Below are 50640 nucleotides of genomic sequence, written 5' to 3'. Positions count from 1 at the left end.
TTCATACAATAAAAAGACTGATTCAAAGAAGAATAAAGCATCAAAACAAACAGGAGTCCACATCAACCTGACCTCACAGTCAAAACCGTCCAGCAGATCTCAGTTGAATCTCAGAGAGCTGACAGCAGTAAAGAGGTAAGCCAGCCCGGCCTGCAGTGGCTGTCGCAGACTTAGATTTACTCTCCTGAACATTTTAACTCTTACAGAAATTAGCCAACCACCGTGAAGCAGGACCAGCATAACCACCTGAGGGAGACTAATGTGGTGACCAGCAGTTGACCCTGTGACCTTAAAAGGCCTTCAGTGGGTTTGGAAAATGATTGTTTAGATGAAGACAGAAGGCGCATGTTATCCAGGATTCTTTTTCATGTGCACCTCCTAGTGGCCAGGATGTGGACACAAACACATTATCCTGGTTCGGCTGATAAATCAAGAAGAAATCAACAGAGGCCAACAAACATAACTACCATGTGGCTCAAAGCAGTTTTAAATGCTCTCAAATTCAAATTAATTTGATTTCTACAGCACCTTTCATGTAAAAAGAACAGCTCACGGTGCTGTACATAAAAACAAAGACATTTTCCACTGCAGGACTTTGATTTGGACCAGTTTGCAATCTGTCTGTGATTTCCGTTTGGATCTTTAGGCGGTTACATTTAGAAATCAGAGCTCTTTTACATTTGACACACATAGAATATAGCTACATAAATAATTTACATTTAACACAGAATGTCCTTAAAAAGGTCTTTATTATTACAATGCTTGACGTAAAGCGATAACACATAATTCTCCATCAGCACCAACTGTGAATGCCTGCAGGAGCAACTATTTACATTTTGTGTTCACCTGGAAAAACCAGGGCCTCGGGTCTAACAGGAGCAATCGGCTTCAAAAAGAAACATAAAACCAAACACAGAAAAAAGCAGGATGTTTGTGACAATTCAGGCAATGAAGTCCAGTGGTCTGTTGAATCCCCCTTTCCTGTTCATGTACTGTCTGTAAAGAAAAGAGAAGACGCCGTCCTCAATACAACATTACACCAAATGTCACTAAACCCATGAACCTAACCTGCAGTTCAATTAGGAGCAAATATGTTTTCTTTGACAAATTTCTTGATAAATGTTTTTTCCCCACAATTAGATTCAATATCTGAACCCTGTTTGGCTTTGATCAGCAGCTGCATTATATGGATGGACTCCAAGTGGAAAATTAGAATTACTTTTTTGAATTAGTTTAGATAAGATAAACATATTATAGTTATTGCTGCATTTCTTCAAATCCCAAATAATGCAGAGATTTAAACAGATGAGTGGAAACAGATATTTAAAGAATTAAGTTATTGTCTGTATAAAAATGTAAAGGAACAGACTTGCAGTTTGGTATGCAGCAAATACCAATTTATTGCTGCAACTCTTTTTTTTAACATAACTTCAAAGACATGACTTGATATTTGAGCTTTAAATTTTAAATCTTACTAATGCTGTGCAGGGTGTTTAAAGTATGTTACAGCTGATCAAAGCAGTGAAAATGCTAAAATAAAACATTTAAAATAATCTGAATATCAACACATTTGCTAACATCCAAATATTTTTTTTTAAATGATCATTTGAAGAAAAGCCATGTTTCAATATTATTAAAGGTGTGGTGGGACAACAAAGGGGGGAGGGATTAAGGCTAAAGTGCTGTGTGCATACCTGTATTTTCTTTTCAAAGTAATGTTAACAGCATGCGCATTGACAGATCCATCAGTTTTCTTCCCCTGAGTGAAAAGAACAACATTTTAAAATGACACACACTCTGGTTACAAGCAGCCTATGAGCAGCGGAAGCCGCTCTTTGTTCAGTCTAAAGCGGGGGCCTGAAACCTGAGGCTCCTGAACACATGTGGCTCTTGAACCTCTGCATCGCGGCTCTCTGGTTTAATATAAAAATAAATAACATTTTTAACATTTAAAACACAAATTATTTTTGAACTACTAGATTTATAAAGTGAAACAAAACAGTCAAACTTCAGTCAACTCCTTCACAAACAGTTGAATCACAGTACATAGTACTGCACCAGGCTCCTGCCTGACTACAGTACCCATAATGCTTCAACAAACCATCCAGGGGTTTGTAATTTATCAAAGTTGTACAAAAACATTTTTGACAGAATCTGGAGCGCTGTGTGCCGCAAAAAAATAAATTGGAGATCAGTATGCACAGCTAGAATTCATACATAAAACACGCCGAATTATGAGGGTGATTTCCAAAAACTACGGTAAGGGTTAGTTCTAATTGTTGAATTTTTGGCTGAGACATAAAGACAACAGTTATAAAAATGTACGTGTTTTTTTCATTGCTGAAATAACCTTGCCTACTACTAAAATGCTGCATTGAGATGATCCTATGTGGCACAGTGTCTCTTATTTTGAAAGGAACTCATGTGAATCTCTGTTAAAAGTCAAACTATTTCATATTTAAAAAAGGCTATTTTTTCTTTATGCTTTTTATTTATGTTAAAAATCAACAGTTTTTATATTTATCATAATAGTAACAGCATAAATCAATACAAATCAGTTACTTCTTTTTCTAAAGGGTGAAGTCAGACTTTGTGGCTCCTGCTGGGTTGTGATCAAGTAAGAAATCGACCCAAAATCCCGCTTAAGTGTTGAAGATTGCAGACGTCTGGTCTACACTCTCCTGATGTCAGCTCTCAGCACCATTGACTGCAGATTGCTCTGTCTGTAGTTCACGCTGCACTGCAGCATCCAGTCACCAATCGTGTGGAAAAGATGTGATGCAAGGAAAACTCCAACATCCACCAACATAATCAAATAAAGCAAAGGCCGTGTGTATAAGCTTATGCTTAAGGTGCAGAGACACCGTATCTAGGTAATGTTACTAAAAATGTGCAAACAGTTTTTTTTTTTTTTTAAACTGCATCCTACCACAGTTAACACTAATAGGAAATAGCAACATTTATCAAAACAGATCTATGAAAACAGACTGTAAAAATAATTGTTTTTGGTGTGAAATCCTGATAGTTTAACATGTTAGTCAAAGGGAAACTGCTCCCTTCTCCAACCTGCCTTTAATGGTCTTTGGTGGAACTGCAATATTTGGTCATTCCTGATGAATGTTCACTTAGGAAATGGATTATGGAGGTTTGTATCAACATGAGAGAGGAGGAGTAATTTATCTGCACCTCTGTTCTATTTTACAGCACGTTACAGTCTGATAAACGGCAGGAACCACTAAAATAACAAATAAATAATGCTCATAACACCTAAGCTAATATTTCCCTAACTTTCATCGTACCTTTGTTGAATCGAATGTAGAAAATCCCATCAGCTTCATCATTTCAATTTCTTCCTCTGTCTTACCCTGCATGTCCTCCGCTGTAAAACAAACAAAAAAACAAATACGAAAAAAAGGGTGCTGTTAACTTTGTCTCCAGCGCAACAGGATATATCATTTTGGAATATTATGCCTTCATGTAGTATTCAGTATCTCATACCTGAGATCTGAATGGGCTTTGCAGACTTTGCCTTTGAATCTTTGCGTTCATCTTCCAGTTTCTGTCGTGAAGGAGAGATAGAGGAGGAGCGTTGTTGTCGTCTGGGAGGAGTTCTGCAGGACAAACAAAAGATGGAGGAGGACATCAAACATTCCACATATGCAGTGGACTCCAGAAAACTAATCTGTCCCATCAATTTTACTACAAGCAGACAGTCTCTGTTTGATAGAAATCTGCACTTCCTCCCTCAAGCGAGTCACAATTAGAGTAGTCTTCAATCAGGGAGTGGAATAATTAGGAACAAAATGAATCAAATTAAAGAACTGCACCAAAAAAAAAAAAAAACCCAAATGCACCTTTCTGTTATGTTTCTTAATGGCAACTTTCAATGAAACCTGATTGAACCTCAAGTGACCACAGTCCAGAATAGTGTGGATGAACATTTGGAGTAACGTTTACTTTTGAGTCATGAGAAGAGCAGCCAAAAGACAAACAACAACAGGGAATCACCCGAGACCACGAGAAGTATAGACATTGGAACAGACTATTATTTTTATAAAAATGTCTTCAAGTTTGTTGATGAAAAATTAATAAATGATGGAAATAAATCAACAAATAAGATCAGAAACATAAGGGGAAAAAAATGACTCGATTATCAAAAGCTCACAAGGTGAACTGACCTTGAACGCCTCCTATGGGGAGAGCGAGAGCGAGTTCTGCGGCGGTCTCGGTCCCGGTCTCTGTCTCGAGAGTGGGAGCGGTCTCTGTCCCTTCGTCTTCGTTCACGTTCCCGTGAGGTAGTTCGAGACCGCCTCCTATCTGACAGAAAGATTACAAACAAGCATTCACATGAAATCACTTTAATGTGGTTACATGTAGTGAAAGTTTCTCCTGTTGATACATTCAGCGAAATAAATGATACCTATAGGTTATTTGATCTTATGTAAATAAACAATGAACATTCTTTCGGGTAAATAAACAAAACAAGATATCTGAAATGTTTTAAAATTATCCATCCATCCATTTTCTTCTGCTCATTCAGGATCAGGTCTCTGGGAAAGCAGTCCAAGCAAAGATGCCCAGACTTCCGTCTCCCACTTCCTCCAGCTCCTCTGGTGGGACCCGGAGGCGTTCCCAGACCAGCCGAGATATGAAATCTCTCCTGCGTGTCCTGGGTCTTCCTCAGGGTCTCCGCCCAGTGGGGCATGCCTGGAACACCTCCCCAGGGAGGCGTCTGGATGCTGTGGGAGCGTCTTGGCTGTCAAGTCTCTGCAGCATCACGTGGCAATTGGTAACTGTACCACTGGACTGACAGACTGGGGTGATGGTTCCCCTTTTCAAGAACTGGGGCGAGAGGTTACAACTACCAGGGAATCACTCTCCTCAGCTTCCCAGGGAAAGTCTATGGTAGGGTACTAGAGAGGGGGAGTCCGTCCGATAGTCAAACCTCAAATCCACAAACAACAGTGCGGTTTCCGTCCTTGGTTCGCATAGCAAAAGGGTGGACCTGTTCCTGCTGCGCATGTGGGGACCACAGGATTTTCTCTCTGCTCTGTGCAGAGGATGTTGTCCTGTTGGGTAAGGATTAACGCCTTGGGGTCCCCCCAGAGGATGTGGCCAGAAGAGGGAAGTCAGCGCATCTTTGCTTGGTCTGCTGCACCCGCGACCCCGTTCCAGATGAGCGGAAGAAAATAAATGGATGGACATTTAATGTGATCTCTTTAAAAGGTTTTAATGGCTAATATTTGTATATATCAAACTAGTTAAAGCCTGAAAAACCACATGGTAAATTTCAAAGATAAAATTCAGAGCATCCCTTCAACCATGTTTTATTGACTGTGTGAGGAAGCTGGAGTATATGGCATAACCTACACAAGCACAGCAAAAAAATAAAATAAAAAATAACTCCACAAGAAGCTCTTCCAACAGTGTATTTCAAGGGTGCACTTTAAATGTATTGATTCAAAACAGAAGTATAAACTCTCTTAACACAAAATTGAATGTATAAAATCTCACAAACACACGGGCTTGGACAAGTTTGGACAGTTGTGGCCTTGTGGGTAATAACACAAGTGTGATTCTTGGATAATAATATAGTGGTATGGAATCAAAAGAGTGGAGACAACACAAAAAAAAAACTTTCAAAAATGAAATCTATAACGCAAATTATCTTCCACGACACTTAAAGGCTGACCTAAATGTTATGTTCTCATTGAAAATTCTTTAAGTTGTATGCAATTAGGAGACATTCACGCAGCTTCAGAAACGTAGAACGGGTTCTAGAAACTCTGGCGCAGGATGAGGATCATCATCATTGTCTAGTCTAGACACTTCACGACAAAAAGTAAGAACAAACATAAATTACATAAAACCAATTTACTACGTTTCTATCTTTTTCAAACTGAAAAAGAAGTAACTGCTTTGTTTGTCATCGTTTTATTTATCCCGACGAAAAAACCGAAGTGCTAACGTAAGCTAATGCTACTTTAGCTTGCTATCTCAGCTTGTTTACCTCGTCTTGGAGGAGTTCGACTCCTGCTTCTTCCCATCTCCGGACACCTCAGATGCTGTCTTCACGAATAAATGACCAAATGTGTTCGAAAATAAACTCTGAAACGCACTTTATCTACTGAACGCTACTAAATGCATCAATGGAATTGTCCGTAAGCCAACTCTTCTTCTGGACTCAGGATTCTGATTTCAGTAAACTCTTGAGCAGAGCGCCCTCTTGTGGGTGCCCCATATTACAGTGGAGTAGTTAGGTACCGGGAACTGTTTTGTTTCATTCTAGAAACGGGAAAACACGACAAACTCAATATTTGCATCTAAATAAAAAAATATGTATTTTAAATATAAATCTAATTAGTAAAAAAAAGGCATTGAAAATTTGATTTAATCTCAGAATTCTGAGATTAAAGTCAGAATTAACTATGCCTTCTTTTCTTTCTCCATGGCCCTAATCCTCTTCTGTAAATTGGGTTTATAATTTGTATATATTTTATTTTGCATTACTGCATTGCTTCATTTGGGACTTCACAGTATTCGACCCACTGTTTACCAACAAGCCCTCATCCTAGATTTAGGTCTATGAATCAGCATTTATTTATGTGTTATTTTACAAATTTCTATGTGTCCAATAAGATCGATCCCATTGACAAGTTCTTTAAAGAGATTATATTCCTTTATTTAAGAGCAAAATACTGTTATGTGCAAAAAATTTAGTATAATAACACTCAAAATATTCAGTGGTAGAACTTTTTTTTTCTATTAGCAAATAGCAGAGATGGATTTTTTTTTTTTAAATTAAGCTGTAACCCTGAAATTTCCGTTTTTTGACATCTTCATGAAGTGACCCAAACTACAGACAAAAACTCTGCACCTTTAATATTCCCATTTTCTATGGGATTATATTTTGACCTGTATTGTCTTATAAAAAGCTCATTTATTTTTTTAAACATACCTTATATCCCCTATGTTAAATTCACTATTGTATCTAGAAATGTATTTAGCTTATTGTGTGTTATTCTTATCTGGGATTTAGGAATATATGTGCAGTATCATAAATGAAGCATTGTAACTGCTTTATATCTAGTCCACTTTGTAAATGTCATGAGGCAGCCTTTTCCAATTTCAAAGCAGTTATGACAAAAAAAATTCTCAGAGCCAAGCTGCCCAGAACCAGGAAAGACACTGAGACGACTTAAAATCAAACTTGTCCTTTAATCACCGATAAATGGCAAACTTGCGATGCTCACGTACACATTCTAATAGAAAATAACAAGAAACCAACATTACATCAGCATTTCAATAACAGTTACTGATTCTAACAGAAAAATGTCACTGTAGAGTCATTTTGCACATTAAAATAAAGAACAGTGGAATGTTTAGTACTGCCAGTGTCTTTCATCACCAACTGTCTTACTGCATTGAAAAGCCACAAATGTTGAGCTTGATCACTTTGGGATTTTTTTTTTAATGAGCATTCAAAGCAGATTAAGGTTTTGCTAGTCTGTCAAGTTCCCTTTTCTCATCTGCTGAAACATTAGGCTGAGAGTGATCCACAAAACTAGCGTTCAGCTGAGCACAAAGTCTGTCATCACACATTCACGTGTACTGCTCTTGTGCTCACAGATTATACCAGAAACATCTATCTGACAGCTACAGCCAAATGCTAACTAAGAGATGTCTATAATGAGTAACAATTGTGACATGCGTGAATGTGAATCTACAGATGTGAAATGATTTTGAGACCCCCCACCACCACCACCACCTACACGGAGTAAAAATAAATAAATGGGTGTGGCAGCTGCTCCAGATCAGCATCTGTCAACTGTCATTACAGAGAAGTAAGGGATAGCAGCAAATCAAAAGAATAACAGAGGAAAGGATCATCAGGAATGAAACAGTTGATTTACTCTGGGTGACGTGAAAATCAAAAGTGGTGCTCTGAAACCTGCTTGAGATGAACCACAGCAAACATTAAAATCAGTGGTACAGCACAACACATGGTGTCTGTGAAGACGGTCTGACATGGCTGGAGTTGGGTCTGACGCCATCCGGTCCATGTGCTGCACTAAAGTACTAAACTGCATCGAGGGCTGATGCATCGGAGAGACGCACTCAGGTCTCTGCTTTCTCCTTCTGCTTCTTGCTCTTTTTCAGAAACATTGGAGGCTTGAATTTCTTTTTCTTCTTGGACGGGGATTTGCAAGGCGAGCCCTCCGGAGTCCCGCCTTGCGGTTTAGTGGGCGGAGCTGCAGGCGTGGAGGTGTCGTTGGTTGTGAGAGCCTTCATCCCTTTCTCCAGTTCTTCTGTCAGCTGCTTCTCCTCCTCGCCTCCATTCTGCATGGTGGGAGAGTCTGTCTTTGTCTCCACTTCTGCAAGTTTTGATAAGAAAAGAAAAGAAAAAAGGTTCATTATTATAGAGTACTAAGCAAAGACAGGTCTGCAGATGAGGAGTGCATGCTGCATGCAAAGCTACATGCTCGATCAGAGCGAAATGACTCTGGAGGAGGAGAGATGGTTGAACATGGAACATTGTCCCATCCTTTTTCTTTTTACACTCTTTGAATGAGTCTTTTTGCAAAGCATCAAAGGGATCGAGCAGTGGTTCCAAAGAATTCTGTAGTACTGAAGTCACATACTGCCACGCTGGAAAACGAAAAAAGCTCCTTTTTAACCTAGACAACTTTGTTTGTCCAAAGTAGATGAATAAATTTAGAAAATAACTTTTTCTCCTGAAACACTGATGATGGGGACATCTTTGATTATCTGCATATGTGGAAACAAGTCTGGATCCGGGACAGAAACTGATGGATTTGTTTTTTAATGGGAGCATCCTGATGGATTCATTTCTTCTAATGTAGATAAAGATGATGACACTAGATCAGGAGTGTTTAACCTGAGGCTATGGAGACACATGCGGCTCCTTCATCCTGCTCCTTTGTGGCTCTTTGGCTTTGAAGGAAAATGCGAACAATTTCAATATATAAAGCGTTTTTAGCGCATTTCTTTTTGTTAATTACATTTTTTTCAGATATATTTTGAATTTTAATATGACAGATCACTGAGAAAAATTATGATAAGAGTGGTCTATTATTGGATATATATATATATATATATATATATATATATATATATATATATATATATATATATATATATATATATATATTTATCTTAAAAGTTACCTTCTACACCAATGTTGTCAGGTTTATAGCAGCTTTAATTCAAATTAAATCTTCTACAACTGGAGGATCGTCTTTAACACAGGGCGCATTTTATTTTGAAGGGAACTTGTATGTGTGGTTATCAAATTTAATGGAAGTTAATATTGTCAAAGAAAGAAAATTATAATACTTGAATTACTGTGGATTTTTTAAATTTATATAAATAAATCACTTAATGGTCACAAAAACAGGAATTAAGTGTATTTTTCTCAACTTTTGGTTCTCGCTGGTTTTTAGTCATCAAGAAACTGGGCCAAAAGCTCTTTCAGCATTCACAATAGATTTCACACGGGCTGAAGGTCCGTGGCTTTAAGGTCTTTCAACCACAGTCTGACTTTTAGAGCTGACAAATCTGCTGCATGCAGAGAACGAAGAAATATTTTATAACAAAGTTTTCGGCATGTCAGTTTGATAAATGCTTGAAAACGAACTCCAACAAAACCACATTGAGAGAAATGATGTAGAAACAGAAAAGAACAGAAGGGATCAGCTGAGCATCACAGCTAATAACACATCATGAAAGTCATAAAGGAAGCAGAACAAGAAGAGAAGACCTGCAGGCCCCCTCCACTCTGTTAAGGTCATTAAATAGACTACACCAAAATGACTCACTGTTTAACTAATTCAAGTTATTAAAAGTAATAAAAAAAATAACCAACTACCCAAAGAGCATCCAATAGTTAGGAGCTATTAAATAGTCTGAGAAGATCCAATATGTTTATAAAATCAGCTGTGAAAACAAACACTAAACTTCACACAATCCAATCTCCACAAGAGGCGTTCAGACTTTTTATGTCTCAGTTTGAAATTTGAAAGAGCTAAAGGAAAAGCCACTACCTAGCAAAAAGAAAACTAATGATGACAAAAGAGAAAACAAAAGTTTTGGTCAAAGATTCCGTGGACTGATGAGACAAAACATGAACTTTTAGGGACGCTTGTTTCTTGTCACACTTTGATCTAGCAGCAGATCCAGCTTGATCCCACTTCTTAGCTTAAAGTGGTTTAGTCAAAGTCTGAACCTAAATCGGATTGAGAAGCAGGAAACCCTCTAAATAAATCTGAACTTAAACACTTCTGCAAACCAGGGTGGAAGAAAGTTACCGGCAGGTACATTAGCAGGCAGGTTTGGACAGGTTCATCTGCGTGAACTCGGAAAAAATGGAAAATAAATCAAGAAAAAAAGCAAAGGGGCTTTGGCAGCATCATGAACCCATGCTTCAGACTTGCAGCAGCGCATCACAGGAGCAGGTGAGAGGGCAGGCCGGCCAATCAGTCACTCTGGCAAGCCTCACCTGAGGGGGGGGCGTGGACGGGCAAAGGGCCCTTTGTGGGGGTGTTGGAGGGGGGACACTCGCTGTCATTTTCCACCTCCTCCCCTACTTTGATGAGGATGCACACGCACAAACAGTAAAGAAGAAAAGGGCTTTGCAGGTTAGAGCTGTGCTAGGGGAAGTTCAAGTGAGAGTCCCTGGAGGTGCTGAAAGAAAAGAAATGCTCTCCTCCTTTAGTCACAATAAGTCACTAAGCTGATGTGGTTTTGGTCTTTTCTAGTTACACTTAGACTTAAATTCCATCTCCTTCAACAGAGCCTTAAAAAAGTGTTCCTATAGAAACAAAAAATAAAGTTAAAAAGGAAAAAGATGAAGAGTTTTCTGAACATCATGAAAATTATTGCAGCCCACATTCCAGAGCAGATCAGGGTAAAAGTTCTTTGAACTGATCCAAGTTCTGGGTTTTTATTTAGCACATAATAAAAAAACTAAAAGGAGAGCAGGTTATGTTGTGTAGACTTTATAAAGCAAAACTCAATGAGTTTCTGGCACTTCAGCAGTATCTTTATGTTACAAAAAGTTAGTAAAACAAAACAGGAACTAGAGATAACCTCATTTATAAGATTACTGGTTTTATATAATATATTTCTTTTAAATGTGAGCAAAAACCCCACTTCAAAAAAGTTTGACCTTAGGGGCGTAACAATAGGTTTATATTCCTACAATCCAACCAGATCAATCTGTCTGAGCCAAGTTGTTAATTGAATCGATCTGTACCAACATAAAACTATTTCAAAATGAAATAAATCGATTATATCGATATTGGAAAATACCATTTGGATTGAGACATGGTAAGTTTATTTTACTACAGTGTAACAATGACCAAGTGCATCACAGCGGACAACACACATGTGATGGCAGAAAAAAAGGATCAGTCCATCATTCCAGTCCAATGTGTTGAAACACTTTGAATTTAGCAAAGACATGTGACCATACAGTCTGCTAGAATGTTCTAATAATGTTCCCTTTGGATTCTATGGATGTGGAAAAACAACAGTGGGCTGAACTTTACCAAACCAAAACGTGAATGGATTCGACATTCATTCTTGTTTACTTGTTTGTTTGTACACATTTGTTTTACATTTGATTATCTTGCAATACCAGGAATACCCAGCTATTTCTCTGAGTCCCACTGGTTGAAACTTTGGCTAAAGATGTCCTGGATCGATTTTAGGTCAGTGTTCGCATTGAATCATTCAAAGAGAACTAATATCGACAGAGAATCATATCAGCAACCACAAATAATGATATGAATCAAATCGTTAAGTCATCACAGCCCTATTTGTTATATATTTCACATTCAAGATTCTAGATTAAGTTACAGAAGCTGTGTCAGTAACTGGGAGGTGAGTAGATCTGAGTGAAGCATACCGTTGGTCCCTCCATCCCGTTTCCTCTCCACCTCCTTGCGGTACTCCTCCAGCTCCTGGTCCGTCAGCTGGTTGAAGGGGTTGGGAGGTTCTGGCTCGGGTGGGTCTTTAGGTGGGGTCACAGGAGCCTTAAAGGAAAAAAGAAAGCAAAACCAAAAGGTCACTCTTTTGATGGGAAGGAGCAGAAAAGGGTCGAGTCCGGAGAATGCAGTTTACCGAAGGACTGTCATCTGTGATAACGCTTGCGAGAACTTGAGACTGCGGTCCCGCCGTTTTCATATCCTGACGATTCTGTTGGCGGATCTGAAGGGTACAAAACGGTAAAGTCATGCGGCCGCGAGCAAAAGGCAAAGATGGAGTGGGAGACGAAAGAAGGCCGGACCTTGTTCCGGGTCTCGATCACCTCTTGAGGGTTGGTGAAGAGAGGCACAAACTGGTTTGGGTTCTCCATCTTGATGGCTGTACTGCCAGCTTGTGTCACCTCCTCTGTCTTCAGCCACTGTCAGAAGAATCCCCAGCAACAACATAAAAAACCAACAACCGTTGTCCATCAACTAACTGAGTGGATGGAGTGAAGATCTTGCAGTTTGTTTCACATTTTTATTCAGTTTTAGTCCTTACGGATGTTTTCTAAAACATTTTTCATAGTCCAGTTTGAACACCAGAGGGCAGCATGCTGCATCCTCTGGACTTGTGGGCTTCTGCTGCAATGCAGAGAGGAGAGAGAGGAGAGGGCAGCAGCTCTGGCTCCGCCCACAGATTTAAAACAACCCCTTTGATGCTGTTTTTGTCAGCTTATCTGTCCTCTCTCAGCTGCAGAGCTTCTCAAACAAGAGTATGTGCTCCCTTCAGGATACTACAGATTAAAAACAATCCTTTACAAAATACATTTCCAACACAAATTTCACGTAAAAGAACTCCATGAACTGAATTTTTATCCAGTACAATGTTGTTTTTATTCAAAATTCAAACCCTTATTAGTTATTACATCACACATGTTTTGGCGCTGCATCGAGCTAATGTCGCCAAAGTTTCAAAGTTAACTCAAAAGTATTTAATCAGTTCCTATAGTATGTATGAGTAAATCTAAAGCACAGTACTCTGCTTTATGTTCCTTTCCAACTGAACATGTAAGATTGATTTTTCTTATTTGAGTGTTTTGTCGCTTTAAAAAGGTATGGTCATCAAAATTTCCTTTTTTTCTACAACGCCCATTGTGAGTTATTGTTAGTTTTAGCTGTTGCTGCATTTTGGATGACCTCTGTGTATAAAAGTTGCTATGCTTATCAGCTGACCAAAATTAAATCAATTTCATTTCAGATCAGAAGGATGAACATTGTTCAGAGAGCAGAGAAGATTTGTGCTGATTGCATAAATTCAGAATTCCTCACAGTGGTCCGCTGGTGTCCCAGGTTCACTTGCTCTTGGCTGACTTTCTGGTAGGTGTTGGGGGTGTTGAGCCATCGTGTCCTCTCCTGCTGCTGCCGCTGAACAAATGGGTGCTGCCTCAAAGCAGGATGGACACCGTCATCATCAAACTGGTGGAAGGCCGTCACTGTGGCAGGGACCTCCACATCCCTCCGCGTCCGTGACCGCTCAAGCAGCACAGGGAAACGATAGGCGTAGCCGGTACGGTAGCCCTGAAGCACAAAATAAAAGCTTGTTTTCAGATGTATTTAAGAACCGTTCATAGGTCAACCACTGCTGATTCACATCAGCAAAAAAGGCTTTCACTTACAAACCACAATAAAAACATTTCCTGCATTTACTTTTAAGCACCATCTGGAAATCACATCATCAAGTGCCTTTGCTCTGCCAGCAAGCCTATCAACAGGGGGTTTGGACGTCCAGTTATTAACCAGGAACAGCAGAAGCTCAATAATGTTCAGGAGTGAATGAACAACAACACAAAAAGCTCTGGATGTTACAGCTACAAAAACAGGATCAGTGCTGCCACCTAGCACTCAAAAGTGTCATGATATAGCAAGACTACACAAGGGGGACAATCTAACAATCAGCTAAGGACGGTCCTGTAAGTTTCCTAGGCAAAGAGATAGAAATACTGTCCCTGAGCTAAGTCCTCGATGTTCCTGCTTTTTGGAAATATTTTCAGAAGAAAACTGAGCAAGGGAATCCTGAGCAAAAGAGAAAATGAACTTAAATATTACAAGTCCTTATCAGGCACTAAATAGTAAAGCTATGGTCTATGTAGGCCACTTTCAATGAAAAGTCTATGTAAAAACATGTGAAGGTGCTTTCAGGCTTCTGTGATCAAACCTCTCCCATTTATGCAAAGCTTTGTCAGTTTTTATGACCGTTTTCGGCCTCTACGTACAAAATGCATGGCCATTTAAGGGATGTTGCAAGTTGCAAACTTTGACCAATCAGGGACTTGAATTTGGTAGTGACAAATGGATGGCGTCCCTTTTAATTCACTGAAGTCCCAACCAGCTAAAAATTGATAATTGAGGAAAAATTCATAATTGTAGTTTGTGCCCGGTTGGAATTTTATAATACAAATCATACAAATTGGAATAAAGCTGTGAAAGAAAAAGCCTGGAGCAAGATTCACGAGATTTGTACCGCTTTCAACCGTACGTGGCGGACATGAGCTAGTGAAAAGTAGAAAATGTAAAAAAGAAGAAGAAGAAGAAGAAGAAGAAGAAGAAGAAGAAGAAGAAGAAGAAGAACCTCACTGCTTGTTTTGTGTGAACAGCATGGGCATTTGACGTGCGTTCTTGAACACGCGTCAAATGCCTGGTGTGTACATATCTTTACACAGCTCTTCCTGAAGTAAAATGAACTTCGTGCAGTACTTACTAGATTATCTAGAGTTCTCATGAGGGCTTCAAACTCGTGCTCTCCTACACGGCTCTTATGCAGGGGTCCAAAAGTGGAGCCGGCCCAGCCGACAGAACCGGCTGAGACGGGTTTGTGGACGGTCCGATCCAGCAGAATAAGGTTCTGTTGTCCACCAGCACTACACAATGCAGTCACCTGACAGAGCGCACATGCAAACATAAAAGCATTAAAGATGACTTTGACCACATGGAAACTGCCATGTAAACTCCATGTTTACAAGAAATCTTTCAAAAGTCGATGCTGTACAAAATCATAACAGAAAAACTGGCTCCCGGAGTGAAAACCATCATCTGTGGATGTGCAGGAAGGTGAGTAAGCAAGAACACATTGTGTTGATGCATCAATTTTGCAGCGGGGCTTTATTTGTCCTTCTCTTGGTTCCGTTCATTTCCAACCAGCAGCACTGCAGTATTACACCACAGTGGAACCACGTGCCAAAGAGATGCAGCAATAAGCCTGAAGGTGCAGCAGTGACCTGCAGGGAACTCTCAGCTTTAGTCCTTTGATCAAAGTAGCTGTGCTTGCAGAAACATTACATTTACGTACGAAGCGAAATTGAGTTTGAATTTTATTTTATTTTTTAACGAAAGGATTTGAAGGGATGATCTTGGATAAAATAATTCTCCTTTTGTTTGTGTGTGAGCGCATGATACCTGAATCTGGCAGGCTGTCTGGATGTGGTAGATGGTATAGAAAGCCTCCTCCACAGATTCCCCAAGTGCCAAAATCCCATGATTCCTCAGCACAAGAACCTAGAATACATTAATAGAAAAAGAAACTCATCTCAGCTGGGAAGAAAAGGAGTCAGCAGCTTTAGTTATTAATTTAGCGCAAGTCACATCTCCTTCATTCTCCTCTCTGCTCATACTTAATCCCAAAGAGACAGATGAGCCAGTACAACATTTGGACAAGTCTTCTCACCTTACAGGTGGGTCCTAAGCTCTTCTGCAGCTCCACTCTGTCCGCCTCCTCCTCCATGACTCCATTATAGTCATAATAAGCCACGTCTCCAACCAGCAGAGCCTCGTGGGACAGAGGCAGGAGGCCGCCCTTCATGGCTGAAACCTGAAGACAGGGGAAATGAACAGAGGCTCATGCTCACACTCCACCATCCACTGTCTGCTTCTTCTCTGGGGTTAAAATCCTGGGGTCAAGGAGGAAGCAGGCCATTTATGTTCAGATTTTTTTAACTGAGGTGATTTTAATAGTAAAAAAACTTTTAACCACTGCTGACATTACACTAAATTAAGAGAAATTGTGCGCTTTACCACTTCTAAAAAATGCAGACAACTAAGCAAATAGATGATTAAAGGCTTATTATAATGTCAGAGCTGTTTGTTATTAGAATAAGTTTAAAGCACTTACTGTAATATTATCTGAAGCTGCACAATAGTGTCTTCTTGCTGTTCAGAGGCAAAATTATCAAAAGTATAAACTTGCAAGCAAATCTGCTGATGCAGGAGGATCCTATTTGACACAATGCGTTTTTTTTTTTAAAGGATGTGCTGCTGTCAAAAGTAAGTTATTTAGAATATTTTAATACTGTTATAATTCAAGTCTTATAAATAAAAACCTACATTTTACAAATGAATAGAATAATAGTCCCACAAACATCAATAAAATGTATTTTTTTTAAACGGTAAGGTGGGATTTTACGGCTCTCGTTGGGTTATAGTCAGTAAGAATTTGGACCAATTGGCTTTTTTAGCGTTACAGGTTGCAGACCTTCGTCCTAGCTGGACTTGTCTGAATGCTTTACCTGGTTAAGTTAATGTATCCAAACCACCTTAACTGGGTCCTCTTCATGTGGGGGAGGAGGGATTAGATGGCTAAGCTTTACACCATCTCCATAAGGGAGACCCCAGTCATCCTGAAAAGGAGACTAGTCATTCGTATCTCTGATCTTTGCTGTTTGTTCACAACCCAAAACTAATTGCCAAAGGTGAAACACAGAAGCAAAGATTCATAGATGAGATAAAAACTTCTGACTTCGGAGTTCTTTGCTTTTCAACTATCAGAACAAACTATTTCTGCTGATGATGCATTACTGCTCTCATGCTCCATCCTCCTCCACCCACTTCTGAGCTGATCATCCCGTTATCTAAACATTGTTCAGTTAGGAAAGTGACTGATCTTTTTTCATGGACGGAGGCATTTCTTAGTTCTCCTGATGAGAAGCCACGGTGAGGCTGATCCATGCAGCTTCACTCTCAGCTGCACAGTCTTCCAGAAAGAGCTGCAGGTCCCAGTTTAAGCTGAAGGAACTACATCATCCTCAAAATCAGAGACAGGATTGTAAGGCTCCCCAACTAAACCTCTCTGAGTTAGCAACGCTGAGAGGTTCTGTTCCAGAAAGTAGTGAACAGAACAAGTAAACAAAGGTCTACCCTGGTGAAGATTAACTGTTGGTTAAAAAAAAAAAAAAGTCCACTATCAGTGCTGTGAACTGACTCATGCAAAGGTTTATTTCAAGAAAGGACACCCCATTGTGGGATTTAAAGATTTCTGGCACTGTCATGCCACACTGACTCACCGCTGCTGCTGCAGGCGTGTGGAGGTGCAGCAGGCAGCGGATGTCGGGCCGTGCTGAGTAGATGGCCGAGTGTAAGCTGAACTTCTCTGGGTCCACTGGTAGATTGGTGCTGCTCTTCTCCACCACCTCCCCCAGAATGTTCACCTTTACCTTTAAAAGTGCGCAACACATTTGACAACATTCTAACAAAACCACAAGGAGCTTTAACATCAACACAGTCATTTAAAGTCCACTTTATTAGTTACAACATTTGAAATGTTTTTCTGACTAAAAGTCCAAAAGATTACAAAAGAAACACTCAAGTTCAAACGTGGACAAACTGTTGAAGGCCCAACTGGACAAAGACATTTTGATGAACAGCCTCAGGATTCTTAGTGATTCTCATGTTCAAGCAGAAAGGATAGGATGAACACAACGATGGGTCAAGTTTTAGTGAAGTGTGTGTGAAGTGCTGTGTCCCGTCAGACATCACCTCCACGTCTAAGCTTCAAATATTTCAATGTTCACGATCCAGGAAAACACAGATTTCAGCTCAGAGCTGCAAATCCTGACTCACCAGACTGGAAGCCGTCACCTCACTGTAGGCCAGGCCATCTGGAAGCACGAGGAAGTGTTCTTGCTCTTTACTCACACGCAGCTGGCAAACGGAGAGGAGCACATAAGTGAGGGCAAATGCGGAGCAGATGAAAAGTCAAATGGTAAAAAAAAAAAAACCTAACTGTGAGACAGATTCGGTTGATCTGGGCCCAGCCAAAGAGGTCAAAGAGTCGATGGGTGCTGGCCAGCTTACAGCGCATCAGCCTCTCTCCTTTCACCAAGCTGCCCGGCTCCCATCCGTGCATGTCATTGATGGGTGTCACCATCATCATATCTGGGAAGAGAAGCAAACAGAAAATCTGATGGAGACAGCCTCCTTGTTATTTTGCAAACACTTTTGACATGCTTTTTGGAGAGGGACTTTAAATAAAGCTTCAAGGATGTCTTTGATATTTTGGCCACAGGATCTATTAGTTTTATGGAAGGATGAACACACAAACAGGTTGTTGTTTTTTTTTAAAGCCTTGGCTTTTAAAACATCACTTAAAGACAACCCACACTTTCACACGAGAGTAACAAAAATGGGACCTGGATGTGAGTTTTAACTTATATAAATATGGCATGTTAAGGGTTTTAACGTACTGGATGGTGCGACTTGCAGGGCAGCTGGGGAGCCATGTGTGCTCATGAAGTCAGCGAGCTGCTTTAGTGCCCACAGGTTGGAAGAGCTTCCACCTTTCTTCATCTGCTCCTGTATCAGGACATCCAGCTCCTCTCTGAATGACTGCACACAAAAACAGATCAGATAAAAACTCAAAAATCATATTCACAGAAAAGAGACAGCTGTTTCTAAGATTTTCTAAATGCACATCATCAAAAAACCACACCGAGGTGTATTTCACCAGAGTACCGTTTCAGCTCCTTCCACAGATTTAAATCAGGGAGCGCTAAAAAAACAAAACCAGCCTATCCCGTGTTTCTCATGATAACTAACTTTTTCATAAATCTTTTGATCCGATGGGATTTGCCAAAAAGCTCAAGCTTTTTAAAAAAAAATCTTTTCAAAGAAAATTATCCTTAAACTTTGTGGCTTATCATAATGGATTGTATGTTTTTCATGGTTTACTTTCCTTAGTCGTCTCCCATGAAGTCCTGTTTGGCTCCTGACTCCATCGCATAATGCAAACTGGTGCACTTTGACCTTGGAGTTTTCCTTTATTCTCTGGTTACCACTCATGTTTTGTATCTTTTTTTAATTGTCATAAATTGTCAAGAATATGTGCAACATCTAGCTGCTCAGTGGTTTTAATCTGTTTACTTTTCGCGTTTTTTGGGTTCATGTCCGTGTTACTCGTTTTCTGCAGCATCCTGCTTCTCTGACATCAAGTTCAGCTCAGGTCTAAGGGATCTCCCTGATCTGAATTATTTATTACATCTGCAAAGTAAAAGAAAAGGGCAAATAAATGCTTTACCGGACTCTGAAGAAGGCTCGAGATACGCTTTTTGTACTGTGGTCCAGAACCTGGCGTGGAGTGCTGAGGAGACTGGAGGCCCTCAGGAACACCATCACTGGGGCTCCGTTGCACTGGGCTGCTCTTTGGGGTCGGGGATTTGCTCATCTTCTTTGTCGGAGTGGAAGCCTTTAAACCTTATAAACTGCTGCAATAAATGAAATAATGAAGATTTTTTTTATTCTGATATAACAATAGTAAAAGCAAAAATCATCAATCTTCAACTCCTGCTCAGTCCTGTCCAGGGTCACAGGGTCACAAAGCAGTTCACCAGTTTATTGGAAGGCAACACATCCAAATCCACACACACACACCTACACCCACAGACACACATCTAAGAAGCAATGTTTTTGGACTGTGGGAAGAGGAACTTGCAAGGCTTTGCTGATGAAACAACAGGGGCCATGAACTATATGGGAGGAGGTGGCTAAACAGTCCTCAAACCTCAAACAGTCACCATTCAAACTCCAACATTACCAAGACCAAAGAGCTGTCTAAGGACACCGGAAACAAACTGTTGACCTGCACCAGGCTGGAAAGACTAAATCTGCAAAAGGTAAGCAGCTTGGTGTGAAGAAATCAACAGTGGGAGCAATTATTAAGAAATGGAAGACATAAAAGATCACTGTTAATCTCCATCTGGGGCTCCCAGCAAGATCTCACCCCGTGGGGTCAAAATGATCACAAGAACGTTGAGCAAAAATCTCTGAACCACATGAGAGGACCTAGTGAATGACCTGCAGAGAGCTGGGACCAAAGTAACAAAGGCTACCATGAGAAAAACACTGCGCTGCCAGGGACTCAAATCCTGCAGTGCCAAATGTGTCCCCCTGCCAAAGCCAGTACATGTGCAGGCCGTCTAAAGTTTACTAGAGATTTGGCATTTGGATGATTACTTCTGTGTGTGACTCCAGATGCTCCACATTCAGTTGATGTGTTCAAAATAAGACACTGAGAGTTAGTTTAACCCCTTATTGTCTGAATTTATTTCCAGCGAAGAAGAAAAATGTCGCTTCCGTTTTTGCTTTCTAGTAGATGATAAATTGAGGTACTTTTGGAGCTAAGTGGTTTAACGCATATTTGCATCAATAATTGTCATGGGGTTAAAATATTCGTTTTGGAGCTCTGGAGTTTTGAAATTGTAATTTCTGTCAAATGAAGAACATTTCCTAAGAAGAGCTTTTGCCTTCAGACAGACATACACTGTACACCAGAGCAGAGCTTCACATCAGGCTTCACATCAGCCCAGAGAGAATAAAAACTCAACATGGATTCAGCTAATATCATTAAATATTTAACAAATGCTTTCCATCCATCCATTTTCTAAATCCATCCCTTTTGGGGTCATGGGGTTGCTGGAGCCTATCCCCGCCACTATTAGGTGAAGGCGGGGTTGGTAGGTCCAACGCAGGGCTAAACAACCACACATTTATAATCACCAATTAACCTATGAAGCATGTTTTGGACTTTGGGAGGAAGCCAGAGTTGCAGGTGAAAAACCACACATGCACCAGGAGAACAGGTAAACTTCTCACAGAAAGGTCCCAGCTGGGATTAGAATCAAGGCCTTCTCGCTGTGAGGTTAGAATTATTCCCAACAAACAAAAGGAAATCTGATGTTTTGTTTTAAAAAGTCATTCTGGTGCTTTGAACCATACACAAAGTTTGAATTTTCTAGGACATTTGAAAATGGCAGAATAAAGATGGAACACCTACCTTTATTCCTCAGGGCTCTGGCTGCTGCAGGTGCAGAGCTGCAGAAGATGGAAGGACAAGCATTAAGAGCTCACAGTCAGCCAGCACTACCAGGAGGAAGTGATCCAGCTCAGTAATTGGAGTAAAAGTAAAGAGTTACTGTAAGGATCTTCAGTGAAAAGGCAGGCTCCTCCCAGACACACACACACACACATTGTGCTGCAGAGACCAGATAAGGTTCCAAACGCACCACACCCTCCTCCGTCTGCTGCATCCCACTAACTGACTTAATCACTCACTTGATTAGTTGCATCGCTGTAACAGCGGTTTGACTCAGCTCAGCTGACATGCACTATTGGCTCCATTCTTCTGGCTTCCACCTGACAGCAGAGGCTTTTAAAGGCCAAAGCGAAGGCTGGCTCAGATCCAAGTGCATTAACCAGATCTTATGGCAACACGTATGAAACTCCGGAAGGCTCAAGCTCTAATGGATAAAGTGCACTTTAACCCAGCACTGACCGTGGTTGGAAACAAAATGTAATAAATCGAGTCAACTAGAAAAAGTCGAAGGCATTATACCTTAAGGACATCTAAGAAATTAATAAATAAATAAAAAACTATAGAAACTTTTTTTTAAATAAAATCTGCAAAATTTAATTAAGACAATTTGATTATTTTTATGTTTATTTTTGAGCAGCAGTAAACTCAAACCAAATATTTTCATTGCCCATGACTGCAACTCCCCTCAGAAAGAGTCTTTCTTTAATGGTAGTGGTGGCGGAGGGTACCTCTACCCCTCCTCCATCACTTATCTTCTGTCTGGCTGTAATGGCTGACCCTGCTGCATCATCATCTTACTTTAGTTTCATAAAAGCACAGGAAGAAATCAAACCCAGTTCCTGTCCCTCGTCTCGTAAACAATGAGATTGAATAAAGGTTTAAGATCATTTGAATGGAAGTCTTTACAAGCTAGTCCTAAACTATCCTTTTGAGGGCTTAATTTGTTTTAATTTTATGTTGCAGATTAAATCTCCATCTTTGCATTGTTTGCTCTAATCTACTCTGCCAGAGGTCAGCACCATTGTGACCCCGCCTAACGCAAGTGGCTTTGCATTGATTTTCTGTTCTCTGCTTTTAAAATGGCCTGATTTTTAAGTACGTCCCAAGGTAGTTTATGAATGTATTTTTTTACTTTGAGTCCTTGGTCATGACTTTCCTAAGTGAGTCTCACGGGTATGTAGGCTTTAGACACTCCGATTGGTTAGATTTTGTCACCAACACTTCCTGGTTGAAGTCAATAAATTATCATGGTTCACCTAAATGCAACCCCCTCACAATGCCCTGCACTGACTTATGCCTTACTGACAATAAACCAAAGAAACTTCTTGCTAATGCACTTTTTTTCCATTTTAAAGTTTAAAAAACGCATCTGTTCCCATCTACAGAAATAAAATAATTTTATGGTAATTATGAGTGCAGACTATTGCAGAATTTTGAAAAAGTTATCTAAATAAATGTGTGACACTGGAATAGTAAACTGCTACTCAAGTGTAACTATACAGCTCAGCTGGTGATGGGTCAAAAATGGAGAACAAATTTCATAACCAGCTGTGGGATTGTAATTTACACTGGCAATCTTTAGATTTAGGTAACAGTTTTCAATAGAACACCAATATGTAAACATTTTGAAAATGTTAAAATCTTTATAGTGGAAATTGCTAAAAAAAAAACATCAAATCTTTTAATCTTTAAATAGTTTCATCCCACCAATTACTGTTCTCAATGAAATTTCTAATTAATTTCAACTGGTTAATATTGGTTTGAAAGAAGTTGTATTGTTTGAACATTCGCACCCACCTATTGAAACTCATTTATTTTCATTAAATTCATTTATTTCTTTTTTAATTATCTGTGAAGATGATGTGATTGTCAAAGAGTAGGAGAGTTGTGGAAAACACTTGATTGTTGTCTGTTTTAACCAACACTTCTCCCCCTCAGGCTGTAATAAAGCCGTTTCCGGTGGAGGCCGCGATGCATGGCTGCCTAGCAACACTCAGGCGCCTCAGCATCAGCACCATCCGAGCGGATGATCCGTTCATACTTCCCGCGAGAAGCAGAGGCCAGACCCAATCGTACACGACTCAAGTCCGATCGCACAGATGCAAACGTAGACCACAATAAAAGACATTGGCGAGAGAACCGCCCCGTGTCCGTCACGGTGACTTGGTCGGGGATCGGACACAGAGCTGGTGCCAGGCCCGAACAAAAACCCTCCGCAGAGACTTCGCACATCGACTGTACCACTGATGGAAGCTGAAATCACTGACGTCCCTGACACGAAAGACACTCTTCACGCATTCAGGCACGCAAAAACGCAATATGTATGCCTGGATATTTGAGCGTCCCGCTATAAAATGGTCCCTTAGTTTGCCAACACAGTCATGAGGAGACGCCATAGATAGACAGCTGCGCGTCAGAGAGACATCAGTGATGAAATGCGCACGAGCTGCTCATGCACGGATCACAGGGGATCATCCCGCACAACGCCCAGTCCTTTTCCACGAATGTCACGGCGCGTTAAAGCAGAGGCAGAAAACAGCAGCATCTATGCGCCTACCTTGGTGCATCCTCGGGAGCGCGTCCGCTGGGTGGGTGCGGCACACCCCCGCACCGAGGCCGTCCCAAGAGAGCGCAGATCGTTGATGTGAACAGATCCGTCCGTCTGTCTGTGCTGGGGCGACACCAGCGCTTCTTTGTCAGGCTGTTTAAAGGCCTCAGCTGACTCCGCTCAATAGATTCTCATTTTCTATGCCTCAGGGGCTGGACCAGCCCTGCTGCCACGCCCGCCCACGGTCTGACACGCAAACACGCCCATGCAGTCAGTCAACGATGCCGAGACTAACCCTTCATGCTGCAGTTTTTAGAGAGTACCCTCCAAAGGGGTATTTCTTTGTTCTTTAAATGATCTTTTCTGCTGGGGTCCGGCATAAAAACATGCATAGAAGTGTTAAAGTGGCGCCATCTACTGTATAATTACACCAAAAGACCAAATGGCTTCTTTTTTTCTTCCCAAATTGTAGTTCCACTCTCCTGCCTTCAAAGTATACATTCCCTATCGAGGTAAAACCAGGCAGCAACATTTGTGGGCTCCTTTGACCCAAACAGTCTTAGGTCTTAAAGACCCAGTACAATGAGATTGTTTATGGTGTTCCAACATGTTCTTGTGGCAGTTTTCTGATGACAGATCATCACCTGTGAATCGGAGTAATTTATCAAAATTGTTGTGAAACAGGAACATACAAAAAGTGTTTGAAAAAGCTTGCGTTTGTAACATAGTATCTAGTATCGGGAGTCCACGAGCTCCCTGCTCCGCTCCATTCTGATGAATCCACCTGCAGAAAACTAGATCTATGTACGACAGGGGTGTCAAACTCATTTTCACCAAGGGCCACATCAGCATAGGGGCTGTCCTTGAAGGGCCAGATATAACTTACACATTTAAATAAAAGTAATATAAAATAAACGTAACTACTCCTTAATGTTAAATAACTCATTTACTTAACTTTGTAAAGTGACAATTACAGTTTCATAGAAAACATATGTTTGCTTGTTACTCTAAAATAAATCCTTTTAAATTTGATTCTATCAGGTTAGGTTATATGGACAGTGTTTAAGTCCTAATGTATAGTTGCCCAATCTGATATTTCAAGTCTGATTCCCCCTAGATATGAATAGATACACCAATTTTTAATTTTTATTCTAAGAAATTACAAACTTTTATCCCCCCACGGGCCACATAAAATGACATGGCGGGCCACATTTGACCCGCGGGCCTCGAGTTTGACACGTGATGTTCGACTTCGTTTTCCTCGTCTGAGCTGACATCTGGCTCAAAACTGTACGGCTGGATAGCTCCAATATTGCTCACCATTTTTGTTGCACCACTGTTAGGTTAGGGGTGTGAGGGGCTGTAGTCAGAAGGACCGGGTGTTTAAAAAAACAAACAAAAGAAGAACAATAGATTATGGGAAGAGGGGAAAGGTTTATCCACAGCTATTGGCCCCACAACTCCAAAATTTCTCACTATTTTGGCTAAAAACAGTATATTCATAATTAAGAGACAACTGGGAACGCTTTTAGAATAGATCAGAAGATGATCAGAAATGTGAACTTTTGTCTCGTCTAGCCTGCTTTTTATTTTTACCTGAACCTTTTGGAGATCATCCTAGCGTTTTAGGTAAAATAAAAGATTTTAAAAATCTACACAAGCCTTAATTTTTTCCTTCTCAGTGGTTTTCATTAGGAACCCGGACATGCAGAACATTTTGTATATCGGATCACCTGACCTCATAAAGCCATTGAGATCTGCTGTCCTTGAGAGGTTGTGGGGTCTGACTTTTTGAAAAAGTTGCTGAAGTTTGGGGTTAAATGTAGTCAGCAAGATTCTTAAGTTTCCTCATTGGTCCTTTTATTTCCCTTTACTTGTGGAGTATGGCTTGTACTGTGGTTTACTAGAGTCCCAAAGCTAAAGAAATTGTTCTATAACCATTACCAGTCCTGTAAATCACAATTCCTTTAAATTTATGTAGATCACAGCCTGAGGTTCAGGTTTTAAGAATCTTTATGTCCACCTGCCCCAACAGATATGATCAAATTTTTAAAAAATAACTCATTTTTTCCTTCTTCAAACACACGTGAATATTTACAGAAATTCAAGCTTCGCTTCCAACTCTGAACTGTGTTAAGTTGCGTGTCAGGTGCGTTTTTGCCTTCTGTGATGGCAGCATACCCTGCCACACCCACAAACAACATGGCAGTAACTTCGCCCCAGCATTGCACATTTTCCTTTTAATTTTATTATTTCAGATTCTTTATTCTTAAATAAATGCACACATTTCTTTGAGTTAAAATATACATTTATTATCTATTTTCAAATTTTTTTAGCACATGTACATTTGTTTAGTTCACTTATTTTGGTTTGTTTAATTAATGTCACCTGTTTTTTTTGAGTTGCCAGTGCTGAGGGTGTTACTGGTCTCTACTGGTGTGGCTGAGGTTCTACTGCAGGAGCTGTGCTGTGAGGACTGGCAAAGGAGCTCAAGTCTTCACAGCCTTTAAATACTCCAGCCAGGCAATTAGGAAGGCACCATCTACTGAAGCCTCCAGGGGAGAAACTAATGGACTTATTTAATGTTTATTTGCTTGGCTTCTGTTGGTCATTATTCATTTTGTTCCACTTTTTATAATTTTTCTCTTCCACTAAGAGACCAAGTTTTGTGTTTAGTCTTGTCTTTAGTCTTTGTTAAATGTTTGTCTATTCATGTTAGTTCCCCCCCATGTTTCTCAAGTGGTCTGATCAGCCACTACATATGTTCCCCTGTTGTGTCTTTGGTTAGGTCAGTTTGTTTCCGTTACTTGGTCTGTTCAGTTGGTCAAGTTAAAGTTATTGCCTGAGTTAATTATATTTCTGTTGACCTCTTTTAAGGGCCCAGTTTGTTCATCTTTTTACATTTTGAGAAAAATTAAAACTTTCATTTTTGATAAACTTCTGTTGTCCTCATTGGCCGCTCGATCCCTCACACCTTCCATCAAAAGAAAAAATTTAATGAAAACAAAATTCTTAAAGCTTGTTTATTTGATCATTAACTAAACACATTTAGACATTTCTGAATTTAAATTAGATTCAAGTTTTCAAACAGATAATTCATATTGACAACTTAGATCACATTGACCTCAACAAATTGTCACAAATTTGCATCTTTTTCATTGGGGCTTTATGATTACAATTACAAGAAAAATACATAAATTAAGTCATTTCCTCAAATAGAGTACAGCTGAAAGCAAAATGAGAACTCTTAGAGCAGCAGTTCTTTTTAGGTATGTTTACTAGATGCATCAACTTCCAATGTATGTACAACTAAATAATGAAAAAAAAAATTAAAGGTTAGGTTTTAAATCAAGCCATTTTATAATAAGTGTCAAGGAAAAAGAGTGCAAGTCATCAATGTCCAAGATAGCAAGGACATCGGGTCAGTGGTTGGGATGTGCAGTCGGGAGGCGGTGGCTAATTAATCCCTCTGGAAAAGATGAAATGAATATGATCAATAAAATACAAAAATCAATATGAAATGTTCAATAACATTTTCTGACTAGTTCTTTTGTCTCTTGCTGCTATAAAACAAACACTTCCAGATGTTTCTGTGTGTACAAAAAAAAAAAATTTGGACTGCAGTGTAGGAGTTCCCTCACCAGCCTAGGAGTGTGACGACAACCTCATCACCGCGGTTGATTCGGTTATGATCACCGCACTTTTTTTTTTTTAAGTTCTGCATATGGTGCGTGATTGGAACTATAACACATTAATCACATTCACCTTTGCTTATAATTAACTTTTCTGCTAGTCCTGTGTTCAGGCTTCAAGGGTTTCTGGGGGAAACCTTTTATCAGTGTCACAGACACACACTTGTGGGGTTTTAGAAACACACACACACATCTTCATTCTACCACAGAAGTTTCCGTCTCGCGAGGAAATACGACAAATTTACTGCGTTCTAATTATTCATTTCCATTGTATTCATTTCCATTACAAGCTGCGTGCGTTCTTGAGTGCGCGACACGGCCGCCCGCCGGAGGATTTATTTTGGGGGTGTGCGTGCGTGCGTGTGTGTGGGGGGTTACTGTTCTCCTTCACTCTGTTACACCAAACATGAACATGCACTGTTAGATTTCGATGAATATCACTTCATGTTTTGTTTGGGAACCATTTTGTGCAGCGCAAAGTTACGTGTCTTTAGGTTTTCCCCCCCATAGAGGACATTTATAAAACAATTGAAGGTTAGAACGGAATTTCTGTGCATTTTTTAATTTATTGGAAAAAAAAAAAAGCCGTTTGAAAAAGTTGTCAGTTGCGACTGAAATGAAACTGAAATGGGCAGGCCAGTGTCCCTGCTCCACTCCATTCTGATGCATCCGCTTGCAGAGAAATAGATACATGTCTTCATTTTCCTTGTCCAAGCTGACATCTGGCTCAAAACTGTATGGTTGGATAGCTCAAATATTACTCGCTTTTTCTGTTGCCCCCCCCTAATGTTAGGTTGGGGTTGTGAGGGGCTGTCAGCTAGCTTACTTCAGCACCAAGAGTCCCGCCCACAAATTTGTGGCGAGTTTCTGGATAACGCTGCAACACTGTACAAACTTTTGCGGAAAACATTTTGGCTAAAAACAGCAAAATTATAATTAAAGACCACTGGAAATGCCTTTACAACCTATCCAACATGATTGGAGTGGGACTAAACTTTGTGTAGACAGAAGAATCCGGTCAGTAAAAGATTTGCGGTAAACCAGCAGACGTTTTGAGTCACAGCCAAATAAACCAAATAACTTTTTTCCAAATATCTCTAAAAAAATGAGAAGCAGACCTGTAATGCTATACAGTCTATTGAACAAAAACACAATAGAGCTTTATAACTTGGGCTTTTTAAATCTTAACGTTCAACTCTGATCGTCTTTTGATCCATTTTAAAACAAGTGGATGCATTGGAAAGGTGCATAGCAGAAAACTTGTGACTTGCTGTTGTAGCTTCTGTCACACCCACAAGCTTTATCCAACTGCCTTTTTCTGTCTGCTCCTGATTCACAACAACTTGAATAAAGAAATACCCAGAAATGCAATTTTAAGTCTACCGTATTTTCAGGACAACAAGGCGCACATAAAAGTCTTACATTTTCTTCAAACTGTAGGGGGCGCCCTATGAGGCTGTGCACCTAATGTGTAGTTGTGGGACTTGGCAGAGTCCCACAGCATGAAAGAAGACAGCAGTAGAAGACAGCATGAAATCCAACTCAGATTTTCTCCTGCTGCTTTTTTCCACAATGAATGTGTGTGTGCCGAGTTGCCGCATGGCGCACTCCCCCGTTTGCAAAAGGAGGGGGCAGACAGTCAAGTGAGTGTGCGAGTGCACAGTTTGTGTAACTCACAGTAATTTAAAAGAAAGGTTTTCCTCCAAACCCCCCCCACAAAAAAAAAGACTGGTTCTATTAATCCACTCTGGAGGCTCTGAGGGTCCGAACCCCCAAAGGTGTATACGCTGTTGGCCCTGGAGAAGATCTCCCTCGCAGTAAGAAATGTCATTGCAGGAAAGGTTCAACACTAGCATGGATGTTTAACCAGTATGTTGTGTTAACGTGCTTGCACCTAAACACCCGGTGTGCCTTTTTTATGCGTCAAATACCGAAAAATTACCCATAACTGAAACCGTGCTCTATAACCCGGTGTGCCTTGTGGTCGTGAAAATACGGCAACTTTCTTTATATAATTTTTTTTAAAGTTGCTCTGCAGGTTACAGAACAATGAATGTTTAGGGCCGATCAAGTGCATGACTTTACATCATCACTGGGTTGAACACCTTGTAACACTACTCACAATAGGTACAATCCACTAGAGGGCGCCATTAGTGCACTTTTGTACAAATGTTCACTTCAAGAAGCCTGTGTATTTTATGAATAATATCAATTAACCGCTCAGTCAACCCATTTTGACAACCCATTCAGTTTTACTGCTTGCTAATGTGACTTTTTAATATAGAATTGCAACATTTCCATCCTTTCGCTTTGCATTCCTCTGATTCTAGAGAGAGAAAAAACTAGAATTAAAGATTCCAACCTGTCAAGTCCCATTTTGGTCTCATTTTCTCAGCAGGGTTGAGATATCTGCAGAATAAAGCAGGAAATCACTAATGTCAGTTTTTGCATGCTGATTTTCTAATTACAAATAAAAAAATAAAATAAAGAGAAGAATCTGCTCTGAACTGTCAAATCAATACAGCTGATGGCATAATGACACAAATTTGAACAAGAGAAAAGAAAATCATGTCTTGATCTAAACCTCTTCACCTTAAATTACCCAATCAGACAATGAAGTACTTTGGAAGATAATTTCTGCTTTTCAGATGTCGGACAATCAGATGCTTTGTGCTGATTGCAAGTTGTAATTTCAGTGCCTTTCTGCCAGATCATTTATGAAATCAAACATATGTCTGATTATTCTTAGTTTGCCAAAAATTGTAAATGAGGGCCAACCATGTTCCCAGAGCCTGCAGTTAACCTTTTATCCGAATTCTGTACCAATACTGCTTCTGTGTTACACAAATTAAAATATACCAAATTAAGCAGCATGAAGCTAAAGAAAATTCAGATGCATAATTTCCCACCATTACTAAATAGCTTGTTTTGAAAATCTAAATGCTGAGTCTCAGTTTCTAAATGTAAACAAACAAAACACCAGATTTAAATTAAAATGACCACAGGCTTTTTTAAGTTCATTTAATTTCTGGTTATTTTTCCTCCTATTTCACTTCTGAAATAAACAGGCTGAACATCAACAAACATGCACAACCATTATGTGCAATCAACACCTCTGCCACCCAAAGCTGGTCACAGAGGTTAAAAGAAGCAATGTTTTTCCTGCCATTATGATGAAATGCAACTGGGACTTCAAATTACTGCTGCACATAATTCGACACAACATAAAGATAATCATTTCAAAAAAAGAAACAAACGATCTGACAAGTCACAGAATACACAGAGCACAGTGGCCTTGCAAATAGAAACTTTTTTTCTGACACCACAATAGGCGTCATTTAAACTGAACGTTCACAGGTGCTCAAAAAAAGAAATTCAAAAAAGTTGGCTTTTAAAAGTATGATCCTTCTGTACAAGAATAACTCACAATGACCTTTTCTAAAACATACTTTTGGTAAACATAACAGTCAAGACTTTCTATGGTACACTTCCTTGATGCTGGCTTGCTTGTTGGCCTGCAGGAACACCTTTAATGACAAATCCTTTAAAATATTTTAGGATCTTTTCTGTCCTCCAATTACACCCAGCCTATTTAAAGCAAAGCTGGTCCATTCTGTGTCATCTTAAATTCTGTGGCAAAAACAGAAACATACTCATAGCTCTATTTAAATACCAGCTCTGATTATATTTTCATTTTTTTTGTAAAAGTGTGTCCAGTGGTCTTTTAATTATGATTATGCTGTTTTCAGGCAAAAATAAATAAAGATCTGTTGTTCTATTGGACATACCATAGTTTCTGCTGGGCAACCCTAATTCATTAGAAATTAGCCTGAGATGTGGGTGGAACTGCTGGTGCAGGGACAAATGCTACAAGACCATGTTGAAAAAAAAAATCCAAACAATTTTCATTGGAGTGAATCTTTAGGCAGACAGGTTAAAAGGGAAAAGCCCCTCAACTGCTGCTTTTCACCTTCAAGGTGATGCCGCCATTCAAATCCATCCTGCAAATAGACATTACATTTTAAACAAAGTTACATAAGAGCTTTACCACAGACAATTGGGGCTATGCTGCCTTTGAGAGAAATCTCTTAGGGTCATTTCCTAAAATGACAAATTTAACAAAATAAATAAATGTCCCATCTTGTCTGGGTTTCACTCTTTGGATGCTAAGCTTCACAACCAATCCAGTTTTCCAGTCTTTGTGTAAATGTCGTTAAGAAATGCCACTCGCCATGTTATGAAAAGCTGCTATAAACAGAAATAGTAGTGTAATCAAGAGGGAAAAAAAACAGTCCAAATTTCACAGTAAATATTTATAATTATAAAAGGAAAAAAAACAAACAAAAAAGAGCACTTGTGAACCCTTTAATGATGTCTACTATTTATGGAGTCTGCTCTATGACATTCATGTATAGTTTATAGCATTTTATGTCTGCTACGTTCACACTGCAGGCTGAAACGACCCAATTTCCAATTTTTTTGCCCCTATGCAACCTGTATCTGATCTCTTCATGACAGTCTGAATGACACAGAACCGATCTTTTCAAATGCGACCCAGGCCACTTGGGTATGTGGTCCTGAATCCGATACGCATCTGATCTTTTGAAATGCGACCTCCATCTGAACGGCCAGGCTACATGAATCCGACCTGTACATCATTGATACGCTACAAACATAATTCTGCGTTGAAGTAGGCGGGAACGAGAACATAAACATCAACCATGGCGGACGATGCTGCTGAGACCAGTCAGTGGAAGGGAAGCAAGGTCACCGATTTGATTCATATTTGGGGTGACAGCTCTATTCAGGCCAAACTCCAGGGCTCTTATCCCAACCGGGTGGTTTTTGAAAACCTTTCCAGCTAAATGGCTGAGCGTGGTGTTGAACCTTTCCTTCGATTACTTTTTTTTCCCCCTTTCTGACCGTGGTCAGAAACGCAGGAGAGTGAAGGCGGATCCTCCTTCGGGGTTCACTTCCCCATGCGGACCCTCAGATTCTCCAGAGCGGGTTAATAAAGAGTCAATAGCATTTATTCTGGGGGGAGCCTTCTTTTATTATCGTTCTCCTTCCTCCTTAACACACAACATGAATGCGCCCCCAACACACTTCTGCTGCCCCCTCTCACTCCCTCCTGCGCTGCACGCGCTCCCTCCTCTCTCTTACACACACGCGCAAGCGGCCGCAGCACATACACATCCCCATTCCACAACAGTGGGTACAGACGATCCCGGCTCCAATGCCTTCTTAAAATGAGAAGATTGTAATTGTGCTGGCTCCTTTCTGAAAATAAATTTAATACTGCAAAAAGAGCTCAGCTGTTGACAACACTGTTGTTGGCATCCATTGTTAACGTTAGCTACTTCCGCAAACAACTAGTGACGTTCACCGTTGAGTACTCTTCTGCGCATGCGGGTCACTACTTGGTTATTTCATGTTCACACAGGAGATCACCGAAGTTCGCATGTAATTGGAAATGTGAACGGCCTTGCAAAAACAACAAAAAAAAAGTTTTCTATTAAAAAAAAAAAAAAAAAAAAAAACGAATTAAGCATTAAGCCCTGCAGTGTGAAAGTAGCCTAAGAACTAATTCTTCACAATCAGTTTCATTCACCCAGACAGATGGAAGCAGAGCGGCTGTGGCAAGACCATCATCCTTTTTGGCATTTTGAAAAATACAGCTGAAAAGGTGACATTTCAGTTTAACCCACTTTGGAAACCCTCTCCAATCTAAGCTATATAATGCATATTTGTATTCTAGCAACTTCTGCAGTAACCTCTATACGAGACTCCTGATCCATTCATATCCATGTTTGCTTTGAGCACCTCTTTAGCAGAGTTAGGCAAATGCAGTTTGTCCAGCATGTTAAACAGAGGTAATCCATCTCCTTTGATGGAGAGAGGCCGTGTAGAAAATAGAATGATTAAGAATAACATTTTCCCCGGATGAGGCCGAGATGGACTTTTTAAAGCTGGGAACAGAAGGAAATAAACAGACCAGTTGGGTGAATGCAAATACTGAGGGCATTTTAGCCTCCGTATGGAGGAGAATCATTTCAAGGAAGTGATGACTGGACAGAGCGCAAGAACAGACGGCAACACATTATTAATGAGCACAGTTGTCACCCTCAGTAGGAGACTCTGGAGATTTTCTCTTGTTTCCACCCCACTCCGTCCACATTTTCTGAGGCAGAGAGGGACCCAAAAAAAAAAAAAAATGTGATCCTCTTGAGGTTAAGCTGCAATTCAAAAATCTGGGGTGCCAGTCAATTTTAGACACAAGTGCTTAAGCAGCAGAAATTTAATGTGTTTTTTTTAATTTCTATTTGGATCTTAACGTTTAGAATATTTAAAAGAATCCACACTGTGCTACACAACTGCGACACAAAAACCCCGGAACACACTGCTTCAACTTCCACAAAGAGGTTTGTTCTAGCAGCACCAACTGCACTGATCTGCCACAATCATGAATGATTAGAGGATCTTTCATATGAATGAATCCATCAGAAAACTTTGTCTGATATAAAAGGTCCACATAGTGTGGAAAACAAAAGGACATCACTTTAGTTTCGCCTAAATTAATAAACTTGCAGACATGTCAGGGCTCCAGACTAACTTTTTTCACTAGGAGTACTGTGGCCCCTAACTGAAAATTTTAGGGGCACAACCAGAAAATTTAGGGGCGCATAACGTAAATCAACATTCTAACCAAATCTACCAATTTCCACTGTATTACTAATAAATACTTTAATAATAGATGCAGAAATTACAATGTGCTGTTTCAAATTCAGTGTCACATTTTATTCTGCACTTTTGAAGATGCAACAAGAAGGTAAACTGACAGCACCATCACTGTCATGACAGTACAAATAGTAAAGAAAACGGATGGAAATTTATCTTGGTGACACCAAATAGGTGCAGCCAAGATGCACAATAAGTGTGTTTGAGATCACCCAGGTGAACTCAACGCTGCGCAGATCACCTGGTGTGAGACATATTTTTGTTTTTGCTCCAACATCACCTGTCAATCATCACAAAAATATCGCGAGAAAGGGGTGGGAGCAAGGGGCAAACCTACCCGGACACAGCTGGAAACTGAACTGACTGATAGCTGCCCTACAGACTACAAAACAATGCATTATGGGACATGTGTCCTGATGGTTTTTGTAGTGGAGTGATTAATTAAAATAATTTAAAATACCAATTCATTAAAAAAGGCTACATCCATCACAAAACATTAAAACAATCATAACATATATAATAACACAGATCATACTAAGGGGGAGAAGAATATTAAAACTAAATTGAATGTTAAGGACAACTCCAATTTCCTGTTCTCCTTCAGTCTTGCTGCAGATTTGCTTTCATCTCACAGCCCCCCCCGCCTGGTCTCCCCAACGATCCAGGTGAGGTGCCGGTTCATCTCAAACACGTCTATCGTTGCATTTTCCCCACGTATTTTCAGTGTGTCTAAAACTAATGTTTTTGCTCGAGCGTGTTTAAAGTTCAAGCCCCGTTAGCTGTCACGCATGTAAGTGTGGGACATTTATTCTCCTCAGCTGACCCGACTCCCGCGGGAGCGGTGTGCTGCCGTAACGGCCGTGCATAAACCATTTGATGCGCCGCCGTAACCAAAACCTAAACCTTCCTCCGGTTCTGTGCGGCCCAGAGAAAGGTTCAGCACGGACTGCATGTATTTAGAAAATTACGAGCGAATAAATACGTTCTAAAGGAAAGTAAGGAACTCCTTAATGTGGTCCGGGGAGGGGGCTGTCAGGTGTCCTGCTTTCAGGCCCTGTCATTGTCACGCCCCCAAGAGTCATATACCCCACTGTGATTGGTTGCTTTGTCAGCTCCGCGCACGACAATGAAAAAGTGTCATTCATACAAACTGGCGGGCTGCAGTAACATTAAACATTCATATTAAGGCGGGGACCGCAAAATATCATCTTGGGGGCCGCAAATAGCCCGCGGGCCGCGAGTTTGAGACCCCTGCTGTACACTCTGGCACTGGTACACCAGCCGCAGGTCGGAAGAACGAATCAATAGTTCGCTTACCCATAGTTCAGACGCACATATCAGGTTGTGATATTTGTCTCCGTTTCCTTCCCACAGATGTTTACGCGCACTCGATTATCTCTAGGCCCCTCCCCCTACACGCATTTTAGCCACTCACAGTGGCTTTCCCTATTCTTCTCACACGCAGTGGCCGCCTCACAGACAGGCATCACGCGAGTGTGTACGTGCTCGCGTTTCATGAGTATGCGCGAGTGTGTGTGCCTGCCTGCGTCCGTGTGGGCTTGCGTCTCATTGATTATTTCATTGATCATTGACGTGCCCCTTCCACGTTTAATGTATAAAAAATACGAAGGGTGGGGGAGGCAAATTTACTGGTCGCGCATGTGCGACTGGATGTAAAATTCAATCGCACACTCTCAAATTTTGGTCGCAAAATGCGACCAATTGCTCGCAGTCTGGAGCCCTGAATGTATAAATTTTATTTGGCCTGACATTGTGCATTATTAATAGACAGTGGGAAACATTAATATTAGAACCTTTATTTCAACAGTGCCTGCAAGCGTCGGCCTGCCTTTTCGCTGATCTAATGACAAAAACAAAGGGGTTGTTGAATTAATTAATCAGAGCTGAAAAGTAAATCTGAGTCAAACAAATGTACTGAGTAAAAATAAAATAAAAAACAGACTTTACTGAACCTTTGGTCTAAATTCTTTATTCATCCAGATCTATATTTGAGGCAGGCTTTTGTAAGATTTTTCTTTAAAAAAAAAAACTTTACTAAAATCTCTAAAGCAAGGCATGGACAGTCTAAAAAACTTAAAAGCACATCAAAAGCATATAAATGAAAATATCCAAGGACATGGCCAGAGAGTTTTTTTGAGCGAACTAGTCAGAGTGACACCCTAGATGATTATATTCTAAAAGTTACTGCTTAATACAAAACAGATAAATCACCTCCCGAGAGCAACCATTTCTCCAGTGGAAATGCATTTGAGCCTCATCCACAGTGCTCTCTGCTGCCAAGACAAAGTGGTCGCTCCGTGTAACTGCACGTAAAATTCACATCCTTACATATTGTTTACACCAGGGCTGCCCAAGCCTGGTCCTCGAGATCTACCATCTTGCCAGATTTGCAGCTTTCCCTTCTTCCTATTGATTAGCTGACTCAAGTGTGTCCATGTTCTGATTGACTGAGCTCACCTGATCCAGGTAATCATGACCAAGAAGTGCAGGAAGAGCTGGAGAGCAGGCAGGACAGTAGGTTTGAGCAGCACTAGTGTACAAAGCCATTAGAGTGTGTGTGTGTGTGGGGGGGGGGGGGGAAGAGACAAATGTTGCAATTTATATACTTTTGGGTAAAATTACAAATTATGTAGGTTTAAAAAAATAAACCATTCAAATCAAACTGTATGGACAGGATAGAAAAGCTGTGTCTGTAGAATGCTCCAGAAATTTCCCTCTGACTTCAGTCCAGAGAAAAGTGACAGAATGACAAGTAGCAGGCAGAGTAAAATAGAAACACGGGAGCCGAGGATGGGTTGCAGACAGTCAGGATGTAAAAACTACAAATTTGACAGTCCTGATGAAGCCAGCATGCACAGGTGTGGCACAGAAACACTCTGGCACTAACCTGTCTTGGCAAAAACACTCAAAAGTTGTCACCAGGCAGCGTAAAAGACCAAATACATCAGCATGCAGGGCCATGAGCCGCTGGGTTCTGCCAACTTCCACAGAGGCCAGGTTCACTGAACTCAGCATTTACAAGGATGGTTTTCAAAATAAATTGGAGATCAGGTTTTCTCAAAAATCCTTAACTGGACAACAGATCCTAGGCAGTGATGTGGTTGTGACCAGTCTTTCATCCAATGTTGATTTGAAATGTTTTAACACTTAGCTGGGATGTCAGTTTTTCAGTTTCAAACCATTTTAAAAAGAAAAAAGTAGTCCCCAATGACAGTTACAAATAAATAAAGATATATCAATCTCTATCTCCATCTCTCTATATATCTCTATCTATATAGATATATCTATATTTTATGTCTGTCTATCGGAAGCCTCCGTTTCCAAAATCTCCTCTACATGGCCGTGGCCATTGGTGCTAAGCTGAGTAGCTCTGCCCTTGATCTCCCTTTCTGCAAGAGTCTTGCATGAAGGAGGAGTTTGACTCAAGAGGGGGCCACAAATGATGCCACCTGATTCTCAAAAGTTTATCTTTAACGATAAACGGTGAAAAGTGACTTTTGCTTTCAAATCAACACTTTGAACAATGTGCAGAATGACAAAACAAATGTGTGTATCGGACCCTTCTGTTTAATAAATTACACACGAAAAAGAACTTTGATAAGCCCATGAAAAATGCTTTATACTACATTATCATTTAGGTTACATTGCACCAGCAAACAGAAATGACTGTGGCTCAGAACGGATTTGATGCAAGCACATGCAGACTGTTGAATTCACTTACACAGCAAATAAAAAGAAATGCCAGATAGAAAGTGACTTCACACATAATTTTGGCAATACGTGTGGCAGGTGCTGACCTTTATTCTTGGTCGCACAGACCCAGAGGAAGGGTTAAGTTTATCATTGCGATTAGGGTAAAACCACCAGATGGTCTCAGAGTTCGGCTGTTTCTGCAGCTCCCTGCTCCTCCAGGGGATGCATCTAATGCGGAGAAATTCCTCCCACCGTCCAAAAACATGCTTCATAGGTCAATTGGCAACTCTAAATTGTCCAGGGGTGTGAGTGTGAATGGATGTGTGATATGTGGCCCTGCGACAGACTGCTGACCTGTCCAGGGTGTCTCCTCTGCATTCGCCCACAAGTGGCCGGGATGGGCTCAGGCAGCCCAGTGACCCCGAAGGGGAATAAACGGAAGAAGACGAATGAATGAATAATTCAGCTAACATGACTTTCATTTCAAAAACGTGCAGCCAAAAATAAAATCCAGCCTTGGACTCACTTATACGTGCGGGTAGGGCTGCAAGATATGAGGAAAACTTGCGACATGCGATATTAGAGATTAATATTGCGATAACGATAGGGCTGTGACGATAACCGCATCACCGCACTTTTTTTTTAAAAGTTTTTTTTTTTTTTTAAGTTTTTTTTTTGTTTAAGTTTTGCATATGGTGCATGATTGGAACTACAATAAACACATTAAACACATTCATCTTTGCTGATAATTTACGCTCTCTGCAAGTCCTGTGTTCAGACATAAAGGGTTTATATGGGAAACCTTTTATCACTCTTCTCTCGTCGCACCCGCCTGCGCGCGCCCGCGGCTGTCACTGTCTCAGAGAAGCTTGCAGCACGTGCGCCGTTTCAGAAACACACGTCCTCATTCTACAAAAGTTTGTGTCTTGCGAGGAAATACGACAAATTTACTGCGTTCTAATTATTCATTTCCATAACAAGCTGCGTGCGTTCTTGAGTGCGCGACACTGCCGCCCGCCGGAGGATTTTGTGTTGGAGGGGGGAGGGGGGGTATTACTGTTCTCAGTCAGTCTGTAACACCAAACATGAACGCGTGCTGTTAGATTTCCATGAATATCACTACATTTTCTTGTTGGGAACTATTTTGTTAAAAGCAATGTTTCATGTCTGTGTAAACAAAGGCGGAGCATCCTGCCCCATGTTCTTCATGGGTGTCAGGCTTCACGGCTACCGGAGAGGTGACAAAGTGTCTGCAGTCTGTTTATTACTGGGCATAGGGTTGTGCCGATGGACGATATCATCGTCCATCGTGATGGGTGACTGACATCCCGATGGAGAGACCACCATCGTGATGCCACGCCCCCGCCACGTTGCGAGTCAACACCATAAGCCGCGGTTACATGTACAAAATATCTTGAGGGGATCAATGTTCGGAATGGAATCCAACCGTGTAGATGGGCCCAGAAAAATGTTTTCAGAATATAAAAACGTTCACTAAGGTCACACTTTCCGTCGGAATAAATCATTCGCACATGCGCAGTAGGGTTTGAAAACCGGAAGGATATAAATTCCGCCGAGCGGCTTTTTTTTTTTCAAACTTTATTGAATGTAACAATTCAATACAAAACAATGTTAAACAGCGCCGAGCGGCTATATATATTGACATGTCAGCTCGGTAAAATACGAGACGATCTTCTAAACGTGCTTTTAATAATATTACGGTTATTATGAAACACCTGTTCGCTCATCATTTGAATTTTAATCCGTGTGGTCAGTGATTTTTCTGAACGTAGCCTGGATTAGCAGTATGCTTACACGGGCTGACAACATTAGCTTTGGGTGGCGCTGCATGCTGTGAATAACATCAGCTTTTATTTAGTCGGGACACGACTGGAAACACAAATCCACGTGATTGTTTGAATGTTTTCTAAGGACTGAGCGACATTTCTGCTTTGAAGCTCAAACCGCTGTGTGTCTGCTGACGATCCGAGCTGTGCTCAGACACACACTTTAGACCCGGTTCTGATTTCGGTTGCTTGTACCCCTAGAGCTGCGGGACGGATCGCAGTCTTAAATCTCCCACATATACCGCTCATGTACCCCCCCCCCCCCCCCCCCCTTCCCATCAAACACAAAGCTGTAAATCCGCACTCCGCCGGTCCACTTCGCTAGTTAAGTGCGGGAGCAGACTACACTTCTTTTCTATTTTGTTTGTTACTTTTTTTGTTAAAGTCACTTCCCTCAGTTTATACTGGATCATCGCGGATTAGTCATTAGTTGGGAAATAAAATGAAAAAAGCAAAATAACTGAAGGAATTTATATTTTTTGGTAAGTTCATTAGGGTTTTCAGTCTTAAATTTTATTACATTGAAGATAAGTCATTTGCTGAAGTGTGTGCTTTTACATCCTTTGAACCTTGAAGAAGCTTGCTTAAGTTGCATATGTGAGAGCTTTCAGGAATGCAGCTCCAACCTCCAAACCCCTTCAGGAGAAAACGGTCTTTGATCTTCTGAGGCCATTTGGTTGTAGGTCTGACTTGGATCATAAATCAATCATCTCTCAGACTGACTTCATCCCTGGGAACCGCCACAGGCATCTGCTCCCGTGTGGGGAACAAAGGTGTTTTGTCTACTATATGCTAGGTAAATCCGGCCACATGTGGGGGACCACCTAGGGAGCCATTTGGTTGCGGGACCATGTCAGTCTGGGAGGTGACTTCAGACGCGGGAAACGGATGCTGACTCCTAACATGGACTGACAGAAGTAGGCAGGCTCCCTGCCAGCCAATCCGAGCGTCCAGAGGAGGAGTCTGGACGCCATGCTGTGTTACGGAGGAGGAGGCTGAAACCGAGATGTTAAAACAGCTGGACGGAGGAACTTTCGCTGTTCCCAACAGGCTGACACGTTAAGACGTTTGTAATTTGGCGCTGTGTAAGCTCTGAAACTTTGGGAACCCAGATGATCTGTTTTATTTTGTTTTACTCTGTTTTTAGAAATATTGTTAGGGAAATAAATTTGTTAAACTTAATCCGGTCAAATCCCGTGGTTTTCTCCTTCTCGACTTTTTTGAACATGCAACAAGGAAAGTAATCTCAAAGCGACAGATTATATTTCCTACATAACGAATAGCAGTTATATAAGAACGAAAAATGTAAAAATACCCCTCCCCCCCAGGCGATGTCATCGTCCATCCCGATGGTTGACAGCAAACATCGTCAATGGCCAATTTATGGGACATCGCCCAACCCTAACTGGGCAATATCTAATTTTCTGAGAAGATGTCTGTACCAGAGAGCACAGGTGAAGGCTCACATGCAGCTAGAGAGCAGAAGAATCAACACGCAACCCCAACACACGTGTGCGCGCTTCTTCCTCCTAGTCCTACACAAGACGCAGCGCGCGGACACAGTCAATCTACAACACCTACATAGTTAAGTCATTAGTTAGGTATTAGTTAGTTGTTACAGTTATTTGTTAAGAATAGTACGTTTTAATTGTATTCATTTCCGATGCAGCCGCCGGGGGATTTTGTGTTTTTTTTTTGGGGGGGGGGGGGGGGGGGGGGCTGCGGTAAACCGCGACACCGCGCCCCCTGGTGGTTCATCACCGCGGTGATAAAAAATCCGACACCGTCACAGCTCTAGATAACGGTATAATTTGCGGTATATGAACAAATAGAAAAATAACCAAAATCATTCCCATTTCATTGCAACAGTTTAAACTTATACTCCTAATGACCCTCATCGACATAGGTGAAAAAAATCTAACATAATAGGCCTCCATCTGATTGGTAAACAAAGGGAAGGCGTCCATCTGATTTATCAAAGCATAAAGTGATTTATTTGATTCGTTAAATGCGTCAAGCTGCCATAAGATTGTTTTAACACAGTTTGGGTTTACGATTTATTGCGATATTCGCCGTCTTTTGCGATATGCCTATTGCAGTGCTGGATATTGCAATAACGATAAATTTGCGGTAAATTGTGCAGGCCTACATGCGGGAAATGCAGAAATGTGCCATCTTCTCTTCTCCCGCACCTGAGTTTGTGCATGCTGGTCAAGGAGGTTTGTGCATGCACTCTTGGACTGTCCTGACATTACAATGGCTCAGTAATTCAAAAAGAGCGCATTTGCAACAATTTGACAGTGATTTAAAGAGGAGAAATACTCAAATGCAAAAATGAAATGATTTCTTATTAAATTTGTTCTCATAAAAAAAAGTGCCACACTTTCACGTCAAAAACTGGGAAAGAAAAAAAAACGTTTTTCACCAGAGGGTTCTTTAAAAAAAAAAAAAAAAAAGAAAATCATTTGTGAAGCTGAAAAAAGTAGATGGACAGACCAAATATTACTCATTTTGGTTGATGCAGCTGGGAATGAGGAAATTGCCTCTTTTTGGAATCTGCAATGCTTGGCATTTTCTTGGCTTCAAGTTTGGCAGCGGAATATGTGTGTGTGTGTGGGGGGGGGGGGGGGGGGGACCTTGGACATGTGCAATGATCCAAGATCAGATAAATCAAATATTTCCTCCCTTGATTTTTCCTGATTCATGTACTATGAAACTCTTGTGTTCGACTATTTCAGTGGTTTCAAATAACGGCTTAGTTCATCCAGTTAACCGTGGAAAACTGGTTCAGACATTGTTCTAGCAAAGATCTAGATTAAATCATTGGTCTCTCAAAAGAATGGTTGGTGCATTTTGCTCATAAACATTTATTTTTTTGAAGTACAGTAAACCCTTGTTTTTCGCGGGGATTACGTTCCAAAAAGAACCCGTGATAGGCAAAATCCGTGAAGTAGAAACCTTTTACAATTATTATACAATTAAAATACTCTATTATACATTGAAAAGAAAGATCAAACCATTTTACAGGCTCAAGCATTTGTTTCACAAATAAAAGTACTTTAGAAACGTTTTTTTCAACAAATAACTTCTGTACTGTACTGACAAATAATTTTAATCATCAATATGAAGGCTTCAAATTGCAGAGATTAGCCCCGCCCGCCGCGACCTGAGTAATAGGATTAAACTGGAGAAAATTTAAAATGATTATGAAAAAGATACAAAGTACAGTGGGACAAATAGTGACTCAGGTGTATTTCACTGCTCTGCAGACTGAGCCGCTGCATCCTGACTCCACTCTGCAGTGTTTTCTTATTTTGAAGCCTGCGGTGCAGCTGTGTTTGTTCAGGGGAAGAACATAGTGATAGGCAGTTGTTGTCGCTCTTTTTTCTTCTTTGCCAAAAGATTCTTATACACCGACATGCCACCATCAAGAGAATTTGCACGTACATAATGTAAATTTGGCGAGCTGTTTTACGTACGTGCACATATTAAACTGCAACGTTATTGACGCACAGGTAGAGAAGAAGGGGAGTGACTTTTTAGCCAATCACAATGCAGAACTCAATGCACGATGCATATCTATGACATAGCGAAACCGTGAAAAGTAAACCGTGTTATAGCGAGGGATCACTGTATAGCATTTTATTCGTGGCTGCCACTGAAAAGATTTAAACACATTCACAATTGATTAAAATGATATAAATTCCTATTTTATTTTAAGATTATGGTTTTACTTTGTTCACTAGTTATTCCAGTTCAGGCCCGACTTAATTTTAATAAATTTTATTTTGGCCTCAATGAATTCAAAGTCCAATTTAACCCTCCAACACTGGAGATATCGCCAGCAAGACCTACATAACACACCATCTGCCATACTTTTCAACCATTTAGTGTAGGCTGAAATGATTCCTCGAGTTATTCGAGTTAGTCGATTACAAAAATTCATCGAGGCAAAAACTCTGCCTCGAAGCCTCGTTAAATTCCTATGACGCACACTATACGCGGTGCAGGGCTTTGATTGTGTCACACGGACCTTTTGAATTTAGTTGGCGCAATGGCGGAGAATAGATCTATAAATAAACGGCAGAAATTGTCTAAAGAAGGGAACAAGGTGCAGTGTCTCTACTATAAAATAGAGCTGGCATACCACAACAGCACATCTTCCATGATTCAGCAACTGAACAGAAGACATCTGCGCGACCGCTGGAACCCCGACGCCTCTAGGCGCGGAACCCGCGCGTGCCGCCAGCAGCGAGCAAGGGGCGGCGTCAGCCGCTCCGCGCCCCCTCCGCGGCGGCCAGCGCGGGCCGCCTCGGCGGGCGGCGAGAGCCCCTAGCTGCGGTATTCAGGCGTCCGGGCCTGCTTTGAACACTTCACAAAGTAAACGCTTCGGACCCCGCGGGACACTCAGCTAAGAGCATCGAGGGGGCGCCGAGAGGCAGGGGCTGGGACAGGCGGTAGCTCGCCTTTCGGCGGACCGCGAGGCTTCTTTAAGCATTGCAAAAATAACACAAAATATAAACAATGATAATGATCAAATATGTTTTTCTGATTCTTTTATTTTTAATGGCCTTCCATTTTGGTGTTGTGCCACCCTTTCAAAGTCTTCTGTCCCCCCCCCCATACAAAATGTTCTAGCTCCGCCACTTCTCAAGACCAACTTAAAAACACCAAAAGTAACATTTGCATCAGAGCGGATTTTTAAAATCAAATGCTTGTTCATTTTACAACCACATCATTTTCGTTATGCATCATTTGTTTTGGTCGTTCAAAAACACACAAGTCGTTTTATCCGATGACTCGATTAATCGATCGATTAGGTGCTAGATTAGTTGATTACAAAAAGAATCGATAGCTGCAGCCCCAATTTAGTGTGAATCATCTGATTCAGACAGAAAAAAAGTGGCTTTGCATGTTAGCTGTGCACCGCCGATATGCACTTTGTGCCATTTTGTAACACTATTATGGTAAAAAGTTGCACACCGACAAAGCCGTTTTTCTCCACTTCAGAATCCACTAAAACATATGAATTCTGTGGACAATGGAGGTCAAAGGTCCAGTGTTAAAGGATTAAATGATACGTTGTCATTTCATGCAAACAAATTGCACCTTAAAACATCAAGTCCCACGTCTTTAATTGTTTACTTACCGAAGCTTGATCGGGCGCTACTTGGATGATGAACTGGTATGCAGGCATCACACAATGCTGCAACACCAGTCTAGTCATGTCTCCATCCTCTGCTGCAGGTTCTGCTGGCATGGTGAACCCATCCTCCATGTGATCATCTGACAGGTTCAAGAACTGTCAGACAGATAAAAAAACAACAGTTAAATGCTCAGATGTTCAGGAACTGCTAGTTAATTAAGCAAACCAAATAAGTTTTCAGTCAACAAAACCCCCAAAATGCTAATTTGAGGATCCATTTTAGGATTTAAGGGAGTCAAATTCTAAAAGAAAACCAAATAAGAAAGTTGTAAAAATTAAACTTGTTAGAATTTGCCAACAGCTTTTGGAGATCTGCTTTAGTAATAGTGACAACTACACTTGCAGCTTGTTGACCAAAGGAAACAGAAATGACTGCAAGTAATTTGACTTCAGTAATTCCTCTAACAGTGGAAACTCAGAAAAAGATAACAACTAACCCACAGAAATCCTATTACCCATAAGAACCCCTGCTGATGTCACCCATATGGTGACACCAGCATAACAAAAACATCAGAAATGGGTTCTGTGGTCCAAGTAGTCCACATATCTATGTTTAAGAAAAGAAGTGTGTCTGGGTTATATGGGTTGACCTAACTTAAACCTTAAATACTTTATATTTTCTCTCCATAAAAACATAAACTGTCAAAACTATACACGTTTGAAATAAAGTAAAACGACTAAAGATAAAAAATAAAAATAAAAAAGAAAATTTACTCTGATTTCATATAAAAAACTTAAATATACCGAAAGATTTTGCTGTCCATAAAAATATATCCTGTCACAACTACAAAAATTCAAAATGGGTATTTGCTGCATAACAAAACAAATAAAACCTGGATATATGAATAAAATTTGTGCTTTTCTGCAAAATAAAATCAAATTTCTTTGCTCTCGTTGCATTTTACCAGGTGGACGCCTGGCATCATTTGTTGTCAAGTTGGTTTGTGTTTGATGTGAAGTCCTGTATTGTAGAGGTTCATCAGGGAGATGACTGTCTGCTGTTTTGTTAGTTTTCATCACTGAGAGGAGCTTCTCACACAGAAACGTGCGCCCAAACATGCACAAGGATCGGGCTGCATGTAGACGGAGCTGGGGCATTTTTTGCAGGAACGGAGGTGTGGAACTGTGCCGCCCTGAAGGTCGTACTTTGCCTTCGGTGTACCAAAACACTGCAGCTCAATCAGCGCCATCAGAATCCTTACAGGTGCCGTTTCCACATTGATGGCAAGCAGGTTACAAAACAAAATTCATTTTTTGTTCTTCAATGATACTAGAGCGCTGTGTAAACTCCACGTGCTCAGCTTTTCAGCAAAAAGTGTATTTACCATCTGTCTCATAGCACCATCTTATAGTATATTCTTTCATTACAGCCACATTCGCTCCACAGATGACATGCAGGTTTACCGAATGTCAGTAAACATTAATTCTGCCTCCAAAGAGTTTTTAAAGGCTCAGTTTTCAGAATTAACTTCTCTTGTGCTTCGTGGGTCTGGCAAAAGTGTTCAGCAGGGCAGCTGAACAATAGCTGCGTTTACATGGGCAAGGTTATCGGAAAGAACGCCTGATCGGAAAGAAAATGCGTCATGTAAACGCGCCGTTCGGAATACTCTGCCCCGATCAGACTCGTGAGGGAGATGCGGAGAAGGAGCGCTTCGTGGCCCCCGACGCTCACTCAGTCCACTGGCACCTGAGTGAGCAGAGGAGCTGGATTAATAACTTTGTGTCTGAGGGGAGGAGGATGCTTTGTTACGTATGCGTTTTTTTGTTTTGTTATGTGTGTCCCGCCGCTCTGGGTTAGCGGTTGCAGGACTCAGGAGGAACCGCCAGCACAAAGCGGGTTTGGGGAAGCAGAAATAAATGTCGCTCAGTCCTTAGAAACTGTTCAAACAATCACGTGGATTTGTGTTTCCAGTTGTGTCCAGACTAAATAAAGACTGATGTTATTCCCAGACATTTACATGCAGCCAAAATGCAGATTGCAGCGTTTTATGGTCCTGGATTTTGTGTCCATCAGGCTAATGTTGTTAGCCTGTGTTTATAGCCTGTCCTAACCCTTCTTCCCGCTCAATTCTTCCACAAAAAAAAAAAGCACTGACCACACATTAAATAAAACAATGAGCGAACTGGCGCTTCATACTATTCATGACATTAATAAAAGCACGTTTGGAAGATCGTCTCGTATGTTACCGAGCTGCTGCATAAATGTCTGTGGCAGCTGTTTCTTTAGAACGGGACCTATTTCCTCATCCGGGAGTTTTTAACACTACTGTGCATGCCCAAATGATTCATTCCGACCGAAAGTGTGAGCCATGGGAATGTTTGTTCTAATCGGAAAAAGGTTTTCTGATCCCATGTGCACAGGTGAATTTTAACCCGACCATTGATCCGATCAAGATATTCTGCCCATGTAACCGCGGCTACTGATTCTGGGATCTGTAGTGAAAATGATGCCACCATTATATTTCGTCGGGCAGCTGAAGCGCTTTATTATGAGATCTGTAGTAAATATGTTATCAGTGCTACACTTTGCTGAGCCATTAATAATAATAATATAAAATCATCTGGCGGGCCGGATGTAGCCTGCGGGCCTTGACTTTGACACATGTGGTCCAAACGACGGAGCCGAGTTTCCAGGCTAAACCTGATGTAAAGGTGATGCTACTAAGGTACATGTTTGGTTAAAACTACCATTTCAACAGCCACAAATTTAAATACTCACATCGTCCATTCTCCAGAGGTCATTAGCGAAGCCATCCTGCTGACCATAAGTGATTGCATTCTTTAGAAAATCCGTCCCAGTGTTGTTCTACAAGTTGTAAAATGACAGCAGTCAACATTGTATATCAGCGTTGTTGCAGCATTTATTTTGTGATTTGACAGCGGCCCCAGAGGACAGTCTTACATTTTCAGTGTCCCGCAAAACAGCAAGAAGAAGTCGAATGTATTCAGTGGCTGCTTTGAGTGTATCAACTTTACTTGGCTTTTTGTCTGGTTGCATTAGAGGCAGCATGCGCTTCAGTCGGGAGAACATTGTGTTCAAGTTCCTTATCTGTAGAGAAAGTAGGCCCAAATTTTATATCCAGCAGTAACTCGTTGATAACTGCAGAGCCTGGAAATATTGTGCGACACAAAACTTAATCACAAAATCAAATTGATAAGTTTTGAGAATTTCAGAATTATTTAAGATTAACCACAGCTAGTTTTTAATGGAAGAGTATTCACTCAAAAAAGCTGAATTATAAATCTTTTCCAAGTTTAAAATTTTAGGTTTTTTAATACATAAAATAGCAATTAAAAGCTGTAGTGCTTTCCAGTCAAATTGACACCAAGAACACAATGTTTGAACTGAAGCATCTTCAGGAGGCTCAATGCATAGTTGATGGTAGACAGAAGCTCCAAATGCGCGGCATGGTTAGATCGGCTTCTCAAAGAGACCAGGATGAGAAAGGAGGACTGAGAAAAAGGCCAAGTCCCTCCTGGACCCGGAGGGGCTCTGAAGATAATGAAACTACTGTTCCCAAACTTTCTGCACTGACCAATAATGACATTAATTACTGTCATACTACAACAAATATTATATCTGATATTCGCTTTGTTTAATAATGTTTTTTAAATTAGAAATATGGATCATTTTTTGTCTCTAAAATGAACTCACTCTCAGTCTTTCCTTGGCGTTGACCATTTCTCTTTTTTTGACGGTTTCAGTGAAATCCTCGGCGACAAAGTAGAGGCCGTTCCTCTCGCGCTTGTACTTCTCGATGCAGCAGTACAGCGGCAGAGCAGACTCTCCCGTCAGCCTCTTCAGAATGTCGCTCATTAATTCCGCCTCTGGCACCTTCATTTTTTTTTTAAAGACTACGTCCGAATAGAATTACACTTCTTTTCAGATGAACTCTAGCTGTCCGTTTACAAATACCTACATCAGTAGCAGAGCCCTGAGGGCACGAGGAGCACACCTGTGTCATGTTTGTTTGATTAGGCCGCTCACACCACCGGCTCGAGCTGAGGCGTGGTTCAAGGGGGCGGAGTTAAGGGCGTTGCGCTCCGCCCACTGTTTGTGATTCTTCTTCGCCGCAATTGTCTAATTTTCTTTGCATTTTGTAAGTTTCCACGTGCAATATTGCCACCTACCGGATTCGGGAGGGTATCCTGAGATGATTAAATTATGGCTAACCACGTACATTTTTTTAAATTCAGAAGAAGATTAGTTTTTTTGATTTTAGGATATGTACACTCCTGCTTTAAGATACTAACAATTTTGTGCCTTCCTATCTGTCAGATCTCTTAGTTAAGTTTGAACCCGTGTGAACTCCGAAATCCTCTGACTCTAGTCAATTAATCATTCCGACTGTAAAAAGCAAAACCTACATAGAGGCATCTTTTCAGTACTATGGTTCTTGTTTATAGAACAGTCTGCCAGAGGACCTGAGGGCTGCAGAGAGAATAGTTGCTTTTAAGGAAAGGCTAATGTTTTTAAACTGGCTTTTAGCTAATTTTACAATTTTAATAGTTTTTATTTATTTTGTATTTATTAATTTATCCACTATATTAAATTATATGAATTTCTACGGGACTAACAATTCATTTTAATATTCCTTATTTTACATTTTGTGGTTAATTATTTCTTTCTTTTACTAATTATGTTTTTTATTTTTTGTAACGTTTATCTTCATTTTAAATTCCAGAGCTTCCTCAGTTGGATCCTCTCCCTTTGGGGCGGCTGCTGTTCTGCCGCTGCGGCTCAGATGGGAACCTGCATCGCCACCTTGCTGTGGTGTTGATGGGTCCCCACCTGTGATGCTGCATGGCTGTCTATGCAGCTATTCACAGAGAGGAAGGTTCCATATATTAACTTTTACACAAACAATTTTTGTCCATACTCAGCCTCTTTCTCAAATGTTTTTATCCATCATTTAAGGGGTGGGAGGCTTGAATGGGATTAGGGGTTCTGTGTGGGTTGTGGCTAGTTTTTTTTTTTATTGTTGTGCTTGAAGTGACATTCATAAAGTGCTATAGAAATAAAGATTGATTTTATTTATTTCTTTATTTCAGAAAAGCGCTTCTCATACATAGCGTAACTCAAAGCGCTTTAACATTTCGAAAAGAAAAAAAACCCACACACACAATGTTACAATAAAAACCCAACCCACCCTTCACCCTTCCCACTAGCCTCAGGTTAAAACATATGACCCATGACTCCACATACAATGAAACTGATGAAAGTAACTACTAAAAGAAATTTGGTTTGCAAAATAAATCAAATTTGATACACCTGCCTTTGGAGCTTTTATTTTTTTTTTAGAAAAAAATCCAGTCATTTTTATTTTTGGCTACAGCAACAGAAAAGGCAGACTAAACAAAACTGTGATGTGTCGGTTGAGAACGAAACGGCTCTTATCTCATTTAGACCAATTATGAAGAGAAAAAGAAGTAATAACGAGTGAAGGACAGTTAAAAAAAACTTTTCCTAAGAGGAAGAATGCGGCTCTTGTCACTTGCTTTAAAGAGCCAAGCGATTTGTCATCGCACCAGTCGTATCGACAATAACAAAACAATGTCCATAGACAAATTAACATTAGAAGGGTGTAGACATATGAACTCAGCACAAGAAAAAAAATTCTGTTAAGAACCATGTTTTTCAGTGTATAAGTCACAGTTTTTTGCATAGTTTGGCCAGAGATGCAACTTATACCCCAGTAGGACTTTTTTTGTGATAGCAAAAACCACTAGAGGGCGCTGTAGGTGTTTGCATCACTATTTGCTGCTGAC

The 50640-nt window shown here is 40.6% G+C and overlaps 3 protein-coding genes across 8 annotated transcripts; all 3 read right to left on the bottom strand.

Annotated features, from left to right (window-relative positions):
• Window positions 1-730: 730 nt before the first annotated feature.
• On the bottom strand, window positions 731-6203 carry snrnp27 (small nuclear ribonucleoprotein U4/U6.U5 subunit 27). Its single transcript, XM_004072753.4, has 6 exons — window positions 6011-6203; window positions 4179-4317; window positions 3499-3611; window positions 3300-3379; window positions 1695-1759; window positions 731-996 (listed from the first exon to the last, which is right to left on the bottom strand). The coding sequence occupies exons 1-6, from the start codon at window positions 6045-6047 to the stop codon at window positions 942-944; spliced, it is 489 nt and encodes a 162-aa protein (XP_004072801.1). The 5' UTR covers window positions 6048-6203; the 3' UTR covers window positions 731-941.
• Window positions 6204-7198: 995 nt separating this feature from the next.
• Window positions 7199-24040, bottom strand: add2 (adducin 2). 5 transcript variants are annotated; one of them, XM_023958718.1, is made up of 16 exons: window positions 23684-24040; window positions 21088-21125; window positions 19333-19519; window positions 18503-18644; window positions 18043-18194; window positions 17880-17960; window positions 17324-17473; window positions 15712-15855; window positions 15444-15542; window positions 14749-14925; window positions 13320-13568; window positions 12311-12427; window positions 12145-12231; window positions 11930-12056; window positions 10520-10606; window positions 7199-8375 (listed from the first exon to the last, which is right to left on the bottom strand). In XM_023958718.1, exons 3-16 carry the CDS (start codon window positions 19477-19479, stop codon window positions 8119-8121), a joined length of 2016 nt encoding a protein of 671 aa, XP_023814486.1. In that variant the 5' UTR covers window positions 19480-19519; window positions 21088-21125; window positions 23684-24040; the 3' UTR covers window positions 7199-8118. The 5 variants fall into 5 exon arrangements, with proteins under 5 accessions (XP_023814486.1, XP_023814487.1, XP_023814489.1 ...); XM_023958719.1 differs by having other exon boundaries at window positions 19333-19516; XM_023958721.1 differs by having other exon boundaries at window positions 10520-10603; window positions 23684-24039.
• A 2645-nt stretch (window positions 24041-26685) lies between these two features.
• On the bottom strand, window positions 26686-48835 carry figla (folliculogenesis specific bHLH transcription factor). 2 transcript variants are annotated; one of them, XM_011479501.2, is made up of 6 exons: window positions 48527-48835; window positions 47774-47920; window positions 47591-47677; window positions 44815-44967; window positions 29729-29775; window positions 26833-27143 (listed from the first exon to the last, which is right to left on the bottom strand). In XM_011479501.2, the coding sequence occupies exons 1-5, from the start codon at window positions 48710-48712 to the stop codon at window positions 29758-29760; spliced, it is 591 nt and encodes a 196-aa protein (XP_011477803.1). In that variant the 5' UTR covers window positions 48713-48835; the 3' UTR covers window positions 26833-27143; window positions 29729-29757.
• Window positions 48836-50640: the final 1805 nt, after the last annotated feature.

The sequence above is a fragment of the Oryzias latipes genome, chromosome 9 (genome assembly GCF_002234675.1).
Source record: "Oryzias latipes chromosome 9, ASM223467v1".
Taxonomy (NCBI): domain Eukaryota; kingdom Metazoa; phylum Chordata; class Actinopteri; order Beloniformes; family Adrianichthyidae; genus Oryzias; species Oryzias latipes.
The sequence above is the reverse complement of the archived record's forward strand: the minus strand, read 5'-3'. Positions and strand labels throughout refer to the sequence as shown.

Excerpts from the sequence above, each read along its gene's own strand:
- snrnp27 (XM_004072753.4), bottom strand. The coding sequence starts at position 6,047 with ATGGGAAGAAGCAGGAGTCGAACTCCTCCAAGACGAG. Across the intron at positions 4,318-6,010 it reads TCGAACTCCTCCAAGACGAG|ATAGGAGGCGGTCTCGAACT; the intron begins GTAAACAAGCTG and ends TCTTTCTGTCAG. Across the intron at positions 1,760-3,299 it reads CTACATTCGATTCAACAAAG|GGGAAGAAAACTGATGGATC; the intron begins GTACGATGAAAG and ends CTTTTCACTCAG.
- add2 (XM_023958718.1), bottom strand. The coding sequence starts at position 19,479 with ATGAGCAAATCCCCGACCCCAAAGAGCAGCCCAGTGCAACGGAGCCCC. Across the intron at positions 14,926-15,443 it reads AGACAGCCTGCCAGATTCAG|GTGACTGCATTGTGTAGTGC; the intron begins GTATCATGCGCT and ends GCGCTCTGTCAG. Across the intron at positions 12,057-12,144 it reads TCACAGATGACAGTCCTTCG|GCTCCTGTGACCCCACCTAA; the intron begins GTAAACTGCATT and ends TTTTCCTTTAAG.
- figla (XM_011479501.2), bottom strand. The coding sequence starts at position 48,712 with ATGAAGGTGCCAGAGGCGGAATTAATGAGCGACATTCTGAAGAGGCTG. Across the intron at positions 47,921-48,526 it reads ACGCCAAGGAAAGACTGAGA|ATAAGGAACTTGAACACAAT; the intron begins GTGAGTTCATTT and ends CTTTCTCTACAG. Across the intron at positions 47,678-47,773 it reads TTTTGCGGGACACTGAAAAT|AACAACACTGGGACGGATTT; the intron begins GTAAGACTGTCC and ends TACAACTTGTAG.